This window comes from Cupressus sempervirens, chromosome 3 (assembly GCF_028749045.1).
Source record: "Cupressus sempervirens isolate cs-2001-9-10 chromosome 3, ASM2874904v1, whole genome shotgun sequence".
Classification (NCBI taxonomy): Eukaryota; Viridiplantae; Streptophyta; class Pinopsida; order Cupressales; family Cupressaceae; genus Cupressus; species Cupressus sempervirens.
This window is the reverse complement of record NC_143120.1, coordinates 458954890-459026978: the sequence shown is the minus strand read 5'-3', so window position 1 is coordinate 459026978 and position 72089 is coordinate 458954890. Positions and strand designations below refer to the sequence as shown.

Here is a 72089-nt window from a genome sequence, read left to right as displayed (position 1 = left end):
CGAATTATGTGGAAGACTCGGTAAGTACAAATGTAATGATTTTTTTTGTTAATTATGTGTCACCTGGTAATGCAATTAGTATTGAAATGCTCCATTAGAGCTTGAGTATTGAATAGCTGTTCAAGAGGGGTAACCGGCTAAACTTCATAACCCTTCAGCAAGATGCAAGGATATTTAAGATGAAGACATCATTTACAAGGCATGAAGGGAGATGAAAGTATCTACAACAGTTGGGGATCTGGTAAACATAGTGGCAATCCAAGCAAGCGAAAGCATTGAATAAAATAAGAATAAATTGATCAAGGAAGATTAGATCTGATATAAAAGGTTCTACATTTAGGTAAATAGCAGACTTGTGAATTAACAAGTATACCCCAAGTACGGGACATTACAATTGGTATCAAAGGGCCGTTCTTGCTAGCTTGAGGGATAGAGAATAGTTGATGCAACTTAGCTCAAAGGGCTTTGTAAAGAGAAAGGAAGAAGCTTACATCCACCAATAAATAACTTTACATCCATCATCACCTCGAGCAAACAAATGGGAAACGTATTAAGGACATTCAGACCTTCATAGAGCAAAATACTCAAGCTCTAATGGAGCAAAATGAAAGCAATGAAGAATGAATCAAATTCTCCTCCATGCTATCCAAAGCATGCATAACAACAATTCTAGATTCAACCGTAATTTACGACGTGTTCTTGGGACCCAAAGTTGGACACCTATTTTTCATTTTCACCCACGAGAGAAGAAAATGCCATCAAATTCACTACAGGAATATAGCCTACGAGTGGTGGCATCATGGCCTTATTATACGAGACCATCAACATATAACCACTTATGATGAATTCACCTATAATCTTATCATAAGATTTGACCAAGGACACCTCTAGTGATATTTTAAAGAACCATTACAATCAAAACAACATGGAATTGTGGAAAACTATGTTGTTGAATACCAAAAGCTATCGATCATGGTACTAGAAGTCTCTTGAAGGAGACTTACATACCGTTTAGTCACAAGATTAAAAGAAACTATCAGAGGCTTAGATCCTACACCACTTGAGGATGCTATCCAGAAGGCACTAACATTAGACTCACATCTACAAAGAAGAAAAACATACAAAGAATTAACTTCTAACTTTCATCTAACTTTCATACCAGTAACCAAACCTTTTTACGAATAGGGTGAACAACAAAAACCTTATCCCCCTTTGTCTTACAATGAAAGAAAGGAGCTCATGAGAAAATGATTGTGTTTCCAATTCCAGGGAAAATGAGAATATGGGCAAAATTGTAATCAAGGAAAATTTAAAAGATAACAAGAAGACCCAAAAGGGAAAGATTTGTGCTTCACATGCAAGGAAGAATGGAGCCCATGGTACATATTTGTGGGAAAAGAAGCCAAATATGATTGAGGCAATGTCTGACAGAGAAGCAAAAGGAAACCCAAGCAAGAAAACAAGTCACTACAAAGATCTCAAAAACATCTAAATGTGAAAAAGGACAATAAGCAAGTGAAGCTTCGTGGAGGAGAAAATCTAGTAGTTCTGACACCCTTACATCCTAAAGATCTAGAAACATATTATGCGACCACTGTCCACAGTAAAATTTGCAACATGTCAACTTGAAACCCTCTTCATAGGACATTATATAGATGTATGTCGTACTCCAAATCCTCATCTTAATAACGCAAGGAGAATAGTGAGGTGAGGTTATGGTCCTCTTTTTGGCTCTAAGTGGTTTATGGATAGTAAGGCAGGGTCATGCCCCCTTCTTGGTTCATGGAGTAGAAAAGTGTGGCTAGGCACTCTTTTTGGCTCTAAGTGGTTTATGAGTAGCAAGGCAGGTTAGGACCCCTTCTCCGCTAATGGGAGCAGAAAGGTGGGGCTAGGTCCTCCTTCTGGCTCTAAGTGCTTCTTGATCAACAAGGTGGGTAAGGTCCCCTTCATGGCTAATGAGAGTAGTAAGGCGAGGTTAGGCCCGTTGGAGATACAAGATTGGGAGATATCTTTCTCTGTAAAAATTCAAATTAAATAAAGAACTGATGTAGCAGTCTTGGTAATGTGTTGTTATTTCATATGTGTGTGTGTCAAATTAAAATAGACATCCAAAATGTATTTTCTACATAGTCATCTTATTTGTAACGACTGACTCCTTAATCACTAGACAATGAATAGTTCATCAATGAAGAGTTCGACTTTTCATGAGGAAGATAAGTTGATAAGTTTGGGCAAGCATTTGATCGGGTATATTATAGTTTATATTCTTTGGTTGAGGATGATGAATGTAGTATTATTTTTTATTTGCTCCAAGGAGATCAATATGTAGAGGAAGTATTTATTGTTTTATACTCACATGAAGAGACGAGACATATCTATTGTTGTATGAGACTTGCCTTGTATAAGGCCTGATTGTTGAATGCAAAATTCTACACTATTTTATCTAATATATAAGAGATTATTTGTTGGGTTTTCTCCCTCGAGTAGGAGGGTTTTCCCAAGGTAAACATTGTTTTTATTGTCTTGTGTACTGCTTTTCTGATTGCTTTCATTTCTGATTATAAAAAAACATGGTATCAGAGCAGACCCTCCTCCTAGGCTTGTGAGATTTCAGAAACATTGTGCAGGTTTTTGGGTGTGAAAGATTTGTAGATGCCAAAGATCGACGGAAGCAAAGGGAAATTCGTGTAGAGTGAAGGCCCTTTATGTATACCTACTTCTTGGCATGGTAGCCTTGGTACTCATTTGAATGGAGGAAAAGATGCCCACAATGGTTGCAGCAGGACATCACATCACAAAAGATGAATTTGAAAAGGGGTTTTGGTTCCTAGGATGGAAAATATATTGACTTGATTTAGTGTTAATGTTGTCTAGTGGAGAAGAAGGTGCATGACTAAGAACTATGCAAACGGCTAAATTAAGAATGAAGAGCGGTTTGTAAATTGTTTAACAAAGATGTTACTTTTGAAGATAATCTTAGTTTGTATTGTCATTCAAGCTATTGGAAGGTAACTTTTCTAAGTCTTACATAATACCTGGGGTGTTGAAGGACTGGAAACATAGATGTTGTGGCACACAACAAAGACAAGAAATTAGTAAAAGCACCGAGTAGTTTCTATCAACGATATTACTGTGAGCAAGGAGTGACATTAGCTGAAGGTGGTTGCTAATAGGATTTTGGGTCAGTAATTACTGGGATCAAGAGTTTCAAAATAAATGTTGGGTTGTGGAAATTTCTTGTTTGAGCTTGGACCAATGAAGGATTTTTGCATTTTCTAAGTTTTACAAATTGGTTTATGTGGGGAGTCCAATTTAACCATAGCACGATCTGCTATAGGACATTTTTTTGATGTTTTATCCATGAAGGGATAGACTTGAGTATCCATGCGGATATGAATGGAATATTAGAAAATAAAGACACAAGTATTGCATACCCTTGAGTAATGTTTTCTAGTTGTTAATTCATACATTAGAATAGCGAATCATATATGCTTCTAGCTTTGGTATTTCTATTTGGGATAGGTTGATACCATGAACTGTTAGTAATCTCTCTAAAATGCCTCTAGGACGGAGTGAGGAGTGCTTGGTAAAATGATTGCATTGGAAACTAAGCTTTATGCGTATGGATTATACATCCATCATAGCATCCAAAACTATCCATTAGACCCATTTACTTAATCAACCAGGGACGTAAACTTGAAATGATGTCTACAAGGTATATGCTTTAAACCTCTTTAACTGTCATTTTCTATCCTATGAAATTAAAAACATGAATACTTAATCTATGTGCCAATGTAAAGAACCTTAACTAAATGACAGAAATTAAATACAAACATAACTATACATTGTTTGCCTTTGCGCAGGAACAACTATTGGTTTTGTTACCAATGGCTACAGGAACAACAAAGGTCTCACTTAATCTTATTACAAGGGAAACTATTTCTACCAGCTAAGTTCACTTACCAAGTGGGCCCCCTTGGAGTGCCCCCTTGGATAAGTGAACAATAACAATTATAAACTTAAAAGATTAATGCACAACAATAACAACTTGTATTGATATCAACTCATATAAATATTACAAACTAGAAATGATAGCTTATACTTGAAAGAGAAACGTTGTTGCAATTACAAACTCTTTTGACCTAACTCATAGCCTTATTCAACAAATTATTTAAAACAACTACAAAAAACTAACTTCCTAAGATCTAGCTTCAGCGTCGAGAACTTAGCAATGCAATTAATTACACCATGGTATGCATCTTCAATTGAATGAGTCTTAAACACATGACATAATTACTTCTGGATTTGTGCAGCAGTTGGAAGCTAAGCTGACCTGATCTTCAGCATCTCATAAATATGAGGTAACCATATAACTGTACTATTAATGTCTCCGTATGCACTCCTTCCTTTGACTTATTCCTGCAATCAGATTAGTACACACGCAATAATTCGCAACACAAATTTACTCCATTAATCCATGATAGACATTCAATACGCATATCAATCCTTGGTCACAATGCATAGCTACAAGAACCTACCCACTAAAAGTAAGAAAGGAAAAAGGGTATGCACATCCATAGATCATACATATACAATCCCTTTTTTCTATATAAGTTCTAACCATAGCAGTACATTTACGAAATCATATAGTGTCACGAAGCTTATGAAAAAGCAAGGCAGTTATAAGTTTATACAGATCATTATAGTTAAAAGCCTTTCAACTTAAACATAAAACATCACATAAAAACCATAAAAACCTATGGACTCATGACATTCCTTCAAGCCATCATTCCCCCTAACTTAGAAGTTGGCTGGTCCTCTAGACAAAATGTAGTTCCTTACCCTGGCCTTCAACCTGAAATCTTCTGCAGTACCAGATCTGATTCCTCCATTCTGCCAATTTTAGAATCCTTATGCCTTTCCCAGGCTTGTGCCTCAGCAACCATGTTGTGTGCCTTAACATCCTCATTGATTTCCAACCACAGATGCATTAATAGAGGAGGCTGAAACTTGAGTGGAATCCAAAAACTACCTCTAGTCTGCCCCAACATAACATACCATAGTGCACTCCTACTTGCCATAACAAAGTTCTGCGGAGAATATGGCTCTTTAACCTGCAAATCCCTAGGAAGTCTTATCCATTGCTAAATGATTGACCTTTTTGCCTCCTGTAACTCGTTAGCTTGTGTTTCTTTGAACTCTGAGTAAGCAACTTCTCTTAGAGTTTTGATGTGTTTCTCCCCTTTCTCAGAATTTGCCACTTTCAGAAAATCATAATAGTATGTCTGAGGATCTTTTGCTTCAGGCCTTAAGTACAATGGTTTTGAGTCTTCTGCTTCTCTATATGGTTTCGCTTGATTTTCTCTTATGATTTCATTCTGAGCTCAGGACATGAATGCTCTTAATTGGATATCTCCCACATACATCAAAGGATTCCATTCCCTATCATTAGGGACAACTAAATTGTGCATATAGAGTTCACATAGAAAATTCTTAATGGCTGTAGGAGATTGTTGGAATGCATGATAAAATTCATGTGGAGTATTCAAGGAAGAATCAAGACCTTGCACAATCCGAGTCATTTGATAGTTCAACATCTGCTCTTTTAGGAACAAAGTGGAAACTTGAGCTGGTGATCTACATTGGAGAAGTTCAGGAATCAAATTAGCCAACTGTGTAACTTTTCCTTCCAAAATCATATTTTTGTCTTCCCGATCCAACAATTCTCTATGTTGATTATTAATAACTCGCTGCATCCCCTTCTTTTCCTCTAACCACGTAGCTTTCTCTATTAAAAATTGTTGGTATAAACTCATTCCTGCTGCTAATGGTGTAGAGAGGTCAGGTGGGGGCATATGTCCTTGATCATTAACATCAACCCACTTGGAATTATTATTACCATTAATTCCTTCAACATGAGCTTTAGCAATAGATTTGCCCTTCCATACTACAATGCATCTTTCAAGGTTTTTGGAAGGTAGCTTTTGTGAAGAAGATCATTCTTCCATTTGTTTTGCAACTTGAACTAAGGTTTCCAACCCTTCACTAGCTATTTCCCTAAGAACTTGCTCAACAATGTTTATATTGACTGTAGGAAGATTTTCATCTAGGTCTTGTGGATCATTGATTTCAGGTTCTGCAGGTTCATCTCTAGATATAGAAACATCTTCATTCTCTGATTCACATACAACTTGAGAATGCTTTCCTTTTTTTCGGACCACAAAATTACCCTGCCCTAAATCACTATCTCTGCTGTCATCTCCTACATAAACAACATCTTCTTGTTTTTGGCTAGGATTGTGAAGTGGACTTCCCGAGTCTTTCCTTAACTCTTCTGATTGTGCACATTCAGGATTTCCTGCATCATTTTTAAGGGTATTGTCTAGAGCAATGTTATCTACAAGAGTGTCTATGGTAACATAATTCCTAGAAATCCTCTCACTCCTCCTCGCAGGTGTTTTAACAGGAGTTTTAAAAACCTTTTTTCATTTCTCTAAAAACCCTTCTTTAGCATGAGTTGTTAGGATTCTCCTTTTGAACTCCTTTTTCAATAGAAGGTTAGGGAGGCAAAATATTATAAAAAATCATCCTTTATTTCTTGTGTGTGACCTGGATTAGGTTCTTGTTCTTGAACTGAATCACATTCAACCCTATGTGTAGAAGACCTAGTTTGCACACTATCCTTGGATTGAGGTGAAGTAGGGTTTTCTTGAGCAGATTCCCCTTCCTCTCTAGGGTTGAATGGTGATTGTTCAACTATCTTCTTCATTTTCTGCCTAGGTGAGGGCTCATTAGACACATTACACTCAACAATTTTTACAGTGCCAATTGTCGTAGCAACCCTTCTTCCTACTCCTGAACCCCTAGGCCCACTAAGTGTTGGAAATAATTCATTCATAAAAAAAATCCATCCCAAAAGACAATAGAAACTTTCCTTAATGCCCTTTCTATTATCAATTCAATCAAACAATGATAGGAAACTAAGTTAGGCTTACCTTCCTGCACATATAGAACTCATTTCTACAGTAAATTGAACAAGAAATGTGGAAGGATGACAAGTCTATTGTCATGCCTTAAACAACCGAGGAGTTTAAAATGAACACCATGCAACGATTGATGCCTTCCCTCACACGTATTGTACTTCATAATATAGAGGGCACACTGGTTATAGGGTTTTTGCACATAAATCCTCCTTGTCCCTTGCTTCCTATCCACTTCCAGCGGTCTATCTGTATGCAGGGTGAATTGGGCCCTCGTTGTTTGTGGGTCCATATCTTCTTCAAAAATTTCCCCTTCTAATGGAAACCATGAGACTTCTTAAATTAGCTCTGGACTGCATTCAACCTTGAACCCTTTTACCATAGCTATTCCATTACTGAATGAGCTCATAAACTAGCAACTTCATCATCCCAAGTAGTAAGCTTTTGAAAATATTGGAGCCAACCGTGAGTTTTGAACTACCGACGACAAACATTATCTTGAAGAATAATGTCATGAATTGTAGGTTCATCCTGTATCAAACCACCCCCCATGATTATACTAGTAAAAGACCCAAATGCAAATTTTCAGTCTTTAGAAGAAATGTAGAATAAAGAGACGACTTCACAATTTGCAGAGTATATGCATTCAACGATAGTAAAGAACAAAAGGTTGTAAATCTTTTAGAAAATAACATGTCATATAATAATGTCATGTCACTATTAAATTTGTACCCTTTTGCTCAAACTCCCATAAATGCAAGTTATGTGCGTACTTTCAAATAAAAGGCAAGTGTCACATCAACTTGATAAATGAAGAGGGAATGATATGACATATCTTCACATAATTGCCCAAAATACAATATATTGCTTATAATTACGAGATTTATATGCAAAATAAAAATGTACACACAATTTCCCCCCCCCAACTTAAAAGAGAGCATAGGTCCTGTTGTGGTTTCACAACGCACGCCCCATTTCTCCTAGAAATGGAGACCCCCTAGTAAATTTTTGTCTCCTAGACCACTAGTCCGAGGCTTGGGTCATTTTGGGACTCTTCATGAGTCTGGGCAAGCCTCTATCTCTGACTAGACAAGTCCGGAGTGTCAAAATTGGAGAGAAAAGTGAGATTTTAAGTGTTTTTTAGTGCAAAAGTGTGCACATGCGCATCTAGTCAAGGTGCGTAGGTGCGCTTAGTGCACCAATGCGCACTCATCTCCCCCTGGAGATGCGCACATGCGCACCTCCGGAGGGTGCGCACCTGGGGGTTTGGGGTCTATATAAGCCTTGGAGCCCCCCCTCTTCTCTCCATTCTCCTCCACGCTTGATCAAATACCGCACCTCCGCACATCAGCAACTGCACTTCCCCTTCCTGCAAATCACAAACCAACACATAAACAAAGGTTAGAACACCCAAGAAGGTGTGCACATGTGCACCTCCTCAAGGTGCGCATGTGCGCACCTTCAACCACCTTTGTTCATCCATTAAAACCTAAAAAAGAACCAAAAACATCTAAGTATTGAAAGGTGCGCACATCCACACCTTTTTGAAACTAAAAACTATGGAAAGAGGAAACCGAAGGAAAGGTGCACATGTGCACACCTCCCCAAGGTGGTTGAAAAATTATTTGAAGAAATATTTATAAATTAATTAATCTTTTAGATATTTATCATAAAATTAACATCATAGATTTCTATTTCTTGGTCATATTTTAAGTTTATTTGTAACAACATTGGCTATTGGTAAGGGGACTATCATTCCCTAGGACATGGCATAGTTAAATTTATGTCTACTTCTTCATCTTCTTCCTCTCCCTTTTCCCCATCTTCATTCCATTGTCTTCATACCTACTTCTATCTTCCAATCACATTCTATTTTCTATCTTCATATCTTCATATCTTCTAACCTTCCCTTTCCGCTCAGTTGACAAGAACTTTGACACGTTGCATCTCTTGTTTTTCTTGAAATTTGATGGTGAAGCATAATAATTGAATCATCATAAAGCAGATGTATATAGTATTAAAAGTTCTATAAATATTATCAAAATAAAGTTAAACAATATTAGGCCAAGTAATTTTTTTTTTCTTCCTTTTATCACTCATTCGTCTATTTATTTGTACTTTTCCCATAGTTTAAGAAAATCTTGAACTATTGGAGGAATAATTATTAGAGTTAATTTTTGCACTATGAACAAACATAGGGTTTAAGTTCCCCCTCTTTTTGCACTATGAACAAACATAGGGATTAAGTTCCCCCTCTTTTTGCACTATGAACAAACATAGGGATTAAGTTCCCCCTCTTTTTGCACTTGCCTTGCGCATGTGTGCAGTTGCGCAAGTGTGCAACTGCACCAAAATGGTCATATAGGGACCATTTTGCACACTTGGTGCCCCTGTAAGGATGCGCTAGGTGCATTTTCTTGCATATCGGGGCTTGTATGGGGGAATTTTACTATTTTGCACTGTTTTGGGGTAATTTTGCTAGGTTTTTGTCTGTTAGGGTTTGTGTTTAGGTTTAATTTTGACTTTCTGAACTAATGTCTTCTTTCTTGTGTAGATAAAATGGCGTCTTCATCATCCTCACTAGTAGAAAATATTCAAAGGTACACCGAAGAAATCTTGCTTTCAAGATGGACACTCTGAAATCAGAGACATCGAGCTTGGACACATTGACTGGAATGCCTTCCCCACCATCTACAATAAGCCAAGAGAAAGATCCGAAATGGTGTCAGCACTCATCCGATCAGGGTTAGTCAACGTAGCATCACATCCTACTTCTGTGCAATCTTCAGAATTCATCATGGCTCTCGACGAAAACTATGTCACTGAAGAAACATTGAGAAAGCGTTCCACTTGCCCAGAGTCGATCATTATGTACACATATCTTATGAAGGAGCAAAAAGATGGTATCGGGAACATGAGAAGGAAGCTAAAGAGATAATCCAATCATCATTTTTGATTGATAGAACACCAGTGGGCTGTAGAGTAGGCAAAGTAGACATGACCCGGGGATACATGAAGGATGACATGGGATACACCATTGTGCTTTTAAGAAGAGTCATGGGCCTACCGGCAGCTAGACATCTCAATATCTGGATGGTCCATTTCATAGAAACCATGCGAACGGCCAAGATACCAATTGACTTGGCCACAATGCTAAGTGATAACATGGATGAGCAATTGGTAGCTGTTAAGGCCGACCCCAAATTCTACATGACATCATATTTGGTGTACTAATTGGCGGCCAAAACAACAAACTACCCGGGGCTTTATAAGAAGGGTAGCATGCAAGATGCTAATGCCTGGCCCTATGTGGTATATCCTCAACTAGTAAAGAAGAAACTCTCAGATTAGAGCAAAGAGTACCGGATAGTGAATGACAGTTTTATATTCACAATCATCCAATTCATAGAGGGTGATTATGCCAAAAAGATGTCAGCAGAGGCAGCAACCATAATCACAGAGATCGGTGCCTACTACGTCCAGTTTAAAACATTCACCTACCTAAGGGTAGCTGGTACCATGGTTAACCCGAAGAAGCTCCTGAGATATGCAAACTAGAGCAGCTGTGCGCCCAGTTCCACTCAGAGATTTATAAATTGAATGGTGTGGTGATTTAGAACAGTAAATTAGAGGCAACAGATAGATAACAAAATCTTATAACTGGTAATAGAACAAACTTCATTGAGAAAGAGATCTACCTTTTTTAATAAATGCCTAATGCCAAAGTTTGTTTACAACCCGTTGTGTAAGAGTTGCAAAGTTTATTTTGGCAGTCCTATTATCTTTAGCTTGTGAAAATATATTGAATAGTTAAACTTTTCTAGGTTTAAGTTTTCTCCTTAGACTACAGCACCTACCTGAGTGAATTGGAGAATTTTGCCTTTCCCATCCTGTTGTAGAAGATTGTTCACAAGAATTTTTTGATTGTTGTATGTGTAAGGGAAATCACAGCTCTTGATTTTGAGGGCAATGAGACCAGATTGGTTGCGGTCATCTAGTCATGAGGTTGAATTATTAAACGTAAAAGATGTTGGCAATTTACTTGGACAATGAGATTATGTTTGTTAGATATTACCTTTTCTAGTCTAAAAAGTGTTGGCAATTTCATCAATCTCTAATGATGATTCTGAGTATTATTGCGTTGGAGGTTGATAGTCATGTCCCTGCCAAATCAAAATCACAAACTGCACCTATAAGTAAAAGTAATAAACCCTCGATATGTCCTGTGCTTAACAAACCCCAGCTTGCGGAATAGATAGAGCCGATAAGGATACAAGTCATAAGTAAGAGAATTTTTAATGCAAGCTTGTCTAGCATAAATAATAATAATAATAAATAACTGGCAATAATTTTAAGGAAGACCAACCTGAAATCTTAACATTTTTGGCACTTATCTCATTATTATCTAGCATGAGGCATCCGCATCGGTTGTTAGAGCATAGTTAGGTCCGTACTCCCTTTGAGAGCTATATAAGGCAGGTCTTCACTTGGAGAAAAGTATCAATCAGATCAGATGGTTTTGAGATATAAATTGCATTCAGAAATAAGGTAGTCATTTGTATATTGCGGAATAATTGTTATGCAATCTGGTTAAGTCTATTAATGGCTATAAAACTTTTTATGAATCTTGTTTTTATGTATTTAAGTTTTAAACTAATTTGCCAATCTGTCAAGGATTTAGTATTCTTGATTATTCATTGATCTTTAAAAAGCAATCTTATTAGAAACTGGTGAGGAAGCCTAATGGGGAGAAGCAGAAGAATGAGTCCCCTCAATTAAGTGAACAACCATTGGGTTGGTTGGTTGTAGACCAAGGGTTGGAATGACTTGCTTGGTTGTTTGATGCTCTTGGGCTTAGTGGGGAATAGTCCTCCGACATCCTATGGTACTTTCCCCTCTAATTTTTAATATGACTGAAGCTATAGTGTAGCTGTTTACTGTAGGAAAAAACATTATCATTTCTGTGATGTTTATTGATTATTTTCCTAAATTCAGTTACTATTTTGTAATCTATGTTGTATATTTTTGGATTTATTACTCTTTGAACAAATTTAGGTGTATTCTTAGAGGGAACATTACACCCAACTCTTTCATTGAGGTCACCTTTCCCTTACTTGCCAGAGTTCTTGGTCTGTGTTTGTAGAACTTTGAGAAATGACAGTAACAGAGAGACTTTTCTGCACCCACTCCATTGGCTCCATCTACTACCACACATTTAATCTAAGGTTCTGATCGGAGCACTTCAAGGCTCAATGACATTAGAGTGCCAGGTGAGCTTAAGAATTGTGGGTAACAAGAAATTTTTGTTAATGGCGTAATAATGTTTCTATTCCAGAGTTGTCAAGATGCTCACGTTGACAGCTATAACTCCTTTAACAACTCTAATTCCTTATGTGGTAGCACCAAGTAGTGATTCTTTACTAGGCCTTGTGCTTCTTGCTACAAGTGCCTCCCAGAACATGCTTCTTTGTATGATATACTTTCATTCCTCACGAACTCCTTTGTTGTTTGTACAACATCTTCTGGAATGACAGCCTTTGCCAATGATTTTTCCATAAATCTGCAAACTTTTGCTATTACTTCCAAACCTTCAACATTGATGAATGGGAAAGTCCAAGGACTCACAACTCTTAGACATGGACAATGAAGACCAATAGCAGCTAGTTTTCCCCATGAAATTATAGTTTTCTCATGGTTCCAGCAACAATAGCAGCATTTTCTGATATGGTTAGTCTATTTTTCCTCCCAGCGTCTAGTGAGCTCTTCGATAGCCTTTAGAGATTGACCCCTTGACATGCATCACCGACTAATTACGCAGCTCTCGTAAGGGCCCTGCAAAGGAAATTCACAGAAAACAGGAAGGATGGTTACACCTGTTGGAGTTTATATATCCATCATGCACAAGCTAAGAGTTGTATACACCCAGATGTTATAGTCCTGGGAAATTCAAGGATATTTGTTTTTCTCAACTCGAAGATCTCCATTCATAAGTTTATTTGCAGCCATCACAGCTGATACACGGTCAGCACAAAATGAGAAGGCGTGAATGTTTTCCAGCATCAGGCACCATACTCTACCATTAACCTTGTTAGTATCCCCAATATTTTCTTGATATTTATCCCTGGTTAATTTGAATTTAAGCTTTACCACTTCCACATCTTAGAAAATCATCCTAGATCCCACCTTATTACTTGTAAATTTCCTTGGACTTAATGAAGTGAATCTTAAGCTCCAATTTATAGGGAATATAGCTTTCATCTTTGTAATGTCATGTAATGTCCCCAACTCAAGCCATGAGGCTTAACTATGCATTGGCTGGTTTATCTTTGGATTACACAAGAAGAAGAGGACTAACAACATCATTGGGTAAGTGTTATAGTCTTTAATTTGTTTTCTATTTTATTCATAGGTTGTGGGCATGTCTTTTTATGCAACTTAAGTGACTTTAAACCTAAAGACTTATTATTTCCTTTTAATTTAATGCCTCAAGAGACATGTACATTTACTGATTTTTATTAAACACATGCCAAAAAGGTTGAGGGGTGGTTTGAAACTAAAGAGCCTCTTGGCTTATTTTTGAGTTTAAAATTTGGAACATTAGATTGGGTTTGCAACAAATCTATGACCAAGGTTAAACCATTCTTTGGGAGTCTTACAAAATATAATAGGATTTTCTTGGAACTCATTATGTGACTTGACTTTTCTATATTGTTGCTGCAATCTTTTAGTTTGAGGTTTGAAACCCTTGAGTAGCCTTGGTTTTGGAGAGGCATATGGGCTCCCTTTAGTTAGTAGGGTGTGTTTGATGGAAGGGTTTTGGTCTGTGATAGCACATCATTTTCAGAGATGTCTGTTTGTATCAGGTCTTGGAAACTGTAATATCCCCTTTCTGCAATAAGATTTAATAATGAACAATAATAAAATTAAAATACAAAAATAAATAAAATAAGTAAACAATGATGATGCACAACATAATATGGTTACCAATATTAGAAGGAGAAGCAGTTCTCATAATAGTAATCAGACCAGATCTGAACCTATATTTATTATTAATCAATAGACAATGATACTCTAGTTCGTTGTGGGCAAAATATAAGGTGATAAAAATAGGTGCATTTCAGTGGTATTAGAGCAATGCTTCTGCCAGCCTGAGGGGACATTACATGTTTGAAGATTAATGTTAATGCTGGTTTTCTGCAAATTATATGGAGATAAATAATTTAATGTAATGCAAGTTACGGTGGAAAGATTCTTTATTCACTATCACTCCTCATATTGGCATTGCAACAGTCTTTAAATGATTTTATCAAAGAAGAGAAAAACGATTACTAAATTGGGAGACCAAAGATTTAAGATTGACCATACAAGGATTTTAATAATTGCGGGTTTTCCTGCAGTGAACTATCGCATGGTAATACTTCATAATATGAAAGAAGAGAAAAACAATTACTAAATTGGGACACCAAATATTTAAGATTGACCATACAAGGATTTTAATAATCGTGGGTTTTCCTGCAGTGAACTATCGCATGGTAATACTTCATAACATCAGATAATATTGCAGACTGTTCTTATCTACTTTTGCAAAACACAGAGTTCAGGGCATCCTTTGTTTCTGTCCGTGGGTTAAAGAAGTTGAGAGAAGGCTGCGTACACCATATATTTATGAAAATAGAACCTTGCAAAAGCAAAGTATTGAATCAGAGGCCATGTATTATATTCACTGAGTTAATAGGTGTGGAAAACATTACGGAACCACTCTGATGATTGTGGGAGTATCAACGAATCACACTGAATGTGAACCTCATGAATGGGGCAGCAGTCTGTTCTTATTTCATTGCCACAACTCTCTTAATAGTTTTGTAAGTTCTTTACTTGCCTGTTCTTAAGGCACAGACGCTTATTGTGGATAGTGTTGTGGGCTATACCAGATTTAAGAAGGTTTGTGTTGGCATTGTGGGCTCTGTACCCTTTAAGTAATGTGGAGTTAAGAATAGAGCCGGTGTTCAATTCAAGACCCATAAATAATCTTTGTACCAATATTTCAAAGGTTGTGCATACATGATAAAGGTTGAAGGCACCAAAATCTTATGATTAATGCTTGTATTTAAGGGACCAAATTATCATTGATGATTTATTATTGTGGGAGTTGATGCAAGAAGAAGATTGTTGGCTCACTTTATTGGAAATTACAAAAGGCTATTGATTCAATCAATATGTCAATTTGTCAATTGTAGGAAGTATCGTGGAGCCTTTTGCAACACAAGTACAACTTAGAGCCATTAAAGATTGAAGGACTTATTTGGTTTGAACAAAACAATTGATAGATTGGTAGTAGTGCTGACATTCTATATTATGATGTTCAATTCCAAGCAATGTATCGTTAGTATTCCTTTGTGGCATGAAAAGAGCACTAATCTGCTGCATGATTTAGAGAGGGACTTCTTTTGCTAGGATCTTGGATATTTATCAGCTGCCAATATATTGAGAAGGTTCAAAACTATGCAAATGGGAGGTTCAAACCGTAAAGGCAAACAAATTGTCTGACAAAATTCCAAGAGAGTTAAAATTGGCTCAAATTCCCATGGGACATAAGATATATGATTATGTATATGAAGAGTTTGTATCATAGATGTTATTTTATTGATTATGTCCAAGGAGATATTAAGCTAGTTTATTTGGGAGATAATGAAATCTGTTAAATTGTTGGAAAGTGTAGAATTAAAGATTAATTTGCAGAATCTACTAAAAGAGGTAAAACATGTTCCGAGGCTAAGTAGAAATTTAATTTCAGCAAGGCAATTAGGTGATGAGGGTTGCACTATTACTTTTAATGATAAAAATTAGAAAGCTTCAGAAGGTTCCTTAGTAGTAGCAAAAAGTGTGAGCAATATGCATGTTGGGATGCCCTTGAAGTTTTGAATATGAGGGTTGAGGTTGTAAACACTATGATTTATTTGATTAATAGAGGTCTCTCTGCTTCTTTGGGTTGTAGTATTCCACAGGAAGCTTGGACAAGTAAGAAGGTGAGTTTTTCTTGTCTCAAAAAATTCAATTCATTCTTATTCTATTCAATGCTTTCCCTTGCTTGGATTGCCACTATGTTTACCAGATCCCCAACTGTTGTAGATACTTTCATCTCCCTCCATGCCTTGTAAATGATGCCTTCATCTTAAATATCCTTGCATCTTGCTGAGAGGTTATGACGTTTAGGCGGTTACCCCTCTTCAACAGCTATTCAATACTCAAGCTCTAATGGAGCATTTCAATACTAATTGCATTACCAGGGGACACAGAATTAACAAAAAAAATCATTACATTTGTACTTACCAAGTCTTCCACATAATTCATGTACTTTTGCAACAATGTATTTGGCATTTCAATTTGCTGCATAAGAATAAACCACAAAATCTTACATAGAGAGGCAACAACAACTAACTTAAGGTCAAACTTTAACAATTCATGAAACTCAACTTATTGGTGTTCAACTTAGCACTTCTCTGGCTCTATTCCTGAAACATTATTTTGTTTCAAACAACATGTCCCTTGTTTAGGCAAGCCCATAACTTTGACTCTCTTTTCATTATAGAATACATGGGCATTTTGCTTCCTTCAATATAGGCACAAGTACTGAAACCCTTTTCCAAAAATTTGCCATGATGACCATATTGGAGTTTCTTTCATGACTTAACAAACTATTGTCAAGCAAAGTATTGTGCCCACCACTGACCTAATATTTCTTCCACATGACCATGAACTTTGCCCTAGAAAGTTGATTGGCAATGCATTTAGAAGGGCATTTCAATCATCAAGATATTTCATCCCTTTCAATCCATTGTTTCACTCCTTGAATGCAAGTAATTGAGTAACTTCCTATAGGAAAGATTGGCAGAAAAGTATTTGGCTTTGGAGGCACATGTTATTCATTCTCCAAATTGAGATTCAAATTTTTTATTTAGACAGATATCATTCCATGCTGAAGAATGACCAAATTTTACTCCAGTTAAAACTCCAAAAGCTCAAGCACCAACCTCGAATCTAGAAGGATTGAACTTGTGGGAATTTGGAAAAAATTCTAGGTTATAATGGATGTTTCTGAAGATTGGCATTACCTTCCAACCCTTTGGAACCAAGCAACCTATCAAATAATGATGATTATAATAATAAAGCACTAATATATGGACGTAGCTAAGCTCCAGACAAAATGCACTGTTGTCCAAAATTTAAAAAATTTAAAACATCATGGATTTTTTTTGAAATTTCCAACATTTTATTTTCATGATTTGCATAGTTTGTAGTAAAAAACATAAATTTTTTGGAAAAATTCACTGTATTTTCGTAAATTTGGAAAAAATTTAAGTTTGACTTTTCTTTGTCTTTATTGCATTTTGTCTGGAGATTAGCCAATGCCCTAATATATATGGCAAGCATTGGTTTTTCTAAACATTTGGATTGTCCTTTACTTTAAGCGTAGATATTGAAAATATATTTATTTAACAAAATTAAGATTTTTTTTTGATAAATAAGCATGAGTATAAAAACTAATTAGGAATAAAAAGTATATACATTAAAAGAAAAAGGGTGAGTAGATAGAAGATCACAGAATGGTAATCAAATAGGAAGTAAACTTGAAACAAAGCTAAGATATAGAACAAAACTAGCAAGAGCAATTGTAGATAGAACTGAGTTTTTAGTATTTTATGGGTTTATAATACTAATAACTATTACAGAATAAGAACCCATTATTTGTCACATTATAATTTATCTTCATTGAATGATGGGTCTAATTGAGATTTTTTTAGTCCAAATGAAAGCTTGCAATTTAGATTTTCAAAACTGATAAGTTGCAACTAATTTGAATCTTGGTTGTCGATGTTTAAAGTATCAAAGCTTGATACGTATTACTAACATCTTTGTAAGTGGATTCAGTACTCAACAAATGTTTGATAACATCCCCATTGGCAAAAAAATGAAGCATAGTTCACTTAAAAAAATGAAGCTGAATAATAAAGTCAAAACCTTCTAGTGTAAAAAGTGCAAGATTCTTATCAAATACTGGTTATATTCATGAAATCAAAGTGAATATCAGATATCACATCAATTAAAATTTCCTTTATAACAAGATGAGCAAGATTTTTTTGAAAACCAGCAACATACATTTATATAATCCAAAGCATTAGCAATAGTTGTCATATGCTTTTCCTAATGGTCAGAATGTGCAATGTCCTACATAGCTGAAACATGACCTGATACATACAGTATTTGAAAAGATAAACAATAGTTTCCATAGACATGGTGTTTAATACCTGCAGTTTTGAGTGTGAACAATTTTAGTTTTTTATGTCACCAAAACTAAGTTGTCAATTTTGTATTCATTTTGCATAGGCTTTATTTGCAAAATATTATTTATATTGGTCAGAAGGAAACCAAAATGGAGATTGTTTTTCATCCGTGTGTTGTCCTCCACCAGGCATTTCATGGATTCATTGAATCTATAATTTAGTACGTTAGGGGTTACTTTTATTAAGCAGTTATAACTTTGACGACTAATTAAGCATGACGTTTGATATCAAAAGTGGATGTCATGGAGAAAGTAATGCATGAATGAGTAGCATTACCTTGAAAAGAGATCTTCCTTGGAGGTTTCTTCCAAAGTGTGAATCTGGACTAGCTAGGATTTGAGGTGGATTTCGAGGGATCTTGCAGAACTAATTTTGTAATTGCTATTGTATTTGGCCCTAACTCGAAAGGCCTTACAACCGGACTCATTACATGTAAACAATTGTTATGTGAATAAAGTGTTGAGAATTGGTATTAGATCTTGCATTGTTTTTATGTGTCCGCTATGTGGTTATTTGCAGGGATTTAGATTACCTCTAGTAGGGGTACCCTCGGATTCTCGCTACATCACTCCATTACCATAAAACAAAGTACATTCAATTCAATAATTTATTAACAAGCTCAAAGATGAAAATAACAAGAAACAAAAGAAAGATCAACTCTTTTTGATAGTACAATATGACATTACAACAATAGCTAATTGTAAAATGAAACACAAAAGAAAAGAAGATTGTCTAGATATTCAATCAATTTACCATTAATGAAGAAGGAAAACAACAATTCAATACTTATTGAATTACCAGTTGAAACATAATTAACAAAAAAATCATTAAATTTGTACTTACTAAGTCTTCCACATAATTCATGAACTTCTGCAACAATGTACTTGGCATTTTAGTTTTTTGCATAAGAATAAACCATAAAATCTTACATAGAGACAACAACAGTTAAGATCAAACATTGACAATGGATTAAACTCAACTTATTGGCAATCAACTTATCATTTCTTTGACTCTATTCCAGAAACATTATTTTGTTTCAAACAAAATGTCCCTTGTTTAGGCAATTACATAGAGCCACCAATAGTTATGGCTAGACTTTTACAATTGATGACCCTCAACTTATTGGCTATCAACTTATCATTTCTCTGGATCTATTCTGGAAACATTATTTTGTTTCAAACATGTCCCTTGTTTAGGCAAGCCCAAAACCTTTGACTCTTTTTCATCATAGAAAATATGGTATTTTGCTTCCTTCCATATAGGATAGGCATTAGCATTAAAACCCTTTTCCAAGAATCTACCATGGTGACTAGATTGGAGTTTCTTTAATGGCTAACCAAACTTTTTTCAAGCAAAGTATTGTGCACACCACCAGCCTGCTATTTCTTCCATCTGACCATGCAGAATGGCAATGGATTTAGAAAAGCATTTCAATCACCAAGGCATTTCATCCCTTTCAATCTATTGTCTCAATCCTTGAATGCAAGTGATTGAGTAGTTTCCTATAAGAAATCCCATCCAGAGAATGATCCTTTTGGCGAAATTCAAGCAACAATTTTTTAGGCTCCAACCCCTTGCCTTCTCTGCAAAGTTCGTCAACACACTAGTACATTTGCACTTGTTTTTCTACCAAAATTTTTGACCAAAGCTATGATTTCATCTTTTTTTTTTTTTTGTTTTCATCCCCGTGTTGGTTGAAAATTTCCTAAGTTTTCTCAAGTTGGTCAAAATTTCGACCAACTCGGGTCATAACAAAAAATAAAATTCCGCAGATGCTAAGAAAGGTAGCAACAACCCTCTTCTTCATCACTCTTTGCGAAATAGCTTTCAATGATGGAGATTAGGGCAACCGGCGCAACGGACAATGCGATGAACTGCTTGTTGCTCTCACTCTCATCGGCCACAGATCTAAGCTTCTTCAATGCTTTCAATTGAAATGATTTCATGTCTTGCAACAATTTATCGAGGCAATCTACATCAAGTGGCGACTGGGGCATAGAAATCTGTTGGACTCCTATAGAGGAGTTGAGAATGCACCGGTATTGGATGAGATGGCATAGTGTGTGGTTTGGTGTGAGCTCGATTTTTTGAAGGGGTTGCTTTGTGAGAGGCCAGGTGTTGTTCCCCATTGCGAACATCCACTTCTTAATGCTCTGCCTGTCATAGGTCACACCAGTGTAGAGCGTGATGGGGTCATTCATTTATTGAACTGTCTCTAGATGGTCCCTTGTGTTTAATAGGTTTTGCAATAGTGGTGAACCTAACAAATGTTATCTCGTGTGGTAAGTCTCATTTAAGAGGGTTGTTGTGGGTGATGCATTGTCATCTATTGGTCTTGCCCCTGTTGTCTGCTCTATTTTTTCATCCATGGAGTCCCTCTATCACCTGTTCTTTGAGTGCCCTTTTGCTATTCATGTTTGGTCCATATTTCTTGGGTCCCCCCTTAGTTGGAGCACTTGTCTTGGCCTCTCATGGTTTGAAATACTTGTTGGTTTCATTGATTTCTTTGATGACAAGTTTATCCTTTTTGGTCTATTCTGTTTTGTGAAATTATTTGGCTGTTATGGAGTAAAAGGAACGAGGATATATATTAAGGTATAAGGAGCCTTACTGAGTTTAATCATAAACTCACAGTCTTATATAATGCTACATGTGTCTGTTGTGTTGGATATACCGAAGAGCCACCAATAGTGAGATTGCACCAAAGCCTTTGCTAGGAGGTCTTGGGGCAGTAAATTAGGTATGTTTTGTATACTCAAAATTCTTTCCTATATTAATCATGATAATAGTCCTAATATAAAGCATAATTTGATAAAGTTTTGAATCTTATACTTAGTTGATTTTTCAACAGCTTTCTCTGACAATTGGTATTATGCTGGCATATCTATTTGGTTTGTTCCTTTCATGGTGTCCTCTTGTAGTTGCAAGTACCCTTTATTTAAGCTTTTGCTGGGTGAATTAAAAAAAAGAAATTAGATTTTTAACTTTTATGAAAGAAATGATAGGTTGACAACTTTAGCTGGGCAGGTATGATCCCTTGTGCTCTTTTGGTATTCAATCTCTTCTTCATCCCAGAATCCCCTAGATGGTTGGTGAGCATATTTCACATATAGATACATTTTGAAATGATATTATTTAATTTTTGCCTACAATTTTAAAATGACATATACTATACAAAGAAACTTATTTGGTAAATTTATGATTACTTGAGTGCAGGCAAAAGTTGGTAATGATAATTTTGAAGCTTCACTACAAGCACTCTCAGGATTTGATATTGATGTCTCCCTTGAAGCAGTTGAAATCAAGGTGCTATGATTTCTCCAAAATGAACTGCATTTTTTTTGCCTGTTCCATTAATTGCATCATCAAACTTCTTAATGTGTTTTCAATATTCTACTAGTTTGAGGAGTCATCTGCTTTTCTATAGATTTTGCTTGTTTTTTAAGCTTTTCCTATTGTGATTGGGATTTAATTGTCTATTAGTTAATGTCACCTCTAAAATGATAGAAGCTTGTCTAACTAATGGAAATATTATGAGGTCTAGAGCGTCATGGAGATGAATAGTCAACAAAGTAGAATCAAATTATGTGAGCTCTTTGAGCAGAGATATGCCCTTCCTCTCACTGTAAGTTACATTTTAAGTTTTCCCCTTTTGGCCAATTTACCCAAGCAAGTTTATAGGTCAACAACTACTTCATTCTTCCAAAATGGGAAAAACTCACAATTTTGTATGCTGATATTGTCTTGAAATGGGACATTGTAGATTGGTATTGGGTTGCTACTTTCAGCAATTAAGTGGAGTTAATGGTATTATGTTTTACAACACTTCTATTTTCAAATCTGCTTGTGAGTTCTAGCCTATAGGTATCTAAAGTTGAGGTTCTATATCATGTCCTTATTAATGTTCAATTTTATCATATTATAAACTATCGAAACTATAGCACACTTTGCTATAGCCTTTGGCAACAGAGAATTATCTCAGAAATTTAAAGTCAACGAGATGGAAGTGATTTTGGGTTCATAGTGTCTATGTCAATCTTGTTTCTTAAACAAAGCACTAAGCTACAATTTGTGCTATCCTCAAAATTGCAGGGATTTCATATGCTAGTGCTGCATCACTTGGACTTGGTGCCGTTCAGGTTTAGTTATTTTCTTGAAAACCTACATGAATTTGTTTATCATGATTTAGTCTCATGTTTCCTATGAATAAAGGATAATGTTACAAGTGCTCACAATTGGGCTTATTGTATGCCAAATGGACAAAGCTAGTCGACGTATTCTCCTTATGGTGAGAAAAATCTTGCAGTTATCACAATTTTGTATTGTGTCATTTGGGAACATAGATTCAATGGTGGAGAGAACTAACATGTTTTATTGTTTTGTCAATAGGCCTCATCAGGAGGCATCGCCATATGTCATTTTCTTGTTGGCCTCTCATTTTACTTGAAGGTAGTGTCACTAAAAGCCATATATGTCATTTCCTTCTTGGTCTCTCATTTTACTTGAATGCAGTGTCTCTAAAATGCCTAATGGTTGATTTGAATTTCTATGAAAAACATGCCTTCACTTTCTGCTGAACACTTATTTGGTGGTATTATATGGTGCCTGATGGTATGAAATTTCTTGGCTGTCCAAAGCTAATTTCTAGTTTGCTCTTATTGCAGAGCCATATAGAAGGAGCTTCTCAATATGAAACATTCTTCAGTGTTTTAGCTTTAACAAGTTTGTTGGTAAGTTGGAAATTAAAACTCAAATATGAATATAGAAATCGAAAGTAATAGAACTCTTAAGTACCATAGCTTTTAGGATTTTCTCCACATACCAAAACTTGTATGCATTAACTAGATATTCTTTGTCACGTCATTCTCTTGTCAACTTAAATGGGGTGCCTAGTGTTAAATCCTTCTATTTGCTTATGTATTGAGAAGGCCAAGGACTAGTCGACAAAGAAGTCAAAGAAAATGACCTACATCATTAAGCCCGGGGATAAAGAACATTGAGAATAATGTGCTACTATTCACATTGTTAATCTCTAATATAATTGTTTCTTGTTATGTAGGCCACAATTTTTTATATTTTTTTTATGTATTTCAAAATGTGGGCACTTCTTTCAAAATATAGCTATATGGGATTAAATGATTGCTTTATAAATTGTGTCAACTATGGTGAAACTTTTACCGTGTTATATATATATATATATATATATATATATATATATATATATATATATATATATATATATATATATATATATATATATATATATATGATGATGATGATGATGATGATGATGATTCTTCAACTACTTTTTGACCTCTGTTGCAAATCTTCTCACCATATATATAGTAAATGTGCCTTCATTTGAGTGTAAGAATGCTCATATTCACCTCTTGATAATTCATTTTGACTTATAATTGTTCAGTTCGGAGTAGGCTTACCATGTAATGGCAAGGCATTATCCATGGTTGCTTCAATTCTCTTTCTCAAGTGAAAATAATTTTGTCAATTTTAAATTTTCATAAGCAACATGTTTCAACAATTCTTTGCAATTCTTATCGCTCCCTTAACCTTTCTCAATAAATTGAATGGCCTCTCTATAAAGGAAGGGTTAACATATGCAACTGTATCAAGTTTTTTCCTAGACCATACACCCTTCTTATTAAAGAAAGTAGAAGAGTCCATTAAATAAATGGAAGTCAACTTTATGAAAATGCTAAAAGAGGAACTCCTAAAAGCTTGCATTGCAACAATAAAGAAACTTGAAACATAGAAATTGTTTAAATTGATCTTAGTAGGCATTCTGAGTTTATGTTTTCTGTTGACAAAACTTTCTTAGGAACTCCGTCTCCCTCTGACTAGATTTTCTTTAAATAATAAAAAAATTTCCCCTTTGCCCCCTTTGACTCAAATTAAATCTTTGTTTCACCAAGGGGAATGATCTTATCTCATGTGTAGTTGAGAATTGTGCAACAGGCTCAAGGGAAATGATCTTATCGCATCTTTTATCAGCTTTGTGCAGGGGCTTCTCATGCTTTGAGAGGTATATTATCATTTTAAGAAGGGCCATGGCTGGGGGTTATGTGGGATTTAGCTACTTTTCAAGATGTGTCTAAGGTTCTTTTTAATTGTTTGAACTTGAAGTAAAAGCATTATGGCAGTTAGGTCTGAAGTGTAAACCTACGGTATGCTTGAGAAGTTACAAATTTTACAGCTACCTAAAATATGAATTTAATTGTTGCTAAATAGTTGTTTTCATTCAAAAGGATATGATTTGGCAAGGACACATTCAGAGCCATGTAACCTATTGGAAATTTCAAAGTGATTTGCTAAGGCAGCTCAGCTAATGACTTTGGAAAGTGTTGCAGTGATGTTCTGAATCTGCTGAATGTTTATTGTTTGTTGTTGGAAAATAATAATGGATCCTGTATCTTGCTTTTCCTAGACTTGTAGTGTATTGTAATCACTTCTTGTGGATCTCAAGTCAATAACAGTAAGGAAATTCAGTGCTTTTATAAGGAATGAAATCCTTCATTGGTCTTGTTCACTTGAAACTTTATCAGATCCATACAAAATGGTGTCAGCTAGATATCAATTTCAGCATGTAGATTCAAAACTTTGTAGTTGGTAAAATGGTAATCATTAGAATAAAAAATTGCTTTATGAGACTACCAGTATTGCGTAGAAGTGGTTAACAAAATTACTTGTTATTGCTTGACATTTATAGATGAATATTAATAGATTAAAGTTGATACATGCTCTTTGGAGAGGCAATTGATTTAACAATAACTGTATTTTATATATATATATAGTGGATACCACCATTTATGGGATTTTATCTGATGCAAGAACTAAGCAGTGTTTGTATGTGTGAATGGATCATTAATGGTGTCTGATTCCATGTAATTAGCAAGAATTATGCATTGGTAAGAGAGTGTGTTACAAGGTAATTATTTGCAGTGAACTGATGGGTTTTAGATAGTATATTTATCATATATGCTTCAAAATGATGCCCTAATAAAAACAGATGTGTGGTGCATAAAAAGCTATGGAAACTTATGTGAATTGTCAAAGCCGTCAGTGACTCAATACTGAATTGAACTTTATACATTAATTCCCTATTTTTCTTAATCCTATGCACATTTTCCAAAAGCTTTGTTATTTTATAATCACTATGAATTGTGGCATATTTTGAGAGTAGATGAGGCATGCATATTATGTTTACAAAATTATTATTCACATATGAAACTTAAGCTTATTTTGTTTGCTGCACATAGAGATTCTTTGTGATCAAATTGGTCTTCAAGTTGTGGTGTTTGTCAACTTCTATTGGATGGTTTCATATATGTTTGGGATGCTTTCAGAAATTCCCTACTTGTTGATACATTACATGCAATATATATGCCCTAGATAAAAGCTTGCCATATATTGATCTTATGTACGAGCTGTTCAAATAAGGGAAATATTTCTTAGTAGAGTGGTCCTTGTGTTCTATATTTTTGCACCTTCATTTATATACCATTTTTTTGTGTTGGATATAAGTATCAAATGACATGTTTCTTGATAGAGTTTCATGAAACTATTGTAAACGTGCATTACTTTGTTGTAGTCTTGTTCACGGTCTCTTATGCTTAATATTCAAGGCATTTGTGGACAATAAAGTTTTGAAATTGGTTTTTAGATCACACTACCTTCCACATCTAGACAAAGAGGATAGAGGTGGAGAAGATGCTCACTTTATCCTTACAAAGGAACAAGCTATTGGGGTTGCTGATGGAGTGGGAGGGTGGGTAGAAGTGGGCATTAATGCAGGAGATTATGCTAGAGAACTCATGGAAAACGTTGTTGTTTCCATTAAAGGGGAGCCTCAAAATTCAATTGATCCTATTAAGGTGTTAGAGAAGGCCTATTTGAGTACAAAGTCACAAGGATCCTCTACTGCTTGTATTTTAGTACTTTCAGATAAGGTAACAGAAAATTCTCGAGTATCCTACATTGTTATATTATCCTACATATCATTTTTAGTTTTTGTCATAAATGTTCAGCATCTTTTATTCATAAAATTGTTTGTAGATTCGAATCTCCGAGATACTTCTAAAGCAAAAGTTGCTCATAGCTAGATTTATTGATATAGACTCATTTACTTCTTCTTGGTTCTAAGTAAGTTTTCTTTTATACCTGAATATCTATATTTTCATTATTTTTTATTTCTAGGGATTGCGTGCAACAAATCTAGGTGATAGAGGATTCATTGTAATAAGAGGTGGGCATACACTATTCAAGTCCCCTATTCAACAACATGGCTTTAGTTGTTGTTTTCAGCTTCAAAGTGGTGATGGTGCCGATCTTTCAAGTTCTACTCAGGTAATGGAAGCATTTATTATTTGCCTTTTGATTCATTGCATTAGACTTGTAGCTCTACTTGTACACTTGATATTTAATTAGAGTAATTTAAACCTATTTGGGAAGCATGCTTGCAAACCTTCACCATTAATGTGGCATATGGAGATGTTATAATTGCTAGTATGGATGGACTATTTGACAACTTGTATGATGGTGAATTGAATGCACTGGTCGTTGAGGCTATAGGAGATAACTTTGTACCTCAGACAATTGCCAAAAATATTGTTGTATCTACAAGGTAGCGTGCACTAGACAAAGATAAAGATACTTCTTTCTGATGCTGCTCAAAGAGCGGGCTATTGGTATAAAGGGGGGAAGTTGGATGACATAACTGTTGTTGTTTCATATGTCACAGCTATACATTGAAGAGTTGTGTTTTCTTTAAAAGTGAATATTCACAATGATCAAGTGTCTTGTATGTAATAAACTCTGGAACTCCCAGTTTGTCTAACATTTCCTTGAGGATTCCAATTGCTTGCTCCAATTCCCCAACAAGGGACAAATTGTTAATCAACGAGTTATAAACCATGTTACTTGGAGCAAACCCTTTAACAATCATTTCCTTGTAAATCTGCATGGCATTGATAGTCCTACTTTGCAAATAGAGTCCTCAGATTAGATAATTGTAAGTATGTGCATTTGGAGTGCATCCATAGAGGTCCATCTGATGAAATATTTTGAGATCATCATTCATGTGCAAGGACTTGGCATAAACTTTAATCATAACATTAAGGGTGAAAATATCAAGAGCAACATTGTCATCGATCATTTGCTTGAAAAGAGCTCACACATTCTGCATATGCATGTGGCTGATATAAGAATTGTTATTGTTTTTCTTATTGACAAGAGCATTGAGTAATAGATTGTACATTTTTTGAGAGGGCTTAAAATCTAGGGTTTTCCACATGTGCGTATACACACTAATTGCCCTACTCAACCAGCTAGACAATTGCAGCTTTCAGGTTCACATTTGTCTATTTTAGTTTTATTATTTTTACTATTTTGAAAAGAAGCATATCTCTATCATTTAGTTTTATTATTTTTATCATTTTTAGATGAATCATATCTCTATCAAAATATATTTTTAATGTAGTATTTGTAGAATGCTTGAGCACAGAGTTAGAAAATCGTGCACTGATATTCTATGGCTAACACCTACCAGCACCAAATTTGTTTTAGGCTTAAAGCTTTACTTGTCTTGCCTTGTAGATTTGTAGGCATATACCAATTGCTGCTAATTCAACTAACATTAATTAAATGAACTTTAACATTCATTTCAATCCATTACAGATGCATCAGGAACATAAATTATTTTTGAATATAATACGTTTGTACAAAGAACTAACGAAAGAATCGTTGGAGAAAAATATTAGATGGCTGCAAGTGAAAAAAGTAATTGTGAACAACATTGAAGGTTTAATTACAGATTTTCAAGCTTATTATATTTCCAAAGCAACACTGTAGGCAAGGAAGACATCACTTATAAATTAAAACTTAAAACATGGTAAATTATATCTAAGGATGGTAACAAAAATGGGTCAAGTTTGTAATTTCAGCATAATGAAATTCATTTCCAATGAGTTGTAGATATAGGGAAAAGTATTGCTTTGGCATTCAGTACTTAATTGTTTATGTGCATTGAAGGTTGATTTCAAGGATAAATATACAGAGTTGTATAAAGTAAGAGACCTAAAGAGAATCAGACTTAGGCCGGACAAAGTCCTTGCCCTAAAATGAATTTCTTCCTTGTAGAGGCTAAAGCATAAAGATTCTTTTCTCCCAAACCTTAGAAAATTAGAAAACTTGTCTCTTTGATGAGAGGTAGATTAAATATTTAGGATTTCCCAATGTATAGGGAGAAAAGAATAGTTACACAAGCTTACCACATAATCTATAGGTGAAATCCACCATATATGCATGCCTGTAGCATGCTTCAAAACTTTGTCAACAACAACATCATGGGAAACAAGGTCTCACTACAAACTTCTTTGGCGTTGAGAGCACTAATACAAAAGGATTATAGTCATCCAATAATAATGTTGACTGTGTGAGGACTACTCAAAGGGTCAGGAACTCCAATTTAAGTCATTCTAGAATTCATGATATTGGAGCAATACACAACATACAACACAATTTGGGTGATTTGATGGTCATTTCAAACTGTTATAACAATTTACAATCTTAGAGACAATAGACAAGTTCTGTCAATCATGTTGTTGGTATTAATTTCCTGAGAGAAATATTTGTTGTTGTCCATGAATTCAACGATTATAGAAAAAGAAAAATACTATAGAAAATAAACAAAATTGCCATCTGGAATTTGTGGGAGGGTGTAGAGAGTTAGATGCATGGAAAAAGTCTTGGGACTTGCCCAAAATTGGTGGTGAGATCAATGTTATTAACTACTGACTATTGTCATTACCTCCTAACCGCCACTTATGTTTATATTTGTAAAATATTTATAGAATTAGGTATTGGGTAAACCATTCTCAGTCTAAAAGAATGAACTTTTAAAATCCCAATGATGGAGGCCAGAGTAGCTTTTCGAATGCTCACATTTTCTACATAAGGTGGTAGATGAGGAATCTGCATAAAAACTCTAATATTGATGCTTTGATTGGACTAGCTATAGTGCTGATTTTATCTATTTTAGTCACCGATCACTTGTAACGACTCATTGAGTGAATTTTATATTTATGCGAAAGAATGGGTAGTTGAGATATTTTCATTGAACCAATGCAGCTATTCAGGTAGGAAGCTTTCTATTTTCTCTAATCCTAGTTGTCTGCATGTAGCTGAATATAGATGGCTTGGTTTGTTTAATTCATTTGCTATGCTTACAAATTCCTTGATGTGACAGGTTAGATTCAATGATCCAAATATATACAAACCACATTTTGATACTATGTAGTTTGGGAAAGATAATGCTATTGCTCGTCATGGCATCCATGGTTTGTATCATCTATTTAACATTGAGATTTCTAGAAAACTATTAGTAGAGGGTGAGAATACAATGTATCTTACATAGAGAAAATCCACTAGCCATTTTGCTGGTGTAATGTATGATTATCTTTGATTGGAAGAAGTTTCTTCATAAAATCCTTATTAGAAAGAGGAATACATATTTAAAACTTCCACATGTAAATATTTATTATATTTATCTGGAAATAGGAGGATGTTATTGTTGTTTCTAGACACAAGAAGAGACACATTAACACTTCAACGTGTACTTGTAATTTTGTACATGTCTAATATTGATTTTGAATTATATAAATTTGTTTATTATTTTTCAAGTAATACTTGACATTGGAGATGTAAGTTCCATAGTTTTTATATTATAAAAAAGAGCTTCTGAAAAAGATAATGTATTGACATATTTTATTAAGTTTTTCCTCTTTTTCTAAATCTAAATCATCATCTTTTTGACAATATCCTCCATTCATACATTTAAACTTATATTACATGTTCAAACAAAAATGCACATTGCTACAACATATGGATAAAATTAACTACCATTTAATAATATAAATGTTCTTATTAGTTCTCTTTCTTGGTCATGGCTAATCCTGCCCAAGCTCACCACATAATAGACATCTTGAGTAGTACATCAGAGGTCAATACTCCACAGCCATCTATTGGATCTAATGTGTCTATCAATTGAAATGGGTATCCCCAAACTAAAATCCAAAATCTTACCAATTGTGCTTTTTTGAATTGTGCTAAACTTTTTGCACAAATGACAGTGGCAAGTATGCATACATGTGATGTTCAAGAATTTGAGATCATCAGAGTGGAGGAAGTTATGGACAAAATCAATAGACAACAACTCAACTATTATAGCTATTGCACATATCTAAGGGAGATTCATGCTGATGAGTATTATAGAGAAGGAAATGCACCCATTATTCGGCGTGCATTTCAAGACTATCTTAATTGTCCATAGAACACAATTTTCTTGTCTTGTCCTCTATTGGTGTTTATCGATGAATTATCTTATATAACTTTTTACAAAATAGAGGTTTTTGGTACTATTCCTATTATTGTAATCAACGAAACCGTCTTTTGTTCATCCTCTATTATATCAAATGTTGTTTTAGGTTTAACTTCTAAAAACTAATTCTATTTTGAATACAATTGTGTCTTACATGCATCTCTGACACTCATGTATTTTTCTTCTTTATTTACCCCTACATAATTGAGATTTTTCAAATAGACACCACATTTGTTTAATTATATAAAGTGGGCTAGAATCTCTAAAAGATAACCCACATATGTTTGGCTACAATGGCCTTTTTTCGTAAGGTAATGTTGTATACCAAATTCAACATAACACATATTTATGCATCTTTAAACACTCCTACCTATATGTTTATGTTTTTTTCTGTTCTTTTTTGTAAAAATTTCAATTGTTACCCTAACTTTAATCTAAAGTTGTCCTAACAGCAAAGGGCGTCAAATTTAATACATCCTTGCTACCGACTCCGTTCTAAAAATAGTAACCTATAGTCAGAACACTCATAGTTCAATGAATCGACAAATCATAGCAAGTGTCAAAAATGGTGATCCCCAATGCTCTGGGAAGATCCTTCATGGCTGCAACAAAGGCATCCTGTGCGGCTTCATAAGCCCAAGTTTTGCAGCCGCATGATGGACATGCCCAAGTCCACTATCACATCGCCCTCAAATGAAGAACTCGTAATGCTTTGTTCGAAACTCCTCACGACGGGGACAAACACGATTGCCAGAGCATATCCAGGTGTCTGTAATTATACAGGTGAACTTGTTTTCCTCTTCCCTTGAGTTTATTTCCTAAATGACTTTGTCAATAACAGAAGGCCCCATGCCCTTTTCCATCGCTTCCACTGTATTTTCAGTGCCTTCAATAATTAGAAATTCAAAGGGAACATATATCATTATTTATTGTTATTGTTATTAGAGAAGGAATTCAGAGTGTTATCTTTGAGCACGTACTTATGATTGTTGTCAGGATTGAGAGAAGTGATGAGGAATCCATGGGAGACGAGCTTCCAGGTGAGTTGCATCATGGGTTGATTAATGTGACCCTGTGCAGGAAAAGAAATGAGAAGCGTGTAATGAGCCATCATTTAGCCTTGCACCCCTCCCAAGAGAAATACAGATGTAATATTCTTGTTACCAAAGAAGCCAAAATATGATGGAAACTAAATTGTCTTTCAATGTTTGTCGGCTTTGAGGCATCTGTATTCTCTTCTCCCATATTTTGGTGCAAATTTGTAGTATGCCCCCTCCATCAAATCTCTAGGTAAATATTATTCACCATAAACAAAGACCAGTTGTTGCAGGACTGACTTACACTCAGAGACTCCGTAGTTACCTTCCAATTTATTAACCAAACTTAGAAGCCATAGTACCAGAGGCACTTGGTAGAAAATAATGCACTACTGGCATCATAATTAGCTTCTTAGATAGTTGTTTTTCGGATAAAACATGTCTACACTTTCAAGAATAATTTTAGTTTTAATTTCAATTTACTTTGTGCATTCTCCGTCACAAATATGGAGTTGTCAATACTACAATTTGCAGTTTACGAGCAACATATCCCATCTTCATTTCGCCCTTTTCCAAATCCAATGACAGCTCTAGTTGTTCCATATCAAGATGGAGAGGAAAAACTATCACTGGCAGAAGCACTAGTGCATCCAGTTGTTGCTTGCCACTCTTAGAACCAACCTTGTTCTTCCCAATTAAAAGTCCAATAGCTACCGACGCTATATCCAACAATTGCTGCTAAGGGTTCAGGGTTTCAACCTGCAAAATGTGAGAAATAATTAATTTCAATCATCAACAACCCTAAAATCAATTTTACTATCCTAAAAAGTTGCTCGGCAACAACTATTACCGAGTGACAGTATTTGTTCGGTAGCCAAAAAAACCAAGTGGCAGGAGAGTTTACTGAGTGAGCTCAATAAATGAAGAACAAACAACTTAGTAGCCAAAGGATGCCGAGTGAGCTCGGTAGAAGAGCAACTCAGTAGCCACAGGATGCCGAGTGAGCTTGGTAGAAGAGCAACTTAGTAGCCACAAAATGGTGGAACCCGATAGAAGAAGGCACCGAGTGAACTCGGTAGCCACTGCAAAGAATGACTTCTACCAAAAACAATACCGAGTGTAGACTTATGATGTGAATATTTTCACCATTAAAACCAAAGACCCAAAGCTTGAACTACTCAACAATAAACTTATCAAATGCAAGAACAAGAAGCAATAGATTCAAGTATGCCTGCTTGATTTCTATTCAACTTTGATTCAAACTAATACAAAAATCTGGGAGTATTTGGCTTCAACCAGAAAACCCTAAAGTAACCCTAAAACTTCAAACTGGAAAAACTTCAAACTTATAGCTCTAATGGCTGCATACTACAATGCTTGGAGCAATCACTGCTTCAACAGGTTGAATCAAACAACAAACTACGAACTTACAAGATGACACAAAGAAGCACGTGCAACTACAATCACGAAATAAACTTCCTCTGTCCCTGCAACAAACTGGATCTACTGATCACTTTCTCTGCAACTTCTGAGCTCTTCAACTTCAACTTCTTGTGCTCTCTCTCTCTGACTCTTGAATGAATGAATCAAACATTCCTTTTGTCTTACTTGCAAAATGTTTTCCCCCTCATTTTCGATTTCAAAAATCTCACCTACCAAAATAAATGTTTATGACTGTTGGCGGGTCGTCAGGATGGTAGGTGGGCATTTGGCTCAAGGGGCAAACAACCTCTTGCATTAAATATTCCAACACAAAATCAATCACAACAAAATGAACCCAATACATAACAATGGAACGCCAGTCTTCAACATCTGTTATTCCCATAAACAATTTAAATCATGTTTAGATTGCAGTGCAATATAGAGAAAAAATTTGTGATGATAGGAACATTTTTCATTCTCTTCTTTCTATCTATATTCTCGTTACTTTCTACCTCTATCTAATTGAAAATAAACACTCAGTCCAGAATGTTTAGTCCATTTTTTGATCATTCTCCTACTATCGTACGTATGATTGGAGACCACAACAGACACATGTCAAAACTGTGTAACTAGAATCAATTTTCACAAAAATCAGGTTCTCTAAAGATAGCTTTGGTAAACACAATTATGTCCAGAATTGCTCCTAAAAGGATGAATCATTCTAAATTGATGCTATGGTAGCACTGTTTATCTGTGAAGATGATCTCTCAAATGCAACATCCCTAGTTTTGGCAAATAACATAGACATGTGACCTCAAAACTAAAAATCATATTGAGATACTACATAAATTTTCAATAGGCTTTAAATAAAAAATTGCAATAAACTATAATTAGTTATACTCGTTCCTCCTACCTAAATCATAAACAATAACATTAAATTCTTAATTTGCCTGCAAAAATCTACAAAAATTCTAATCAATATTAGCTAGTGCATTAAAAACTTTCAGGCCTAGTAGAGATAGTGATGCAACTACCTTTTGTTTAAAGCCCTGAGCAGTAAATGCATTTTAGGAAAAATAAATAAAATCAACATCTGGGCAATCATTTTGAGCCTCACTGCTATAACAATTAACTGCTTTGGCTTCATTCATATGATATTAAAACCATTTAAGGGCTTTTATATGTAATGAATACTTCTTCATTAATAGAAAATTTGTTTGTCTATGATTTGCTTGGTTATATCTCATTACAACTAGTGAAGAAATTTCTTTAATAATCAAAATATGGCAATTGTTGTTCCTTGCTTAGGGTATATAATTTTGTCAATACCAAAGAAATCTTATTTCACCATCTCAACAAACTAGCCTCAACTAAAAGCCATTTGCATTTAACTTTGTTGATTTGGTAGATTATAGTACCAATAATTGAACAAAAATTGTGATCTAGACACTGAAACATTAAATTAGAATAACTTATTTCTGTAAAACTCTGAAAGCACGAACACACCTAATGTGTATATAGTGCATAAATGACCATCACAACCAACACCACTATGATTGCAATTATTTCAAACTATGAATGGAGTAACTGACATATCCCCTTGAAGGGTTATCATCATCTACGAATTGGCAAGGGCATTTGTACAAAGCCTTTGATGCCACGTTTACAAGAAAGTACAAAATGTACAAGTAGACATAAGACACACGTACAATTGAAGTTATGATGATAGTTAACAACATATAGGTATAGGTTGTAAAAATATACAGTAATTTATTTAAGAGTATTAATTTTTATTTCAATTTGTAATAATGAGGATTTGATATTAATAACATATTAATTCTTATTTCAATTTTTAATAATAAGGAATTGATTTTAATAACATCAAACATTATTTGTTCATCATCCAACATTATTTATTCATCATCGATTCTAAAAACTAAGCACACATAGATTACTAAGTTTAATTTCATATATTTAATTTTAATATCTTTAACATTTATAATGCAAATAATTGCTTACTATTAGTTGCATTAGTCTTATTGATCTTCCTTAATAAGTCATATTTGCAATTATGGTAAGTCTTTAAAACTCAAATTTAAATATTTTATGGAATCTCTTATGAATGCTAAACCTAATGTACTTCAATAATGTGAATTAATATGTAAGCATATAACAAAAATAATAATGTATGGTTTGTGGTGATTGATTAGTTAAGATGATATCATCTTACTTATATGATAATTAAAAGCATTAAAATGTCTTGAAAAGGTTCCACATATCTTTAATCTAATTTGAAATCAATCCCAATCATAATTTTTTAAATTTAGAACCACTTATTATTTTTTTTTGGTTTAGAATGCCTAAGTCTCAATTGAATACTTCAACATAGAGAGGCTTTTTTTTTTTTTTTTTGTGAAAAAAGGTTACAAGTTCAAAAATTTATGTTATTCATGAGAATATATTCCCAAGAAGATTACAACCTTGCCAATAAAATGTAAAATTTTGACATACTCCATTATTTCACCTAACTCTCTTATCCTAAGATATTTGTAGTCTTTATAAGTAACAAAACAATTTTTTTCGGGGCCATACTTATAGATTCATGATTAGTTTATCATTGTAGGTACTTCAATACCATTAGCCATTACCATTGGGAGTGATTGCCAATTAGTAGGAAAATATTATTTATTCCTTTCACATAACTTGAAATGTTTTTCAATATGATTGTAAGAGTGATCCAAGGAGAAAAATATCATTGTAAGAGTGATCCAAGAAGAAAAATATCTACAAGGCGTGGACAACTATTACAAAGAACACTAATAAAATGAGTTCTAAGATTAATGCTAACTTACATGTCTCTTTCAAGTTGGAAGAAATTTGTTGGGGGATGCTTATGGTGAAATTTCTCATTTATAAAGGCGTTGCCACAAAAAAACCTCATTGGAACTTTAATGTTTCCAAAATTATACTAATTGTTCAAAGATATCTGTTTACTTAGTGTGGCCTATTTTTGTTATTAACAATAATATTCCTCCTTGGATGTCCATAAATAGGGAGCACATAATGTTGTCAATGATTGTACCAAGTATTTTTTCATTTAATAGTTATCTAAATTAATTTATAAACAGTGCATCAAAATGGTCATAATAATTATGTTATGTTTATGTTCATTCAATAACTAGGTAAGTACCAAGTTAAAGATATGAACGTGTATATTGAGCCTCTTATTGACGAGTTGTTAAAGTTATGGAATGGGGTCACTATGTATGACATCTCTAGACCAATAGGAAAAAGAGAATTTCAATTCCATGCAATGCTTGTATGGACAATACATGATGCCCCTGGGCTAACTCATTTTTTTGGTATGTTATATTGTTAAGGTCACATATTTTTGGTCTGTTATAGTTCTTACACATTATTGTTGTATGCTTAAGTTGTGCACGATAATTGTACATGATCCAATTGTACATGATCTTTTAGGTCTTCAGACAAAGGAAAAATTCGCATGTCTAGTTTGTGGTCTGAAGATGAAATCTCGTCATTCAAGAAGTTTAGGAAAGCAGGTGTTCAATGAATTTAGGTACTTTCTCCACAATAATCATAAGTATCAAATTGTTGAAAAACATCTTTTTAATGGGAAAGAAGGGACAACATCAAGGCCAAGAAGAATGACACCTCATTTATGGAAGTTGGAATACGATCGATGAAATTGCCGAGGTAATGTCCAGTTTGCGGTCTGAAGTTTGAAATTTATATTTTGATATTGTCTTTTATTTAGAAATGATGTAATTGATGCTCATGAAGGTTGTCAAGACATCATCGACCAACTTCTTAGAGGAATAAAAAGTTATCCTACTCAATTTAGTAGGTTACTGTACTACACGGATCTCTTGATCGTGCATTTGTTTGATGCTATGCATATTGGAAAGAATGTAATAGAGACACAATGGAAAATATTGGATGGAAGGCGTGATAGGGAAAAAATTGCTAAAATTTGTAATGACATTCATGAATCCAATCATGTACTAAAAGATTTCATTGAATCAAATAGCAATGGAGATTGCATAAATATGAGTGCCCTTCCTTGGTTATTAACGAAACAAAAAAGTGATGCATTAAAAGAAGTCATTAAAAAAAATCCCCACAGGATTTGCTGCAAATATAAGTAGTCTTGTATCAATGAAAGGTGATTTTGGGCCAGCGTTGAAAACACATGATTGACATATCTTTGTCAACGTAAGTCATGTTCTCTATTTACAATATATTTGTAAAATTGCATGTACTACCTATGGTATTATTTCATGATATATTGAAAAGATTATTTTTTAATGATTGCAGTACGTCCCACCTGTAAGGAAACTCAGGTGCGAAAACAACTTCCTACACTAATCTCATAAGGAAAGTATGGTGCAAATCCTTTTAAAATCTTCTGCACTTACAGATTCAATATCATGTAAACAAAATTATTGCAGCCAACCATACATACAGAAATTAGATAGAGAAAGAACACATAACACAAAGATTTGCCGGTGGGGAAAAATCTTTCGGTAAAACAACCCCACCCCTCCAGAACCTGCACAATGTATTATCTTCAACACAAGATTACAATACACTTGCAATGCAAGTTCAATAGCAACAATAGAAGACTCCAGCAGCACCTCAGTACCTGCAAACTTTCATCTATCACACTATTGCATTACAACATGCAATACTCATTTTATGAACATCTTAAGACCCAAAAAAATGCCCATAATGGAGTTGGGCGTTTTTCATGGCTTAACCACCAAGAAACATGCACAATGCCACATGTACATCCAATACCAAGAAAAGGGCGTCCATCCCTTGAATAGACAATGACAGCTTGTCATAGAATCCGCCAAAAATAGCGGTCACAAGAGAAGTGTAAGGGAATCTGTCATACCAACCTATTTTTGGCATATTCTCTTACACACACCAACCACTCATTCTTGGGCGCCCAAATAGGCCTCATGTCGTAAGATGCTCTTACACCTGTCATAACTCATTCCTTAAATAGCTCTTACGCATCATAGGAATCCGTCATAACCATTTCAGCCATGATCTTCTTCACACACTTCAAGATGCCGACACATGTAAGTGATCAACATGCCAACTAGACATGTACACTCACATTTACATATTATTTGCAAAAATACATTTTACAAAACAAATAATAATAAGAATAGGAATTATACAAGGTTGAGACACCTTATTCCTAACATTCTCCCACTTTTTGAACACCTTGTAAGAGCAACAGGAACGTAACAGGAACTAACCGCTATAGGCCAAAAGGCCCATAGACTCTGAACACCATCTGAACTTCTCAGTGCCCACTGGTTTCGTTAATGCATCTGTAACATTCTTCATAGTATCTACCTTCTCCAAATTTACCTTTCCATCTTCCACCATATCTCTCACAAAGTGAAACTGCACATCAATGTGCTTCGTTCTAGCATGGAAAGTTGGATTCTTTGCAAGGCAAATAACACTCTGACTGTCACACCAAATAGTAATCTGTTCTGCATCAACACCAACATCAAAACACAATCTCTTAAGCCAAATGGCTTCCTTACAAGCATGAGTAGCAGCCATGTACTCAGCTTCTGTAGTGGACAAAGCAACCACAGGTTGTCGCTTACTCATCCAACTGATGGCACCACCAAACATAGTGAACACATAACCACTGGTGGATCTCCTACAGTCAATATCACCTGCCCAATCTAAATCCACAAACCCATGAATACAAGCTGAATGCGAAGATCTAGAAGAGTTACCATGATAACATATGGAGTAATCTGATGTACCCCTCAAATATCTGAATACTCGCTTAACTGCATCCCAATGTACTCGTCCAGGATTAGCCATAAACTGACTTAGGACTCCCACTGCTTGGGCAATGTCTGGTCTAGTATAGACCATAGCATACATAAGACTGCCAACTGCACTAGCATAAGGTGCTCTACTCATGTCCTCCACCTCACTAGAATATTTTGGACAATCATCTACAGATAACTTTGTTCCCATAGGAATAGGAACACATAGTGGTCTACAATTTTCCATGCTAAACCTGTCCAACACAGACTTCACATACTTACTTTGACTTAACCAAAGTTTTCTATTAGACCTATCTCTACTGATTTCCATACCCAAGATGTACCTTGCTACCCCAAGATCTTTCATCTCAAACTGTGCTGACAACTGAAATTTAAAATCAGAAATCATACCCTTACCCTTCCCAAACTGCAACATATCATCAACATATAATGCAACAATAAGAAGGCGATCATTTTCAACTCTGAAATAAACACAATGATCTGATTTTGATCTTACAAATCCAATTGACAACACAAAGGCATCAAACTTAAGGTACCACATCCTAGGAGATTACTTCAAACCATATAGAGATTTCTTCAATCTACAAACAAAGGATTCTTTACCTTTAACAATGTAGTGCTCAGGCTGTGACATTTAAATCTCTTCCTCCAAATCACCATGAAGGAAAGTTGTCTTCACATCCATCTGTTCTATCTCTAAATCATATGATGCAGCAAGAGATAACAAAAATCTAATGGATGTCAACTTTGCAACAAGAGAGAATATTTCACCATAATCTATTCCCTCTACCTGTGAATACCCCTTTGCAACCAATCTAGCTTTGTACCTTTCAACACTGCCATTTGCACATAATTTCTTCTTGAACACCCATTTACAACCAACAGGTTTTCTCCCTTTAGGCAAAGGTACAAGGTCCCATGTTTTATTTTTCTCTAATGAAGCCATCTCATCATCCATAGCCTCAATCCAGGAACTTACATCTTCCATGCCCAAAGCCTCTTTCACAGATCTAGGCTCATCAGTGTTAGTAATCAAAGAAAAAGCACAACTGGAATCTAACATAGAATAACCAAACCTTTCTAGTTGCTTTCTTTCTCTCGTGGATCTCCTCAAGGGCTGAGGTTGAGGTTGTTCTTCCTCTTCTTCTAAACTATCAGAGCTGCTAGAGCTCTCCTCATCATTAGACCCAACATGGTCTCTCTGTTCAGTCTTCTCAGGGGTAGGAGGCAATTGAACAACATCTTTTTTCTTTTCTTTTTCATCTAGTTGTAGCACAATAGGAGAAGATGTTAGCTCTCTAAAAATAACATTTCTGCTATACAACACCTTACTAGTCACAGGATCCCAAAGCTTGTATCCTTTCACACCAGCACTGTACCCGATGAAAATATATTTAACAGCTTTGTTTTCCAACTTAGATCTTTTCTCCTTTGGAACATATGCATAAGCTTCACAACCAAAAATACGAAGATGTCTAATTGAAGGCTTCTTACCAGACCACACCTCCATAGGTGTCTTACCAACAAGAGATGATGTAGGAGATCTGTTAACCAGATAGCAAGCAGTGGCCACAACTTCGGCCCAAAACCTTTGTTCTAAACTAGCTCCACTAAGCATACTCCTAGACTTCTCCATCAGTGTCCTGTTCATTCTCTCTGCAACTCCATTTTGCTCCGGGGTATAATAAGTTGTCTTATGCCTCTCGATACCTTGTTCTTTATAGAACTGTTCAAACTCTGCTGAGCAAAACTCACCACCATTGTCAGTTCTCACACACTTAATCTTCTTACTAGTCTGATTCTCTACAAGGGCTTTAAATTCCTTGAATCGACTAAAGACTCGTGTCTTAATTTTAAGGAAATAAATCCATGTCCTTCTACTGTAATCATCCATGAAAGATACAAAAAATACAGACTTGGAGATCGAAGGAACTTTTACAGGACCAAATACATCAGAATGAATAAGATCCAAAACATTAGAAGATTTGTGAGAACTAGAGTAAAACTGAACACAATTTTGTTTACCATATACATAGTGTTTATAGAAGTCAAACTCAAGATTGCAATCATTTAACCCCTCGACGAGATTTTTCTTTTTCAGGGTTCTGAGACCCTTCTCACCAATGTGGCCAAGTCTCATATGCCACAACATTGTCTTTTCTATAGGAAGCTTACCTTCCAAAGTGTTCGCATTGCCATCGGAACCAATAACTACAGAATTCTTCACTGCTCATTTAGATGGTGAGGATGAAGAACTATTACATAGAGGAATACATGCATCTAGCTGAAACAAAGTACCTCTCCTAGTACCCGTAGCAAGCACAATCGATCCTCTAATCATCTTACATCCATCTTTCAAAAAACAACTTGCACACCTACATCGTTCAGCATACTTACAGATAATAGGTTTCGTGCCAAGCCTGGAATGTGCATAACTCCATTGATTCCCTTTACTCGTCCATCAGGAAATTTGATAGTGACCCTTCCGCGTCCAACTATCTTTAGGTGAGAATCATCACCCAAGTACACCTTTCCACCATCGAACTCTTCATATCTTGAAAACCAGTTTCGATGAGAGGTCATGTGAAAAGATGCACCCGAGTCAACCAACCGCACATCATCAGATGCATGGGCTGCCAAAGCTACAATGAATGCATCGCCACCTTCTTGAGATTTTTCAGAACCAGAATTTAAGGCTTTCTTCTTCTTCTTAGGCTCTTTATAGTCTTTACGGAAGTACCCAGTCTTTTCACAGTTCCAACATTTTTCCTTGGACTTATTGGAAGTCTTTGACTTCCCACAGGATTTGGATCTACCCTTATTGTCAAACTTATTGTCATTTTTCTTTCCTCTTTCCGTGGATCTCCCACGAATAACAAGGGCTTCTTTTTCTAAAATGGAAGCCTTTCTCCGCATCTCCTCTGATAGCAACGAAGACACCACATCATCCATTTTGAAGGTGACTAATGTGCTTCTGAGAGCCATCACAAGATGGTCCCATGAATCTGGTAAAGAACACAAAAGTGTGTAGCAACGATCCTCCTCCTCTAACTTGACACCAACAGATGTCAACTGTGCAACCAGCAGATTAAATGCATTTAAATGATCCATTAAGGATCCACCTTCCTCCATTCACAGAGAATACAACTTCTTCCTCAGGAATAACTTGTTCACCAAAGATTTGGCCTGATACACGGCCCCAAGTCTCTCCCACAAACTATATGCGGTTTTCTCATCTAGAACATTCATAAGGACTGCATCGGTTAAATAGAGTCTTATGAGACCCTTAGCTTTACGATCTTTGATATCCCAATCTACTTGAGTTATAGTTGCTGGTCTTGTAGCGCTTGTAGTCGCTTCCCATAGGTCACAATATTCCAACATTTCTTCCATCTTGAGTTTCCACAACTTGAAATTAGTGCCATTAAATTTCTCCACCTCCATTCTTCCATATGATGAACTCACCATCTCAATCTGCAATAAGATTCAGGATGCTCTGCACAAGACTCCCACTCAACTTGAGATTAGCTCAAAAAACCCTACCCAACAACTAGGATCAAAAGTTGATCAAGCTCTGATACCACTTGTAAGGAAACTCAGGTGCGGAAACAACTTTTTACACTAATCTCATAAGGAAAGTATGGTGCAAATCCTTTTAAAATCTTCTACACTTACATATTCAATATCATGTAAACAAAATTATTGCAGCCAACCATGCATACATAAATTAGATAGCGAAAGAACACATAACACAAAGATTTGCCGATGGGGAAAAACCTTTCGGTAAAACAACCCCACCCCTCCAGAACCTGCACAATGTATTATCTTCAACACAAGATTAAATACACTTGCAATGCAAGTTCAATAGCAATAATAGAAGACTCCAACAACACCTTAGTACCTGCAAACTTTCATCTATCACACTATTGCATTACAACATGCAATACTCATTTCATGAACATCTTAAGACCCAACAAAATGCCCATAATGGAGTTGGGCATTTTTCATGGCTCAACCACCAAGAAACATGCACAATGCCACATGTACATCCAATACCAAGAAAAGGGCGTCCATCCCTTGAATAGATAATGACAGCTTGTCATAGAATCCGCCAAAAATAGCGGTCACAAGAGAAGTGTAAGGGAATCTGTCATACCAACCTATTTTTGGCATATTCTCTTACACACACCAACCACTCATTCTTGGGCGCCCAAATAGGCATCATGTCATAAGATGCTCTTACAACTGTCATAGCTCATTCCTTAAATAGCTCTTACGCGTCATAGGAATCCGTCATAACCATTTCAGCCATGATCTCCTTCACACACTTCAAGATGCCGACACATGTAAGTGATCAACATGCCAACTAGACATGTACACTCAAATTTACATATTATTTGCAAAAATATATTTTACAAAACAAATAATAATAAGAATAGGAATTATACAAGGTTGAGACACCTTTTTCCTAACACCACCTCTATCCCTCCCACACCAATTTGACAACAATATTAAACAAGTTATATATGATCTTAGAAAATACATGAGGTTAGAAGTGTTATTTCTTAGATTTTTTGTACATATATTATATTTATGACTAGTCCTACATTTCCAAAAAGACTGATCTATATGCATGTTAGCTCAGCCGAAGGAGACAATGAAAGAAACTTAGGCATGCTAGTTCCAAGTGGAATTATAACATCACATTACCTAGTTATAGACATCAATTTAATCCTTCATTCCACCCACCTCTCGATTCTCACTCAATAGTCTCTGCTACAGGTGGATAAAATGCATGAAACTTGTTGATCCCTTCTATTAACTTAGAAAATTACATACATAGGCCCCCTCTTAGGGTTCTTGTCCAGTTACATATTCATTAGATACATTAACAAAGCACTTGAATCGCTTAAAAATCCAATAGTCATCGATTGGAATTCAATACATCAGAGAAAGAAAGAAAGAAGAAATGGTTAGAAACCCTATAAAATGATTCATATTCCTCTTTGATCTGTATCAGTCATCTTGGCACCAAAAATTGTATTTCATATCCCAACGATCATTGCAGGTTTAAATCTCTATGATCGATCTTCTATCAACAATTCATGATTAAAATATTAAAACCTTTTTTACTTTTTCCTTTTTTGCTTCTTCGCAACTATCATTCATTCGATATCTTCATTGGACACGATGATGCAATGATTGGCTTTCATAGCTTCACAACTATCATTCATTCAATATCTTCACTAGATGTGATGATATAATGATTGAATTTCACAACTTCACAACTATCATTCAGACTACCTTCAACTGCCCCTATGACGATGCGATCAATTGATTTTTGCTTGTTCGCAACCTTAACCCAAGGTTGACATAAACTACCATCGAAGATGCAACCTTTAGCTTTTTGTTGTATCGCAACCTTAACCATAGGTTATTCTCAACCCTTTGAGATCATGAGAACACATATTTTTTGCTCTGTCATGACACTAACCTCAAGTCATCTTTAATCCCTTACGAACATGAGATTTTTTTGTTTTCGCTCTTTTGTTGCTTTAACTCTGAGTTATGACTAACCTTTTATGACCATGTGATCGATGACTTTTCGTCGCTTTGCAACATTAACTTTGGTTTCTCCTTAACTACCAATGACCATGCGATTCCTTTGTTTTTGCTACTTTGCAATCTTAACCCAAGGTTGACTTAAATTGCCCGCGACCTTGCGAACAACTTTCACAGCTTTGTCATGTTACTTTGGGTTATCTTTAATCACCTATGAGCTTGTGACAAGTGTTGATCTCTTAATATCCAACAAATGAGACTTGAAGATCTTAACTCTTTGTTTCATTTTGCAATGTGGGTCCACCTGCTCTTCTGCGCACCATCACAACTTAGATTTCCATTGGTTAGCATTGAGTTGTGATCATGCGATCAATGATTTTTTGTGCCTTCGGAGCTGCTCATATTGACCTGGCACTTAATGTTGTGAACATGCACTTAGTAGTCATCTATGGCATTTTACAGCTTCACAACTGTCATCCTTAAATTGCCAGCCACGCTTGCGATCAAGCGATTCCTTGCTTTCGCTCCTTCGCAACCTTTATTAATTTCACTTTATCAAAACAACCAGATATTGCTTCCTTCGATTACTTCATTCATTCGATCATTGACTTCAGGCTAACCTTGTTTGCACTATGACAACTTCAAATTGATAGTTAACCTATGAGGGTGTGATGACCATTTGAGGTTAATAGTTTCCTTTCATCGCAACTTAAAATTTTAACTCATCTGTTAACTCTGTGATCATGCAAATAATCTCTTTTGCAGCTTCATGACTTATCTTTTATTATATGAAATATAGGCTATGATTTTGCAAAAAACATTGATCTGATCCTCATCTGACGGTCTAGACTTAACCATCTCTAAGGGAAATTGACTTTTCAACTAGTGACATGGACCTCTAGATGTATTCAACATTATTGATTCAATTTTAACTTTCATTCCTACCACCTTTGACTAGGGTATTCACCATTATTAAGTAGATTGAGCATTTCTGAAAGCTTCTACCACCTCCTTTGCATTTGATCAGATTGTACTCAATTCAACTTGTTTCCACAACCTCGTGCTTGATTCTAGTGAGCTTGGTTTCATTCCTTTCATCCTTAGAGATGAACTTATTTCCTTTGGCTATTCTCTTCTTGTTTCCATATCCATTTTTGCTCATGTGATCTTTCTCCAATTAAACCTGTCTTTACCATGAACACTTGATCAAAGCATTAGGGTTTCAGAACAACTTCCCTCTCATCTAGGAAATGCATAGACTTACTCTCCCTTTTCTAATCACCTAATATGAATGAATGCATTAGATTGTTTTGAATGCCCACGTAGGTGCACACAAAGGGATAGATGAGAGGCGAAGTTCCTTAAGGGAAATCTAGACACAAACATGATATCACATTGACTCAACCCTAATTCAAGAAGTTTGAAAAATATAGGGAGATTGAAATCATGGCAACACAAACATCTTTTTCCATGTAGCTTGAAAGGGATACGAAAAAACCTTAGCATATATTTTATATTCCTAGGTCTTTAGTCCTTTATATTTCATGTTATATGCTTATGTTGATCCAAGTTGCGATCTTGCAATTCATGCTTGTTCTCGCATGATCACAAGCAGTCATTCCTTAACCACGTGAAGGGTAGTGAGGGTGTGACGCGGTCTTCTTAGCAGTCAACACAACTTCACAAGACAAAGGAATAACATCTAGTTAATGGTTGCGAGGTTGCGATCATATCACAATAGTTTAAGTTAAATATGCTTCTCATGGTTGTAGGTATTTGAGGGAAAACTATGGTTAGAGCTACAAAGTGGCAAAGGTCTATTGTGCACATGTTCGTAGGGTTAAAAGATGGAACCAGAGTTAAGGTCATGAGCATTTGACAAGGGGACACATGTCTGGTGGGCTAGGTGCATTCTAGTTCTCTTCATCTCATCGTCACAAAAGTCAGTTTCAAAGGATTTTTTCTATCGAATGAAAGTAGATCAGTCAGATCGATTTAACTCCATCAATGAGCTTCAAAAGTTTAAGTTGCAACCATGCAAAAGTCAACATCCTAGTCAAATCCAATGCTTTCACATGATCACACATAGTTAAGAGCTAACTAAAGTTTAGACTACGAAGTGGTGAAGCCTTTGGTTGCATCATTGCAAGTGATTAATGTTAAACCATTATCAGAGTGGTGATGCTGCAAAATACTCTTGATTGCACTATTGCATGTGGTCAGGATTAACCCAAAGTCAAGGCAGCGAGGTCACCAAGTCCTTCATCGCTCATTCATAGGGTTTGAAGGTGGGTTAACTACTCAAGTAGCGAAATTGCAAAGATTTTTTGTTCGCATGATCGTAGGAGGTTTAGAGTGAATCATGGTCAGAGTTGTGAAGCAGTGAAACACTTGGGTCGTAGGGTTAAATGCTAAACCCTATTTTCTAGCTGCGAGGATGCAATGAGTGAACATGTGTCTCAGTGGGCCCCAATTCATAATCCTTCATCGTATCATCACAAGGGTCAAGATTGAAGGATTTCTTTGTTGAATGAAAGTAGATCAATTGAATCGACACCACTCTATCGAAAAGCTTTAGTGATTTAAGTTGTGAAGTTGTGAAGGTCAACATCCTTAGTCAAATTCAATGTTTCACATCATCGCAGAGGATTAAGGGTTACCCTAGGTCAAAGTTACGAAGCGATGATCCCTTTTGTTTGCACTATCACATGGAGTCAAAGGCTAATCATGGTTAAGGTTGCGAAGCAGTGATACATATGGACCTCATCATCGTATGGTTAATAGTAAGGTTAAGACTTTAAGTTGCGATGGAAACACTAGCAATCAAGTTCTTGGCATTCGTAGGGTCACGGGCATTTTATGTCACACTCAATTTTAGGTTGTGAAAGGGTGACAAGGGCAAATGGTGGCTTCACATCATCGCAAGGAAATAAAATATTAGACTTATAACTACAGTGATGGTGCAAATGTTCAATTTAACATGAGCACAAGGTCACAATAGTCAAAGGTGTGAAATCATAAAAGGCTACGATGCAATGATATAAGATAAAATGAGACAGGTCACGATTTCATAGGATCAAAGAACTAATGAAAGAAATAAATTACGAAGCTGTGAATAGAGGTAGTCAATGGTCAACATAAAGATATAATGTTGGACTTGTTCATATTTCTCATGTAGCTCTTGTATAAATCTTTTCTCTTTCCTACCAGTGGCTAAGGTAAGAGTGGTTGTTTCAACATTTAATTCTATTGCCTCTTCATTTGGAGTATCCTCTACCCTTTTGAAAATCAAGTTCTCCATTAATTCAAAATCATTAGTTTGAGATTAACTAGCTCATTATACTTTTGTGAAGGTTCCCCAGTCACTATGACGATTCATTATACTTTTCTCGTTCAAGTGATCGCGCAACTGAGGCTTTACTGACTATTTTTCTCAGTTGAGGGCTAAAAGGTAGTTGAGCACTTCACTAATGCAACTCAACAACCAGAGAAACTTCACTGCTTTGCCAGGTCGCACTATAAAATGTTGCTATCTTTTGATAAGCTTCGACTGTGTGATCAATGCGATCGCCATGTCAGACATTTAAAACCTTAATGAGCTCAGATGAAAACTCCTAACCCTTGGAGAGTTTATTTCATTGATTTTTGATCATGTTAAGATCAACAATGGGTGTATCCCCACATTTTGAAGTTGTTCAAGGTTTAAACAAAGCTGGGATGCAAGGTTGTGACACATGGACTTGGTGGGGTCAGCTATATCATGAGTTTCCAAACAATGCTAAGTTGGATAATATGCAAAATGTTTTGTTCTAATTTGCCAAAGGTACAACATGTAAGAAAAGGTGGATGCTAAGTTGGATTAGTGGGCTTGATGTCTTTTAAGTGAAGGTAGTAATAGTTGGAATCACTCAGGATCGTCGATCAAATTATGATCGAACTTTAACCAAAATGGGGAAGCAACACATTGACACATGTCCGACTTCTAAAAAACGTAATACAACTTTTTAAAGTTTGAGAAGGAAGTGTTTGATTTGGCATAAATCAATGGTTAGGTTTCAAATTTTGTAGTGCGACTTGAAATATGACTATTATAACATTAATTTTGATCAATGCAAGTTCGTGTGAAGCCAATTTCGATAAAATTTATGATTCCTCTCATTATTGAGTACCAAGCAACGCAGAATTTTTAGAGTGCAAAAATATTTAGAATTTCAAATTGCATTTCCATGTGAGTATTGAAAATCTTTGGTTAGTCAAGAATTTGCAATTGTAATTGAGATAATATAGATAAAATGCCTCCACGAAGGGATTTTTCACGGAATTCTTCTTGGCCAATTTTAATATGTGGGTTATTTAACATCCATGTACTTCTTTGTATTTTTAATTAAATTGTAAAAGGAGGGTAAAAACCAACATATAATAGTTATAGCCTATGGTTCATATGAGAAGGTAGTGTTATCAAGTCAATTCCTCAGTTTTTGGCTTCTTCTATTCTTTTGAACCCCACATGGCATAACCATTGAAGATAAAAAGAACCCTATTAGTGGGTGAAATCCCTCCAATAATGAATATTTCAAAAAAAAAAAATCAACTAAGAAATAATTCTTCTATCATCCATGCATTCTCTTGACATGTAATGCATGCAGCACCCTCACAATTCACAATGTATTTTTTGATGTACATTTTTGCTTTGAATAAGTAAAACTTGGGAATAGTTATTCTAGCTGCACTAATAGCACCCTCACAATTCGCAAAGTATTTTTTGATGTACATTTTTGCTTTGAATAAGTAAAACTTGGGAATAGTTATTCTAGCTGCACTAACACCAACTATAGTGTGATCCACTCTCTACTATTTGATATTAAGTGGGGTAAATATATTTGCCCCAATCCAACAGTCACTCTCATTCCACAATTCCTATCATCTTGAACACTAGACCTATCACAATTCTAAATTCTACTAGATCTAGAGTGGTTCAAATTAGAGAAATTTTCCAAGTTGTCATAGAATGATAACACAATAGAAGGTCATAGCACAATTTCTCAATCATTGCCAACTCCTTTTATTATTCTCATAGTTAAATTAGGGTGCCTATAATTAAGACCAACCCACCATAATTTCTATGGCATACCATAGTTGAATGGTTTCATTCTATTCCCATTAACTTGGGAAATAATTGTTTATATAGTTGACGTATAATTATATTGTGCCCAATTTCTACCATTTCCTTTAATTGTTGGACAATTTTAGCCTCCTCCTCTTCAGATAAAATAGTATGTGGTCTTCAAATGATGGTTTTTGTCACCCTTGTTATCCATGACCTAAAACTAGTATTGGGGAAAAAAATTTTGATTGTTGTATCTTTGATTTAAATCCCCTTCTCTTCTACATAAGAAATTCCTTGGTTTTCTCTTGGATTTGATTGACTAATGGGTTCAACATTTTTAACAATGAGCTTTGCCTCCTCACTAGGCTCATTGTCACACAAAATGTTTGTTTCTTGTCTCTAATAAATAATATTAAATTCTTCATTAGGGATTCTATCAAATGGATCTATGAAGTGTATTGCATGAGTCATTCTAACTCTACTTCTACCTCTACCTCTTCCTCCTACCTCATTCACTTTGGTAATTTGCCTTTTTTTTAATGTCATACCCTTTCTACCTCTACCTCTACCTTTACCCATACCTTTACCTTGTGACATAAATATCAGTTTACCTACATGAGGATAATGATATAAAACTTGATAATTATTGAACAAGAAACTAAAGCCCTCAATAATTTTGCAAAATAATAATAATTTAAAAGAAATGGAAAACATTGAGACAATCATTATTTAATGTCGTCAATGTACATACAAGAAAGGAAGCATTATTAATGGGTGTAACATTACCTGGAGGTTGTAAAGTAGAGCACATAGTTGCAAAGCTAAGAAAAACATATTTGTAATTATGCACACATGGGTACAACATTTTGATGTGAGTAATACAAAATTATGTATTCATAAACATAATAATGTGTCTGTATACATAATTATACATGCACACATGTACTTGTGTATGTGTGTGTGTGTGTGTGTGTAGACACATACACACATAATTATTAAGAAAACCCAAATTCACAATAGCAATGTACCTAATTGCAAATGTTTAGTCATATGGGCATGTTCACATGTTTCAAATTTTCATTGGGAAAGGGTAAATAATGAATTCCTCATGTCACTATTATGTCATGTACATGTTTGTGTGTGTGTGTGTGTGTGTGTGTGTGTGTGTGTGCGTGCGCGCATGTGTAGACACAGACACACATAATTATTAAGAAAATCCAAATTTAAAATAGCAATGTACCTAATTGCAAATGTTTAGTCATATGGGCATGTTCACATGTTTCAAATTTTCATTGGGAAAGGGTGAATAATGAATTCCTCATGCCACTATTATGTCCAACCTCCTCTATTTAACTTGCTTTTCTTGTTTTTCCATCTTTGTAGTTGCCTTTCATTCTCATTTAACCTTTTTCTCCTATTTAACTTCTTTTTTTCTTCTCGTCATCTTCTTATATTTTTCTTTCAACTTTTATTTTCTCTCAATGCTTCCCTTTTTGTTTGGTTTTCTTTATGTTCTACATTCTTGTCCATCATTTGTTGCTTCTTGTGTCTTTTTAACTATTCATTCATCTTCCTTTCTACCTCTTCAACATTGAGAAATTTAATGTAGTCATTATACATAATTTTTTTTTTACTATCTACTCAAGAGAAGCACTCGTGTTCAACCTCCCCATGATAAAGGAGTCATCAATTGCACTAGAACTCTCAAGATTTGGCTTGTTGATGTTGAAACATTTTACCTATCTTGCTGGGTGCATGCCACCTAGTCAACTTCTTCATCACTTATATCATTTCCTTATTCAAAATCTACAACATTCTCATCATCCTAATTTGTCATGTTGGTGGAGAAATGGATTACATCTGCAAGATTAATTTCAAGAGGGCTTTGGATTGAAAGGGCGACCTCCCTAGTCTTGAAATTTGTATGTGCTCCTAAATTATTAGTTGCTTCTACAACCCACTCTATTTGGATAGCTTGTGTTGCAAGAATTATACATACTCACGTGTATTCCATACTTTCATTCTCAATACCTTACACTTGATAGGGTTATCTAATTCAGTGGTCTATGGTGGATCAGTGACACCTTCAAATGGTGTGGTTTTAATACCTCTATCTAAAACAACTACATTGTCTTTATTTAATGGGTAAGTTTGCACAAAATTATCCATCGCTTCATCAACGTACCTTGTGAAATTCATGAAAGCATATAATATAATGTGTTCTAGTTTACTCTCCAATGTGAATACATCTACCTCTGTTCTACTAGTTTGTATTTCTTCTTCAACATGAAATGCCTCACTTTTTCCCATACAATTCTATAGTATAGAACTATTTAGTGGAGAAATTTCATTCCTGTGGAACCCACTCATAATGTTCCCTCTTATCATTTATTTCTTGAATGCATAATTTTTAAGAGTTGTTAATTCTTCTTGGCCAATTTTAATGTGTGGGTTATATAACACCCATGTACTTTTTTCATTGAAGAAAATTTTAAAAGGAAAGTAAACACTAATATCCAATGATTGCAATCTATGGATCATGTGAGAAGGTAATGTTGTCAAGTCAATTCCTCAATGTTTGGCTTCTTCTATTGTTTTGAACCCCACATGGCTACCATTACCATTGAAGATAAGAAGCACCCTATTAATGGGTGAAACCCCTCCAATAATATATGTTTCAAAATATTGTATCCAATTAAGAAAAAATTCCTTTATCATCCATGCATTATCTTGACATGTCATGCATGCACCACCCTCACAAATTTCAATTTATCTTCTGATGTACCTTTTTTCTTTGAATAAGTAAAATTTGGGAATAGTCATTTTAGTTGTACTAACACCAACTAAAGTGTGACCCACTCTCTACTTTTTATATTAAGCAGGGCACATATTTTTCCAATTTAATAATTACTTACATTCCACAATTCCTACCATCTTGAAGACAAGTCTCATCACAATTCTAAATTCTACTAGATCTAGAATGGGTCAAATTATATACACTTTCTAAGTTGTCATAATATGACAACACAATAGGTCACATCACAAGTGCTCCATCACTATCCACTCTTTTAGTTATTCTTATAGTTAAATTAGGGTGCCTATGGTTAAGACCAACCCACCATAATTTCTTTGGCATACCATAGTTGAATGGTTTGATTCTATTCCCATTAACTTGGGAAATAATTGTTTATAGTTGACGTATAGATATACCGTGCCCAAATTTTATCATTTTCTTTCACTATTGGACAATTTTAGCTTCCTTCTAATATGCACCTATAGTTTTATTTTATGTTCTGTGTGTTGAACTCTTTTAGACCTATTTACTGCATGTGGTAGTTTCATAGATATTGGATTTCTAGTTGTATGAAATTGTTTCATGACTTGGATTAAATATATATTAGTGATGATTACCTAGTGTTTAGATTTCATGTGTCAAATGATGAATATGATTACTTTTATATTGACGGTGCTTTAATTTCTCTTAGTAAATGTGATTGATTTCATGGTGATGGGTTGTTGTATCTGAAAATGTGATAATTTGTACTTGTGATTTATTATGGTACTTACCCCATACTTGCATGTGTATGGTCTGTGTGCATGTTTTTACATTTTTGTCTGACATGTGTGTGTGTGTGTGTGTGTGTGTGCACGCATGTGCACGCGTGTGTGTTTGATGAAGTGACGATTACCTAGTTGATTACATTTCATGTGTCACATGATGAATATGGTTACTTTTGTATTGATGATGCTTTAATTTCTCTTAGTTAGTAAATGTGATTTCTTTCATGGTGGCGAGTTATTATATTTGAAAATGCAATGATTTGTACTTGTGATTTATTATGGTACTTGCCCCATACTTTCATGAGTATGGTGTGCGTGTCTATTTTTACTTTTTTTCTAACATGTCTGATGTGGTTGAGGGAGGCATTCATAGTCACTTGTTAGCCTAGATTTACATGATGTACCACTCCTCGCCATTACCTATTTAGCTTAGATATATATGCATACATACATGCTCATCTTTTATGCAGGTTGCAAGTATTGGGCATCGACTTCCCTAAATTGCCAAGATGAGCATGCCCTATTACAATAATTCAATGGCAAGAATGGGAAGATAATGATCAGATCTAATCCCAGTCATAGCCTAAATACTTGTCCTCAGAAGGAGGAATCATATCTGACTGTCTACCCTTTTTAAACTTGTGTCTTTCTTTGTGTATGTTATTGACTTTTACTTTGCTTGGTTTTTCTTATGCGTTTCATGAGGTTTTGACTTGGTGAATCACTTGGTAAGATAATTATTTATGATTTTTAGATTAATCACATGATATTTGAATTATTAAATACTATTTGATTTAAAGAGGAAAAAATTAAAATAAGATGATTTTTAATTCATTGAAATTATTTGGATATATATTGTAATTTAAAAGATTTAATTGAAAGTCTAAATTAGAAAATTAAATTGAAGTAATTTAAATTATTAAAGATTAAATATTATTTTATTATAAATATTTAATTAATATTGATTAAATTAGAGTTGTATTTAAATAATGCACTTCAATTATCATTATTGAATAAAATACTAAATATTATTTTTAACATGCTAGCATTAAATAATAAAGTGGGAGAAATAAAATAATAAAATATTTTAATTTTAAAGTGAGTTGAATATGCATGAAAAGTCCAAGTGAATAAATAACTATATTTTAGGGATTTTTAGAGAAAGAAACTCTAAAGAGTAGTTAGGGCTCTATATTAGAGGATCTCAGTTCATTATTACACACACAATTTTGGGGAGAAAATTTTAGAATTGGAGCAAAAGAATTATTGGAAGCTTTGAGGGGTTGGATTAGCATGGTTTTCAACAGATTGTCTAGATTATTAGCATCAGTTTAAGGTAGGGCTTAAAAACCCATGGACGTAGTAAATTCATTTGAAAGGATCTATATTCTCTGTGTCTTCCTAGGTGCCTATGAATTGAATTGTTGTTTTTAATTAAATAGATATTTGGATCTTAGAAATTTTAATATTAAACAACAAATAATATAGATGGAGAAATCATAGATCTAGCTAGGGTGTGACCAAAATTTTATGTTGTTTAAACCCAAGAATTGCTTGTTCTTCCTTTTGATTAAAACATATATTTTTCTTATTTAATAAATGAGTAAAAATAAATCATTTCCTAGAAATTCTTCTTCTTATCAAGCTGAAATTTAATTGTAACAGATATATATATATATATATATATATATATATATATATATATATATATGATTACAATTATGATTTTTTGACTAGTCACAATTCTCTCTACTGATGCCAATTTGGAGGAGAAGATAGGGCAATTTATTTACTCTATTTTGAATTAAAAAAAATCCTTTGCCAATTTGGAGGAGAAGATAGGGCAGTTTATTTACTATGTTCTGAATTTAAAAAAATCCTTTTTTTTTATTCTCCTCAATCTAATGTGACACTTGCACCAAATCGTCGAACCCAATAGAAATCATTCATATTTAAAAATATTTAACTTAATCCTTGTTCATGTCAAAAAGAGAAGGTTGACCTTATTTTAAAACATGGTACTCGGCATGATGGTACACAATTTCGAAAAACTAAAATAAGAATGGCTAATTCTAATGTCCATCTTCTTCCAAATAAAAATCCACCATAGCTATGTGGGCCACATTATCTCTTTACAAAAATAACTTAAAAAACCTACCTTTTCTTACACATTTTTCTTAAAATTACTGTCTATCCTAAATAATCGATGATTTTGTAAAGATGTCCATTTCTCTTCATTTATAATCATTCCGAACAACCTTTGAATAAGTTATATAAATGAGTTTTATTTTTAGTTTTATTAAAATATATTTTATTATATATTTATATTCTTTTTAATGTTATTCACATTAATGATCTTTTAAACTTACCTATTTTAGTTATCATATGTATATATGTGATCTCTTTATTATATAATTTAAATTGTTTTAAAATATGTATTTAAATAAATAAATAAATAAATAAATAAATGAATAAATAAATAAATAAATAAATAAATAAATAAATATATATATATATATATATATATATATATATATATATATATATATATATATATATATATATATATATATATATATATATATATATATATATATAAACTAAAAAGAAATGAGTTTATAATAAAATTGATTGTCATTAAAACTGGCCCTTACAAAACAAGTTGGAAGACTACCTACAGATTACCAACCACACAAAAGATCACCCCCTAACATAGCTTAACACACCAAAAACAACATACAAAAGAGCATAAAAACTACTAGGCATCCTACTAAGATAACCTGTAACCACACTGCTTAAAAGTAAAGAGTTTTTAAACAAAGGCAACACTGCCTTAAAACTAACCAAGTCTAAAATCCACCAAAAAAATTAGAAATACATAACCAAAAGGAGCAAGGCACTAATTAGGCTTTCCATCAGCTTTCCCTTTGAGAAGGAAATTCGCCCAGTCTTCTGCCAAGAACCTGAACAACAACTTGGAGTCCTCTTGGTTCAGATCCTCATCGTGGTTATCCTTTAGCAAATGCAGGGTAATAGCCACTGCATGGGTCCCCTTTATAGTGAACTTTGACAATAGACCGAACCTTTCCTCCAAGACCTACGTTTTCTCCCTCAGCTCCTTTACCCTCAAATTTAGAGACTCCACAGTTTCCTCTAGATTGGCTCCCGATTTTCCCTTCTCCATGTCCACATTGTCTACCTGCAAAATCAAAGAGTTAGAAATAATTTTTCCTATAGGAATCACCTGAGCTGGGGAGGATATCATCATAGGAGAGGGGGCCTTATCCACCATCTCTAGGAATTGATCATGTGTGAAGTCCACTGTATTCATCATAAGAGGTACAGAGACGTGAGTCACCTCCTTACTCTCCTTTTCGTCCCCTCTCGAACTCGAAGCAGAGGAATCTAAAACTTTCACCTCTATATCCATACTATCCTCCTTTCCCTCTCTGTAATTCAAAATTTTCTATTTCATCCATTGCTTGGGGGGTGGGGCGTTTCATCATAATCTGACTCATCCTCCTGCTACGAGGCAATGGTTGTCATTTTTTGTTTAGTATTCATCTTTGCTAGTCTCCTAGACCTTCTTCTACCCTCTCTAACCTCATCTTCTGAATCCACTAGGTTCTTCTCCTTCCCTTTCTCCAAATTCACCCTTTTCCTAGGTGGGGTCTTCTTTCTCTCCTTCGGGGACCTACTAGGAGAGGGTTGGGGGGTAGGGGCCCTAGGGCTAGTACTTCTTAGAGGGACGTGATTAGGGTGGGGGTTATGAAGAGTAGGGATATCAACCTCAATAATTCTAGGTGGTAATAGGGCCAAATAAAAATGGTATAGTTAGAACATCAAACCCTGGTAAAGGATAGTGTAATTAACACCCTTTTTCATTTTTTCCTTCACATTTGAAATTGTGTCAACTAACTCATGCAACAAAAAGAAAGGAATGAAAATGCTATCATGATGTATGAAATAGTTTATGAGGGGAAAATGATAATAATAACACACTCCATACCTCCCTTCAAGAATGAGATATTTCATCAACACTAGACACACCTCGTTCTAGGGCTCCGGATGCTTTTCCCTTAGAAACCCAACACAATGGCATATGGGTTCCTCTCCCTCCTAAAAGAAGCAACTCAGGCTAACCTCGTCTGCAAACCTTGCCACTTTTTGTCATTTCCTACCATTCAACTCAAGGCTTGTCACCAAAGCAATAACTTCCTCAAACACCTAGGACATGATACCATTCATTGTCACCCTTCTATCCTCCTAGGAATTCACAAATTGAAGCAAACAACTCTCTTCATAACCATTCATTGCCTCCATGAATGGGACCAGACCCCCTCCTTTAACATGTACCAGGTAAGGGGTTTTCAAGCATTGTCCTCAATTATTGACAGTTCAATTTGTAGCAGGTCTCCCCCCATTTTAGTATTCTTCACAACACTACTCGCACCCTTCAAAATTCTAGGTCAGGGACGAACTTTGAAATCACAGTCACACTTATGCAAAAAAGGAAGTTGCACAAAATAAAATCCATAAATGCCTTTAATGTCATGAATACCCATGTCATTTCTCAATCTTGTTCCTACGTGCTAGTTGCCACTACCCCTTTTCCACTCTGTCTCATCATCAACAAGAAACTGATGCCATTTGAAATTTGAATTATTACTTGGCATCCAGTACAAATTCATTATAAGGAAAATCATAAAAAATAAACTTGAATTGTACTTCAATTTTCTTTCCCTCTTAAACCTCACGTCTTTATAATTGGGAGTACCCTTTCTATAACTTCTTGCCATCTATCTATGATGACTTGACCCCATCATTTGACTCAGTACTGAGTTGTCACCATAATCAATATAACCATTCCATGTAGGCCCAACCATGGGTGGTTTTCTTTATTCATCAAAGGTATTACCAAATTTGGTAATGCCCCAATCTCTCTCCAACAACGTAAGCCATACATCCTCAGATCCGTTATCACCATCGCATTTGCCACCGCATTCCCCTCCCGGTAAATATGCTACAAGTCATAGTGCTTCTGGATCATTAATAACTGCCACACTTCTTCAATCACCCTTTTGATCGCCAAACCCATTTTCATATTACCCTTCATTGTGTCTATGATAACCTCCAAGTCTCCTTCAATAATCATGTTCTCCCATCCCACTCCAATTGTCAGTTTCAAGCCCCAAAGGAGAGCCATAACCTCTGAAACATTATTTGAAGACTTTCCTAAATTAACCGCACAAGAAAACAATATTCTACCATTGCTATCTCTTACCATACCCCCTCGAGCCGACCCATCCCTGCTCGTAACTCTGTCAATGTTTAGTTTAACCCAACTATCCTTTGGAGGGCACCATCTCATCCTGGCTCTTGCCAATTGCTTTGAATTATCTACCTCCATGAATCCTTCCTCAAGATTCTATTTCCTAGCTATCCTTTGTTCACCCAATGTAGGGAGAGACGATAGTTTATGCCACTTGCAATTTTGCATGTTACCCACTATCAACTTGAAAATTAATCTAGTTACAATCTCCTCACTTCTTTCTTCATTTCTAAAGACCCTATTATTTGTCTCCTTCCAAATTCCCCAATAGACATGGGGGGGAACATGTTCCACATTTGGACTAGAAGGGGGTGGTGGAATAGGCTCTGCCAATTCACAACAAATTGTTCTATCCCCTTATGGAAAACCCACTCCACCTCCAAATCTTGGAGAATCCTTCCCCAATTTTTTTTTGAAAAGCTACAATCTAGGGAAAGGAGGGGAATACTTCTTCCTCCTCTTTATAGTTATAACATCTATTAGGTATTTGGAAGCCCCTTTTTCTAAGGTTGTCAATCATTAGAATCTTCCCATGCATAGTGACCCACCAGAAGATGTTGAATTTCAGAATCAAATGACTAATTCAGATCTTCTGCCAACAATTAGGTGCCATATCATTCTCAAATATCATCCTATAGGCTTAACCAAATGAGAATTCCCTTGACGAAGTTGCCTTCCAAATATAAATATCCTCCTGAGCCACCCCAAGAATTTTGTATCCTTTAAGAAGCTCCTCCAGATCCTCCACTAGGCTCCCCCCATCCAGATATCCTAGAGGCAAATGTATCTTCCTCCACCTCCTTCTAGCCCCAATATAATCCATCACCTTATTTCCCATCATTTGCTGGAGATAATCCTTTAGGACACCAAATTTTGAACAGACCATTGATTTACCATCCAGCCAAGTATCGTCCTAGAATCTAACTTGACTACCCTCTCCCACCAACCATCTCACACCTTCCCTAAGCAGAGTTCTATTTCTTATGATATTAACCCACATCCTGGACCCCACAGGTAGATCATTCTCCTAGAGACAATAGCTATATTTCATATTCCCCAGATACTTAGTTTTGAAAATCTTACACCAACTAGCCTCATCCTTTGCCATTTTCCATCTGACTTTAATAAGGAGAGCATTATTAAAGTCAACAATCTTTTTAATTCCTCATCCACGTATACTCTTAGGTTTACACACAGTATCCCAACTCACCAAGTTGAGTTGGTTCTTTTCGTCCCCCCCACCCCTCCCAACCACAGGAAGTTTCTTTGGATTATCTCCAATTTCTTAGTCATAGCCTGAGTGATTTTGAATAGGGAAAGGAAGTAAACAGGTATAACCTGTAGGGAGGACGCCAGAAGTTGGAGCTTCCCTGCACAACTCAAGAGTTTACCATTCCACCCAATCAACTTCTTCAACATCTTTAAGAATAGTATTCCAAAATTGATTACTTACCTCTTTAATAGTAAGTGGGAGCCCTAGATAAGTATTCTGTAGGAAGGTCGTATGGCATCCCAGAATGTTAAGCACCCTCCTTTGAATATCAGGCTTCATATTAAAGAACACCTTGCTTTTATCTAGATTAATTTTTTGGCTAGCATTCACTACATAAATCTCCAAGATGTGTTTCTAGTCTCTAGCTTAAGTAACCAAAGAATCCCCACTTAGGAAAGTATCATCCACAAATTGTTGTATGACGTCTGCCGGGAGGGAGGTGGCTGGTTTAATACCTTTAATCTCTCCCCTTTCCACCATTCTCAAGAATGTTCTTCCCAACACTTCAGAAACCACGATGAATAGATAAGGTGAAATAGGGTCTCCTTGTCTAAGGCCCCTTTCCACATTAAATTTCCCCCAAGGCAAACCATTCACCAACACCAAGTAGTTCATAATCTCAATCATTATCTTGATGATTTTAATAACTTTATGATTGAAGCCAAACTTCTCCATAAATTCATTCATGAATGACCAATTGATCCTATCATATGCTTTTGAAATATCTAGCTTCAAAGCCATACTTGAATTACCACTCTTACCCATCGAGTGAAGCACCTCATGGGTAGTAATAGCAACATCCAAGATCTAGCTCTTGGCTGGCGGCACCAAGTCACTTCTTTTAGTTTGCATGCCAATCTTGCTAGCTAGGTCGGCTCACCAAGTCATCTGACCATGTGGGCTTGCCAAGTCACCCCACCAAGCTGCCTCAAAGAATTGACTCTTTTACTTGGTCACCTCTTGAAGTATGCTCACCATGCCAAATTTCTAGCTGGGTTCCCCAAGTCAACTTGCCAAGGTGGCTCACTGAGTCAAACTGGCCTCTGATGATCATTTTTTGTTCATCGACCAAGTCAGGCAATGGAGATAGGTTGACCTAGTCGGGTGACCCAAGCTAGGTTGACCCAACTGGGCGATCCTGGCTAGTGACACTGAGTTGATTCTTTTAGTTCGCTTGCCAATCTTGCTAGCTAGGTCAACTCACCAAGTCATCTGACCATGTGGGCTTGCCAAGTCACCCCACCAAGTTGCCCCAAAGAATTGACTCTTTTATCTCAGCTCATCAAGACGGCTCATCGAGTTGACCTAGCCTCTGATGATCATATTTTTTGTTGACCTAGTCAGGCGACGAAGATTGATTGACCTAGTTGAGTGACCCAAGTTGGGTCAACCTAGGCGGGTGACCCCGGTGGGTGATCTTGGCTAGCGACACTGAGTCCATTCTTTTAGTTCGCTCACCAATCTTGCTAGTGAGGTCAACTCACCAAGTCATCTAACCATGTGGGTTGCCAAGTCACCCCACCAAGCTGCCTAAAAGAATTGACTCTTTTAACTAGTCACCTCTTGAAGTCTGCTCACCCTGCTAGATTTCCAACTTGGTTCCCCAAGTCAGCTCACCAAGGTGGCTCACTAAGTTAGCTAGCCTCTGATCATTTTTTTCGTCGACCTAGTCGGGGGATAGAGACCATTTGACCAAGTAGGGTGACCCAAGCTAGGTCGACCTCGGTGGGCGATCCTGGCTGGTGACACCCAGTCACTTCTTTTAGTTTGCATGCCAATCTTGCTAGCTAGGTCAGCTCACCAAGTCATCTGACCATGTGGGCTTGCCAAGTCACCCCACAAAAATGCCTCAATAAATTGACTCTTTTACATGGTCACCTCTTGAAGTCTACTCACCATGCCTAATTTCCAACTCAGTTCCCCAAGTCAACTTGCCAAGGTGGCTCACCGAGTCGTCTAGCCTCCGATGATCATTTTTTTTCGTCAACCTAGTCAGGCGATGGAGACTGGTTAACCAATTAGGGTGACCCAAGCTAGGTCGACCAAGGCGGGTGACCTTGGTGGGCGATCCTGGCTGGTAACTCCCAGTTGCTTCTTTTAGTTTGCATGCCAATCTTGCTAACTAGGTCGGCTCACCAAGTCATCTGACCATGTGGGCTTGCCAAGTCACCCCACCAAATTGCCTCAATGAATTGACTCTTTTACATGGTCACCTCTTGAAGTTTTCTCACCATGTCAGATTTCTAGCTCAGTTCCCCAAGTTAGCTCGCCAAGGTGGCTCACTGAGTCAACTCGCCTCCGATGATCATTTTTTTTCATTGACCCAGTTATATGAGCTCAGAATGTTCTCATAAGTTTGTCATATGAGCTTAGAATGTTCTCATTTTCTATAGGAAGGTTCATTTTAAAGTTGTAAGCCTACCATACAAATCTCATTGCTCAAGCATAAGTGTCAGATAAGTTATTGCAAATCTTTGATGGAAAAATCTTCAAGCTCATCGTTGGAGGCCATAGAGTGACTGGATGAGGTCTGAAAACTCAAGGGAAGGGCATTTTTGCCATTCCAAGCCTGTAGATCATGAGTTCACATTTTTGAAAAGTGGGTATAATAGCCAATTAGAGCAATGGTTCGTGAGTTATGACCTTCGAAAGTTGGGCTATCAAAATTTCTAAAATAATTTATCAGCTCGCCAAGGTGGCTCACCAAGTCAGCTAGCCTCTAATGATCATTTTTTTCATCAACCCAGTAGAGTGATGGAGACCGGTTGACCCAATCGGGTGACCCAAGCTGGGTCGACCTAAGCAGGTGACCCTAGTGGGCGATCCTGGCTGGCAACACTGAGTCGATTCTTTTAGTTCACTTGCCAATCTTGCATGCCAGGTCAGCTCACCAAGTCATCTGATCATGTGCACTTGCCAAGTCACCCCACCAAGCTGCCTAAAAGAATTGACTCTTTTACCCGGTCACCTCTTAAAGTCTACTCATTGTCCCAGATTTCCAACTCAGTTCCCCAAGTCAACTGGCCAAGGTGGCTCATAGGGTCAACTGGTCTCCGATGATTATTTTTCTTCGTCGACCCAATCAGGTGATCGAGACTGGTTGACCCAAGCTAGGTTGACCTAGGCGGGTGACCCCGATGGGCCATCTTGGCTGGCGACACTGAGTTGATTCTTTTAGTTCACATGCCAATCTTACTAGCCAGGTTGGCTCACCAAGTCATTTGACCATGTGGGCTTGCCAAGTCACCCCACTAAGCTGCATAAAAGAATTGACTCTTTTACCTGGTCACCTCTTGAAGTTTTCTCACCCTACCAAATTTCCAACTTGGTTCCCCAAGTTAGCTCACCAGGGTGGCTCACTGAGTCGAGCTGGCCTTCGATAATCTTTTTTTTTTGTCAACCCAATCGAGCGACTAAGACCAATTGACCTAGTCAGGTGACCCAAGCGGGTGACCCTGGTGGGTGATCCTGGCTGGTGACACTGAGTCAATTCTTTTAGTTCGCATGCCAATCTTGCTAGCCAGGTCGGCTCATGAAGTCATCTAACTATGTGGGCTTGCCAAGTCACCCCACCAAGCTGCCTAAAAGAATTGACTCTTTTACCCGATCACCTCTTCAAGTCTACTCATCATGCCATATTTCTAGCTTGGTTCCCCAAGTTAGCTCGCTAAGGTGGCTTAGCGAGTCGAGCTGGCCTCCGAAGATCTTTTTTTTCGTCGACCCAATCAGGCGACAAGGATCAGTTGACCCATTTGGGTGACCCATGCTGGGTCGACCTAGGCGGATGACCTTAGTGGGTGATCCTAGCTGGCGACATCGAGTTGATTCTTTTAGTTTTCTCGCCAATCTTGCTAGCCAGGTCAGCTCACCAAGTCATTTGACTATGTGGGCTTGCCAGGTCACCACACCAAGCTACGTAAAAGAATTGAATCTTTTACCCAATCACCCCTTAAAGTCTGCTCACTGTGTTGGATTTCTAGCTCGGTTCTCCAAGTCAGCTCGCTAAGGTGGCTCACCGAGTTAACTAGCCTTCGATGATCATTTTTCTTCATTTTCCTAGTCATGTGACAGAGTTCGATTGACCTAATCAGGTGATGCAAGCTAGGTCAACCTAGGCGAGTTACCTTAGTGGGCTATCTTGGCTAGCAGCATCGAGTCGCCTCTTTTAGTTTGCATGCCAATCTTGCTAGCCAGGTCGGCTCACCAAGTTATTTAACCATGTGGGCTTGCCAAGTCACCCCACCAAGCTGCCTTAAAGAATTGACTCTTTTACCCAGTCACCTTGTGAAATATGCTCATTGTGCCAAATTTCTAGCTCGGTTCCCTAAGGCAGCTTGCCAGGGTGGCTCACCGAGTCAAGCTGGCCTTCGATGATCATTTTTTGTTCATTGACCCTATCGGGCGATGAAGACTGGTTGACCTAGTTGAGTGACCCAAGCTGGGTCGACCCAAGCAGGTGATCCTAGCTGGTGACACCGAGTTGATTCTTTTAGTTTGCTTGCTAATCTTACTAGCCATGTTGACTCACCAATTCATTTGACCATGTGGGCTTGCCAAGTCACCCCACCAAGTTGCCTCAAAGAATTCACTCTTTTATCTTAGCTCATCAAGACAGCTCACCGAGTTGAGCTGGCCTCTGATGATCTTTTTTTTTCATCAACCCAGTCAGGCAATGGAGATCGGTTGACCTAGTCAGGTGACCTAAGCTGGGTCGATCCAGGTGGGCGACCCTGGTGGGCAATCTTGGCTGGCGATACCGAGTCAATTCTTTTAGTTTTCTCGCCAATCTTGCTAGTGAGGTCAACTCACCAAGTCATCTAACCATGTAGGCTTGCCAAGTCATCCCACCAAGCTGCGTAAAAGAATTGACTCTTTTACCCAGTCACCTCTTGAAGTCTGCTCACCCTACCAAATTTCCAGCTCGGTTCCCCAAGTCAACTTGCCAAGGTGGCTCACCGAGTCAGCTGGCCTCTGATGATCATTTTTTTCATCGACCAATCAGGTGACAGAGACTGGTTGACCAAGTAGGGTGACCCAAGTTGGGTTGACCCAGGTGGGCGACCCCGGCAGGCGATGCTAGCTGGCAACACCAAGTCGCTTCTTTTAGTTTGCATGCCAATCTTGCTTGCCAGGTTGGCTCACCAAGTTATCTAACCATGTGGGTTTGCCAAGTCACCCCACCAAGCTGCCTCAATGAATTAACTCTTTTACATGGTCACCTCTTGAAGTCTGCTCACCATGCCAAATTTTTAGCTCAATTCCCCAAGTTAGCTCGCCAAGGTGGCTCATTGAGTCAGCTAGCCTCCAGTGATAGTTTTATTTTTGTTGACCCAATCATATAAGCTCAGAATGTTCTCGTAAGTTTGTCATATGAGCTCAAAATGTTCTCATTTTTTATAGGAAGGTTCATTTTAAAGTTGTAAGCCTACCATAAAAATTTCATTACTCAAGCATAAGTGTCGGAGAAGTTATTGCAGATCTTCGGTGGAAAAATTTGCTAAATTTTTTTTAGGCTCACTATTGGAGGCCTTAGAGTGCCCAGATGAGGTCTGAAAACTTGATGGAAGGGCATTCACGCCACTCCAAGCCTATTGATCATGAGTTGGCATTTCTGAAAAGTGGTTATAATAGCTAATCAAATCAACGGTTTGTGAGCTATGGCCTTCAGAAGTTTGGCTACTGAAATTTCTAAAATAATTTATCATCTCGCCAAGGTGGCTCACCAAGTCAGCTGGCCTCGATGATCATTTTTTTCGACAACCCAGTTGGGTGACAGAGACCAGTTGACCAAGTCGGGTGACCCAAGCTGGGTCGAACCATGCGAGCAGCCCCCATGGGTGATCCTGGTTGGCAACACTGAGTCGATTCTTTTAGTTCGCTTGCCAATCTTGTGTGCCAAGTTAGCTCACCAAGTCATCTAACCATGTGGGCTTGCCAAATCATCCCACCAAGCTGCCTAAAAGAATTGACTCTTTTATCCAGTCACCTCTTAAAGTCTACTCACCGTGCCAAATTTCTAGCTTGGTTCCCCAAGTTAGCTCGCCAAGGTGGCTCATCAGGTCAGCTAGCCTCTGATGATCATTTTTCTTTGTCGACCCAGTCGGGCGACGGAGATCGGTTGACCTAGTTGGGTGACCCAAGTTGGGTCGACCCAGGTGGGCGACCTCGGTCAATGATCCTGGCTGGTGATACCAAGTCAATTCTTTTAGTTCATGCACCAATCTTACTAGCTAGGTCAGCTCACCAAGTCATCTGACCATGTGGGCTTGCCAAGTCACCCCACCAAGCTGCCTAAAAGAATTGACTCTTTTACCTGGTCACCTCTTGAATTCTGCTCACCCTATCGGATTTCCAGCTTAGTTCCCCAAGTTAGGTCACCAAGGTGGCTCACTGAGTCAAGTTGGCCTCCGATGATCATTTTTTCATTGATGTAGTCGGGTGACGGAGACCAGTTGACCTAGTTAGGTGACCCAAGCTAGGTCACCCAGGTCGGTGACCCCGGTGGGCGATCCTGGCTGGCGACACTGAGTCAATTATTTTAGTTCACGTACCAATCTTGCTAGCCAGGTCAGCTCACCAAGTCATTTGACCATGTGGGCTTGCCAAGTCACCCCACCAAGTTGCCTAAAAGAATTGACTCTTTTACCCGGTCACCTCTTGAAGTTTGTTGACTGTGCCAAATTTCTAGCTCGGTTCCCCAAGTTAGCTCGTCAAGATGGCTAGAAGTAACTTCAGATGGTTCACCAAGATCTTGGAGAAGATCTTATAGATTGTATTGCATAAGTTAATAGGTTTGAAGTCAATGAGAACCACTGGGTCCTTAATTTTTGGGGCCAGAACTATAAATGTTCTATTAATTCTTTTGAGCATCTTCCTAGTCCTAAAGAAATCTCTTGCAACTCTAACCACATCAACTTTTATTATATCCCATAAGTGTTGGAAGAAGGCAGGGGGGAATCCATCAAGACCCAAAGATTTATAGGCCTTCATGGAGAAAATTGCTTTGCACACTTCCTCCTCCATGACCTAATGAGAAAGATCAACACTCTCCTTTGCCAATATCACATTAGGTATGATGTTAATTAGCCACTTCCTATCCTCCCTATTGTATACCCCATGCTTCTCCTTATAAGCATTTTGGAAGTAACTACTTGCCCAGTTACCAATCTCCTCCATCTTAATCCGTTGTTTGTTGTGGCCATCCATCACCGAGTCAATCGTGTTTCTCCTTTTATGATTAGAGGAAAACTTGTGGAAGAACGTCATATTCTTGTCCCCCAACTTCAACCACATGATTCTTGATCTTTGTTTCTAGAACATTTCCTCCCTGTTCATTGTGTCTTTCCACATCCTCCTACATTTTTCCTCTTCAATGGCACCCTGCCTCAGACCTGGCGAAGGAGTTGAATAGGATTGCTCTGGTCTGGGTCAGAATCCTGGGCCTCCCCCTAGAGTATTGGGATGAAAGGGTCCTCAAGTTGATTGGGAACTCCTTTGGGCATTTCGTTGTTGCAGATTTGGTTACCCTTTAGAAGTCTAGATTGGTTTTTGCGAGATTTAGCATGAATGTAGCAATTAGTGTTACACTACCATAGTACCATGTCCTAGCCAGAACCATTTCCATATCTTCTGCCAGCATAAACTTGAAGCAAAAGAGACCCCCAGGAATCACCAAAACTACCACAATCCCTTTCACCTTCCATTTCTAACTCACCCATTTCTTGACCATCTCAATTGATGGGTGGAAGGCCACAAAATGGCCCACTAGACACAACCTTATAGTAGTTGACACACTATCAACCAAGCCATCCGGAACAAAAATCTCCAACCCCTTGACTCCACTTATCACCTTGTGGGCTTCTAGGGAGTGTTGAGTCAATTTCTCCCTAAGGGCCACGTCCTTCCATCTTAGGGCCATAGGGGTGAGCTTGTTGCAGTTTTCTCCAAAAGATCCCTAGAGATCAGATCTGATGCAATAGGGTCCTTACCCGTAGAGAACTTGGGATCCATCAGTACTTGGGTTCTCCCACTCGAGGTCAAAACAAGTTGCAGGTTAGGGAAAATCCTAGGGATCTGGAGCCGCAAAAGGTGGCCACCCTAGCTCATCAAAATTCAAACACCAAAAGAGCAAGAATGTTGTAGAGTACAAAAAAGTTGTAGATCTAGTAAAAGAGTATTATTTTATATTAAATGTTAAATGTATTGTGTGGTCAATTATAAATTATATACTTATGTATTTTTGGATTTTATTTTGTGAGTGGTTGATGTTAATCACTTGTATAATGTTGTGTTAAGGTAGATCTCGTTGTTAAACTTGAATATTTTTATTATGATTTTATACTTGTGTTCTTAGGGTGTATTATATGGAAATTTATAACTAGTTAATGTTACGATCATGTATGTGTGGGCCTAAGGGATATGTAGTTAGACAACTAGGATGTACACTAGAGGCTTTTTGCGATTTCTTTTATAATGTTTATCTGGTTGGATGTTATGATGTGCCTTGTGATTCAAACTAGAAAAATTGCATTTATGAGGTTTACTTTGTGGAGCATTTCTATTTTCTTGGGTTGGGAGAGCCATTTTATCTTTTGGGTTACCGATTAAGGAATCGAATTTGATCATTATGAGTGTTGTGGTATGGGACACAATAGTGGTTTATGTGCATAAGGGAGGTTGTCTAGGTACATTTCTTTGGGAGTGACTTGCAATAGGGATCTGGGACCCAAAGTGGTAAGTACCAAAGTAACCTATCATAAGTTTTGTAACAAGTGATAACATAGCAATTAAAATTCTTGCCTAGCCCATACCTTGAGATACATTAAGAAGATAATTTAGAGATGTTGCCTTTCCCATTACTTGAGTTCTTATATAGGGAAAGGATGGGAATGGGATGATACCTAGTAGGAGGTATGACTTGTTTTACTTGTCTCCATGAGAGGGTATTTTTGTTTTACATGTGTCACGTTGAGGGTCCAGTGTCTAGAGTGACTAGTTTAGGGTAACTCAACGCTTGAGGGTTTGGGGTCTAGTGAGAGACTAGTCCAGGGTAACTCAAGTAGTTTGACCATGTGATGGAACTCCCTAGTATTTAGCCTAAGTCTCCTCCATATATTTTGTATTTTCCTCTGGTGGTATATTTATTGTTGGTGTATTTATTGTTGATTATTTTACTTTCATTGATGAATATTGATGATTTGTTTATTATTGTAATTTTGAAATTTGGCACTTGGTTTGGAATTGGATTGTCTTTTAGAGTTTTATCTCTTTGGTATGGTTCTCATTTTGTATTTGGTACCTATATGTTGACTTTGGGACATGATGTTGGTTTGGTTGATTGCCTTCTCTTTTTTGGTTATATTTCTTTGTCAGTAGTTTGTGTACCCTCGTAGTAGATTTGGCTATTAGGATTACTTACTTAAGATTATTTTATGGCTTGATTATATGTATGTGGATTATTCATTATCATACTTACATGGTGGAGTAGGAGCCTAACTATGTGACCACGTTGTCGTAAGGTAGTGACTTCTTACCATTTGGATCTCCCTTAGATTTGTAGATGTCAGATGTTCATGGACGTAGTTGTACCATTATCATTCTTATTCTTATCTTGGAGACTTACATTCAATTGATGTATATACATTTTCAAGAAACTTGTATTTTGATGTATTTTTATATATTCTTAGATACCCTACAACATGTATAGTGGATGTCATTCATTAGATGTATTTCATTGTATCATTTGTATTTGTGCATTTTCTTATGAGATGATGTATATGTTATTTCTTTATGATCATGAACATTGTACTTGAGATTTAAACTAGTTAACATAAACTTCTAAAATGTGACTCAATGTGAACGAACCCTTGAGAAATGGAAATAATATTTGTAATTTCTTATGTGTAATTGATGTGTATATTACTTCCACATTGTTACTTTGATTTTGTTTAAAATATTTAAAAAAATAGTTCAATAAACTTTGTAACCTACTAAGTTAATTTCTCTTGGGTTCCCAAGTGAGGCATTACACTCCTCCTCTTTAGATAAAATAGTACATGGTTCTCAAATGATGGTTTGTGTCACCCCTATTAGTCATGACCTAAAACTAGTATTGGGGAAACACAATTTAATTGTTGTAGCTTTGATTTAAATCCTCTTTTCTTCTACACAAGAAGTTCCTTGTCTCATGCCACACTTGGATCATTTTTCCCTTGAATTTGGCTAACTAATGGGTTCAGTATTTTCAACAATAGGTTCTGCCTACACATTAGGCTCATTTTCATATGAAATATTTTCTTCTTGGCTCTAATCATAAACATTAATTTATTCATTGGGGATTCTATCCAATGGATCCATGAAGTGTACTCCATGAGTTACTCTAACTCTAGCTCTACCTCCACCTATTCCTCCTACCTCATTCACTTCGTGACTTTAGCTTACTTTTGATGTCATGTTCTTTCCACCTCTACCTCTACCTTTACCCTTATCATTACCATGTTCCATAAATATAAGTTTACCTGCATGAGGATAATCACATAACACTCAATAGTCATTAAACAACAAATTAAAACCCTTGATGATTTTGCAAAATAATAATCATTTAAAAGAAATAGAAAATATTGAGATAATCATTATTTAATGCCATCAATGTGCATACAAGAAAGGGGGGATTCTATATAGACATAATGTTACGTAGAGGTTGAAAATCATAGCACAAACAATTGAATAGCTAAGTAAAACAAAAATGTAAATTTGCACACATGAGTACACATTTTGATATGAACAAGTAATACAAAATTATGTGTTCATAAATAGAATAATGTATATGTATACATAATTATGTATGTATATGTATATATAATTATGCATGTATATATGTGTGTGTGTGTGTACATATATGTATATGTATGTACACACACACACACACACACACACACACACACACACACACACACACACACACACACACACAAAATTATTAAGAAAACCCAATTTCAAAATAACAATGTACCTAATTGCTAATGTTTAAGCATATGGGCCGCTTAACATGTGTTATTTTTTCATTAGAAAAGGGTGAACAATAAATCCTGCATGTTACTATTATGTCCACCATAACCCATGTAGATGCCTTATCTTGGATATGTGTCCAAACATTATGGAAGCCTAAAAGGAAAGCTTTGAATAAAATTTCTTTGTTATATCATTGTGTATACAATATACATGCATATACATATGTGTGTGTAGTATACATGGAAATATTTATGGTTATGAATGTATCTATGCAGTATACATGACTACATGTCTATACATATGTATGTATGTAATACACATTGCTACATCTTCCTCATTATGTAGTTGTGTATACATAATGCATAAACATATGTGTATGTATGTAATATACGTGGATATATTTATGGTTATGTATGTATACATGGCAATATTTATGGTTATGAATTTATCTATGCAGTATACATGACTACATGTATATACATATGTATGTATGCAATATACGTTTCTACACCTTCCTCATTATGTAGTTGTGTATACATAATACATGTGTAAACATGTGTATGTATGTAATATGCATGGATATATTTATGGTTATGTATGTATCTATGCAATATACATGGATACACGCATATGCATGTGTATGTATGTAATATACATGGATATATTTATGGTTATGTGTGTATCTATGTAGTATACATGGATACATGCATATGCATATGTATGTATGTGGTATAAATTGCTACATTTTCCTAATTATGTATAAGTAGAGAGTCTAGATGTAGTTAGCGAGTCCTAATTTTGGCAAGTATAAGTAGAGAGTCTAGATGTAGTTTTTAGAGGGGGAAAAAGTAGAAGAATCATGGAAGTTAGCGAGCTAGAGTCTAGATATTTGATCATAGATGTATCATGTTAGATACATTTTAATGTAAATCTGATCATTGTATTGGCTATAATCTAGAAGGCCTCATAGGAAAGCATGTTTGTTGATTATTTGATGAATCAATTTGATATTGTTGTTTCTCACTCCTTGGTGTTGTTCTCTATGTTTTTGCTTCTATTGTGTTTAATCAACAAGGTGGTTTTTTAGTTATGAGTGTCTATGGCCCTAATTACCTAGCCTACCTTGCGTTAGGTGGTCTTAGAGCCAGGTTTTTCCTTGTGGAGATTGGATTGTGTAGAACCCTAGTTGAGCTTGGTTGTATGGTGGCAAATCTAAGTTT

The 72089-nt window shown here is 36.2% G+C and overlaps 2 pseudogenes; one reads left to right on the top strand and one right to left on the bottom strand.

Moving 5' to 3' along the window:
- Positions 1-19778: 19778 nt before the first annotated feature.
- LOC149567077 (uncharacterized) lies at positions 19779-56684 on the bottom strand (annotated as a pseudogene).
- On the top strand, positions 20590-27120 carry LOC149567078 (putative protein phosphatase 2C 55; annotated as a pseudogene).
- Positions 56685-72089: the final 15405 nt, after the last annotated feature.